Source organism: Macaca nemestrina, chromosome 15 (assembly GCF_043159975.1).
Source record: "Macaca nemestrina isolate mMacNem1 chromosome 15, mMacNem.hap1, whole genome shotgun sequence".
Classification (NCBI taxonomy): Eukaryota; Metazoa; Chordata; class Mammalia; order Primates; family Cercopithecidae; genus Macaca; species Macaca nemestrina.
The window spans coordinates 90,598,434-90,667,126 of NC_092139.1; the positions used below are offsets into that span (position 1 = coordinate 90,598,434).

At 53.7% G+C, this 68,693-nt stretch overlaps 2 protein-coding genes, 1 long non-coding RNA gene and 1 pseudogene across 10 annotated transcripts in view; 3 read left to right on the forward strand and 1 right to left on the reverse strand.

Annotated features, from left to right (window-relative positions):
* Nucleotides 1-2,649: 2,649 nt before the first annotated feature.
* Nucleotides 2,650-7,204, forward strand: LOC139358942 (uncharacterized). The gene is made up of 2 exons (XR_011614424.1): nt 2,650-3,536; nt 6,986-7,204. It is a non-coding gene; the product is annotated as an uncharacterized lncRNA (long non-coding RNA).
* A 10,067-nt stretch (nt 7,205-17,271) lies between these two features.
* Nucleotides 17,272-29,324, reverse strand: LOC105497412 (uncharacterized; annotated as a pseudogene).
* LOC105497411 (glutathione hydrolase 1 proenzyme) lies at nt 22,461-44,738 on the forward strand. 5 transcript variants are annotated; one of them, XM_071080140.1, is made up of 13 exons: nt 22,467-22,630; nt 32,075-32,230; nt 35,071-35,201; nt 35,323-35,409; nt 37,220-37,412; nt 37,805-37,962; nt 39,596-39,745; nt 40,253-40,389; nt 43,162-43,349; nt 43,582-43,709; nt 43,811-43,923; nt 44,005-44,118; nt 44,422-44,735. In XM_071080140.1, exons 2-13 carry the CDS (start codon nt 32,082-32,084, stop codon nt 44,566-44,568), a joined length of 1,695 nt encoding a protein of 564 aa, XP_070936241.1. In that variant the 5' UTR covers nt 22,467-22,630; nt 32,075-32,081; the 3' UTR covers nt 44,569-44,735. The 5 variants fall into 5 exon arrangements, with proteins under 5 accessions (XP_070936240.1, XP_070936241.1, XP_070936243.1 ...); XM_071080139.1 differs by having other exon boundaries at nt 22,461-22,630; nt 32,078-32,230; nt 43,811-44,118; nt 44,422-44,737; XM_071080143.1 differs by having other exon boundaries at nt 22,541-22,630; nt 43,811-44,118; nt 44,422-44,738.
* A 2,814-nt stretch (nt 44,739-47,552) lies between these two features.
* The window catches only part of LOC105497409 (glutathione hydrolase 5 proenzyme), a 27,703-nt gene continuing 6,562 nt past the window's right edge, over nt 47,553-68,693 (forward strand). Inside the window, exons 1-8 of one of the 4 annotated variants that reach the window (XM_011768479.2) lie at nt 47,553-48,153; nt 60,650-60,780; nt 61,061-61,156; nt 61,644-61,839; nt 62,474-62,631; nt 63,155-63,301; nt 67,678-67,814; nt 68,180-68,370. In XM_011768479.2, coding sequence (XP_011766781.2) covers nt 47,981-48,153; nt 60,650-60,780; nt 61,061-61,156; nt 61,644-61,839; nt 62,474-62,631; nt 63,155-63,301; nt 67,678-67,814; nt 68,180-68,370 — 1,229 coding nt within the window. In that variant the 5' untranslated portion in view covers nt 47,553-47,980. The remainder of the gene's footprint in view (nt 48,154-60,649; nt 60,781-61,060; nt 61,157-61,643; nt 61,840-62,473; nt 62,632-63,154; nt 63,302-67,677; nt 67,815-68,179; nt 68,371-68,693) is intronic. The other 3 variants (XM_011768482.2, XM_011768481.2, XM_011768485.2) reach the window with 3 other exon arrangements.

Here is a 68,693-nt window from a genome sequence, read left to right on the forward strand (position 1 = left end):
AAATCCTGGAGGCCGCTGGGATCTTTTTTCCTCCGTCTGAGGCCTGGCCAGGAGGCAGCCAAACACCCAGGCCTGGTCCCAACTCCCACCTGGGCCGGGCTTCCCCTTCCTCCTGGGGCTTTCCTCTCTCCCCATCTATATGGGACAGGTTCCCTCAGAAAAAGTCCTCAACCCCCAAAAATACCACAGTCCGCTACACTTGCCACCCTCAAAAGTCCTCAGGGAACAAAATTAATGGTAAAATAAATACTAAAATACTATGAGAGAAAGAGGAAAACTAGTGAGAAGGTGAGCATAAAGAGAAAGTTCCAGGAAACAAGCTTCTGTAGTCACCGTGTAGAAAAAAGTGTCCTGGAAACGCTGAGCGCACGCAGCTCCCACCTAAGCAGTCAGGGCCACAGACAGCAGCAGTTTCCTCCCCGAGACGAGTCTCCAAGTCATCCCCACGCCGCCGCAGTGCGCCCTCAAGCGGGTCCGGAAGGAACGGGAGCCATTCTCCATCTTTCCATTATGGACGCCACGCCACGCACGCCACGAAGCCTCTGCGTTGAGAACACGCCTGCGCATCATGTGGCGCAGAAAAGGCAGTTTCAGCGCCCCCTGCCAGTCACAGTGCACAGTGCAGGATAATCCACCTCATGGTCCGCATCAGCCTAGTCTGTTTAGCAAGGGTAAGGGCGTGTTGTTCGACACCAGGGAGCAGGAACTCCCCAATCTATGTATGTGGACCTCCCCCCGTGAAGTTCTTATTTTCTTTTTGTTTGGGCAGAGTCTCACTCTGTGGCCCAGGATGAAGTGCACTGGTGCAATCACGGTTCACTGCAGCCTCAACCTCCTGGGTGGGAGGTTGTAAGGTGGGAGGGCAGGCAGGGCTGGGGCTGCTGAGAGGCTGGGAGGAGGGGGCTGTCAGGGAGGGAAAGGGGGATGGGGCCGGCAGAGAGGGCACTTAGTCCCATCACCGTCGCCCTAACAGGGCCGGTCAGAGAATGGCTGTGGGGCTCAGTGCAGGAAGCAAATATGGAGCCCTTTGTTCAAAAATGATTAAGGATTTTTTTTTTTCTTCTTTTAGACGGAGTCTCACTCTGTCTCCCAGGCTGGAGTGCAGTGGCGTGATCTCAGCTCACTGCAAGCTCCACCTCCTGGGTTCAATGGATTCTCCTGCCTCAGCCTCCTGAGTAGCTGAGACCACAGGCAAATGCCACCACATCCAGCTAATTTTTGTATTTTTAGTAGAGACGGAGTTTCACCATGTTGGCCAGGCTGGTCTCGAACTCCTGACCTCAAGTGATCCACCCACCTTGGCCTCCCAAAATGCTGGGATTACAGGCATGAGCCACCATGCCTGACCAAAAATGGTTGAGGATTTTAAGGCAGCCCCCACAGAGCATTAAACAAGTCCCTAGAGCTGGCCCCGTCCCTGAAGGCGCCAGGCCCATCTGTCTTGGGAATGCACAGATTCCAGGGGCCCAAACCCACCCTTCACCACTCTCTTCCCCTCCCAGCACCACAGGGGCCCTCCTGGCCCCTGGGACCTCCCAAGGAGCAGGCTCTCTGTCCAGGATGGAGATGGGGACCCTCCTCACTGCCCTGTGCCCCTCATGGGCTGGACACGCCCACCACCCAGGAAGGAAGGCGTAAAAGGCTGGGCACCGCCCTTGTGGAACCAGAGGCTTGGCGGCCCTAGATGGTTCTGGCTGAACCCGCCTTCGGAGGGCTGAGATGAGCCTGCCGGCCGCAGTTACTCAGCTGACGCCCCCTCCCTGCAGGGCCTGGGGTAAGGAGCTTCCCAGACTGCCCACCTAGCCCCCACCGCACTTCCATCGTCTCCAGACATGTGCAGCAAGGGAAGAAACAGGAAGCAGGAGCTCTCCCAGCCGACCCCCTAGCACCCTTCCCCGGAGCCTCACCTACAGGAGGACGGACACCTCAGACCCTCCCCTGCACCCAGTGCTGTAGGGAGAAACTTCAGGCCTGGGCCTGGGATGAGTGCCCTCGCCAGCCTGGGATCAGGAGACAGGCTCTCCCTGGCTCAGCACCTGAGTGTCCACTCACAGGACACTCACCTGCAGAGGTGCCCTGAGCGCCATTGTGGGTTAAGGGAATTTCTCCCCTCTGGAAACAGTCCCTGAGAAGCTGAAGGTCTTGAGGGCCTCTCACCAAATGTCTTTGGGAGGTGGGAAGACATCAAATGTGGGTGTGGCTTCCCTGGAACAGCTGTGTGTGGGGACTCAGGAGCCAAGTCCCCCAGCGCACGCCTCTAACACCTTCAGTAAGGGCCACCCCTCTGGAGCCACAGGTGGCTGCCAACACGCTGTGGTTCCCAGCAGGCACCACCCAGGCAAGAGAGAGAACAGGCCGGGGAACAATGGACTGGCCTGGCCCCAAGTGCTGGGCAGATCAGAGACCAGATGGCCTAAGCTCATGCCCTGGGGCCAGCTCTGACTCCCTGCAAGTGTGGCAAGAGTCCCTTTTGGACACCTTGAGAAGCTGCAGCTGGGAGAGGACCACCCGCCTGTCTGGACATCCAGCCCAGATGGCAGGGCCCAAGTGACCAATCCCAGGCCACAGCCCTTACCGCCCACCCTGGCTGCAAGGGCTCCCAGAAGCCACCATGGGCCTGGCTTGGCCTTGCCTGTCCACATCTGAGCTTCAGTTTCCTCATCTGCTCAAGAAGGGGAGCAGATTGATTAGACTATGCAAACTCTGAGTGGCAGGATTAGGTGTGACTGGGAGAGTCAAGGCTCCCCAGTGTGGTGGCATCTCTGGAGCCCGGGGATGGACCCTGTCTCCCTTCTGGGCCCCCAGCTGGGTTTGAGTACCTCCTCTCCCCTCCCTCCTTCCTCCCTCCGGAGGGGTCCCCTGCAGAGCTGCCTCAGCCCCAGGGCTCAGCCTGTGTCTGACCCAAACAGCTCCCGCATCCCGGGAGGATGAGTTGGGAGCACCTCCTTCCTGCAGGAAGATGAGGGCTAGAGATGGAGGTCAATGTCAGGGCCACAGAGGCTAGAATCCTGCCTGGAGCTTAAACAGCCCTGCCTTACCCACCCTGTGCATCCCGTCCTCTGCTGCAGCCCCGCCTGGCACGCCCTGCATGCAGGGTGGGGGTGGGACCCAGGGTCTGAGCTTTGGCTTCTGGACATACAGCTTATCGCTTGCCAAATGTCCTGCAGCTGGAGGCTCCAGCCTCCTCACCCTCCCACAGGGTTCCAGGGCCAAGGTCCGGCCCCCTGCTCTGTCCCAGGCCTGCTGGCCAGGAATGTGCTAATGGGGCAGGTTGGGCCCTGCTTGTCCATGCAAGCACTTGTGGACTTTGAAAGGGGACTAGGTGGGGAAGGGCAGGGCAGGGCAGGGTGGGGCAGTGCACAGAGTGCAGGGCAAGTGGGGCCAGGCTGGCGGGGAGTGAGCCTGTCTGGCTACCTTGCCTCGGAGCCACTACACTGCTCGCTGCAGACACAGACTGCACCATGAAGCCAGCCCTCCTGCCCTGGGCCCTGCTGCTCCTGGCGACAGCCCCCGACCCGGGCCTGGACCCGCAGCAGGTATGCTTCCCTGCCCTTCTGTGCCCCCATCTGTCTGTCCATCTGGCTGCAGCCAGGCCTGGGCAGATGCCCCTCTGGGCTCAGCCTCTGTCCATCTGTCAGGCCATCTGTGGCTGTGCTAGGGGTGGTGGGAAGAAATTCTGAGGGTCCATGTCATGGGGCAGTCCATGGGGATGGGAGATCTGAGCCAGACCCATCCTAAACCCGCTGGGAGCTAGGAGGGAGGCGGGGGAGACCAGCAGAGGCCTCAGCCTGCGTCCCCAGTCCTGACAGGGCGGGATCGCGGAGGGGGAGCCAGGATTGTGGGTCCTCATCAGGGTGGGGCTGAATCCGGGAAAGTCTAGGGGAAGCCCCGAACTCTAGAACCAGGACACTGGCCACAGGCCACCCCCACCCCACTTCCCATTCACCCTCCTGCCACTTATCTCACTTGCAAGCATCTCTCGGCCTCCTTCCCCGACCCCTGTGCGCCACCACATCCTTGGCCAGTACATATTTATTGTTGCTCTTAGGTGCCAGGCACTGCATTTAGTGGAGTGGGGCCAGCGGGGTGGCTCAGGCCCAGGCCTGGCCCTCGACTGGCCTCTTTTGACAGGGGACGGGGAAGGGCCAGGGACGTACGATTCTGTCCTGGGTGCAGGTACCTGCCCCAGTCCCTCCCTGCAACCCTTCCTTCATGCCAGCCCCTGGAAATATGGCCCTGCCGCAGGTCTCATGGCCCATAGGAGATGCTTTGGGCCCGGCGTCTACAGCCCCTCACGGTGTGCACCCCCACTTCCCTTTCCTCACTGCTGGGACCCCTGCTTGAAATGTCCCTCCTCTCCCCAAAAAGGAGGGGAGCTGCCCTGGCGTTCTGCCCTGAGGGCAGGGTTCTCTTTGGGGTCTCCACTGTAGTCCCTGGGAGAGTGAGAAGGGTCAAGTTCAGACCCTGCACCATTCCCTACCAGGCCTCGAATGGGACTCTTGGCAGCCATGTCCCCCCGCCAATCCAGGCAAGCAAGAGGGGTTCTGCAGGCTTCAGGGCCCCCAGAAGGTGCGCTGTCCCCAGATACCCTGGGGAGCCAAGAGAGGTCGAGGGCTCCGGCTACCGTGGCCCTCTGAGGACTCCCACCTGTGGGATAGAGGACTTGGTGGCTGAAGGACAGTCATGCCCAGGGGGCTTCTCCTGACCCTGCAGGGCTGAGCAAATGCAGCCTTTTGCCTCTTCTCACTGCAAAGGATATTTTATGGGCTACAAATAAACAGCCGCATGAAGAGATGCGTAGGGTGAGATCTGGAAGGGTCCCAAGCACAAGAGCTTCTATCCCCATGGAGTTTCCTCCCGGCACATGGATGAGTTCTTGTTCACCTTCCTGTCAGGCTGCGCGTGGTCAGCTGTCCCGAAGCTCCCCTAACCCTGTCCTCTTGGGCCTTTTATGGAGACTTCATTGGATTGACATGGTTAAAGGATGGACAACCATGTGGAAATGCCATTAGACAAAAAGGGTGTGATCTAATACTAAGAGACGGGGTGGGGAGACCCCGCAAGGCCTGTCCAGACTCTTTTTGGCCTCTCTGTGCAGCATCTGTTCCTCCAGGGTATAGGGCAGGAGCTTTCTCTGGGGTGAGGTCTTATGACCCACACTCAGATTAGGGTCCGGCCTTGGGCAGGTGAAAGGGGGGCAGGAGAAGTTTCAAGAGAGAGATTCTGTCCCCCAAGTCCTGCTTCTGAGGCCTAAAGTGCCCCAACATTATAACAAAAGACTATCACAAGGACTGTAGGAGTTATGAGCCAGGGACCATGGATGAAAGCTCAAGTTTAAGTCCGCTGTGGTCCTGTCAGCTGGCAGGTGAGCTCTCTCCCCTTCCTCTTCAGGACAACTCCAAGCTCTGTATGAGCAGAGGGATGAGGCTCCAGTTAGTAGCCATCAGAATATTTCATCTGGGCTGGGTGTGGTGGCTCACGCTTGTAATCATAGCAGTTTGGGATGACAAGGCGGGCGGATCATGAGGTCAGGAGTTCAAGACCAGCCTGGCCAACACAGTGAAACCCCACCTCTACTAAATATATAAAAATTAGCTGGGCGTGGTGGCGGGTCTCTGTAATCCCAGCTACTTGGGAGGCTGAGGCAGGAGAATTGCTTGAACTCGGGAGGTGGAGGTTACGGTGAGCCAAGATTATGCCAGTGCACTCCAGCCCATGCAACAGAGCTAGACTCCATCTCAAAAAAAAAAAAAAAAAAAAAGAGAAGAAGAAGAAGATTTTATCTGTCCTTCAAAGCCTGTCTGCTCCTAGAACCCTGGGTTACGGAGAACAGCAGTCTTATCATGCAGCTTATACGGAGAGTGTTTTCTTCTTGCTCCTATGAAATAATAATTTTTTTTTTTTTTAGATTAAGTCACCATTGCCAGGCTGGAGTGCAGTGGCTTGATCTCACTGTGACCTCCAGCTCCCAGGTTCAAGTGACTCTCTTGCCTCAGCCTCCCAAGTAACTGGGATTACAGGCGCATACCACCATGTTCAGCTGATTTTTTTTGTTTTCAGTAGACACAGGCTTTTGCTATGTTGGCCAGTCTGGTCTCGAACTTCTGACCTCAAGTGATCTGCCTGCCTTGGCCTCCTAAAGTGCTGGGATTACAGACATGAGCCACCACACCCAGCCTGAAATAATTATTTTCTCAGGAAAAAAACACAAAAAATAGTATAACCCTTCTCCCAGATCTAACACATGTTAACACTTAACTGTATTTGTTTCAGAATTGAAAAAATGAATTCATTGCATCTATAATGTTTTCTTAGCTCACCAGAGGCCAGTCCCAGGGATTTGTCTTTTCTGTAGCTCTCAGACCACATTCTTTGCCCTCAGCGTGCTACCTGCCAGCCTCTTGGAGAGAGCAGTGTGGGACTGGAAGGCAAGAGTGTGGTACTACCTCCTGCTCTGATGCCAGTCCCCAGCCCCTGCCCCTCTATCACCATCCCCTCTGTGAAATGCAGTGGCTGTTGGCCAAGTGCAGTGGCTCAGCATGTAATCCTAGCACTTTGGGAGGCTGAGGTGGGTGGATCACCTGAGGTCAGGAGTTCAAGACCAGCCTGGCCAACATGGTGAAACCCCGTCTCTACTAAAAATACAGAAACTTAGCCAGGCGTTGTGGTTCAAGCCTATAGTCCCAGCTATTCGGGAGGCTGAGACACAAGAATCGCCTGATCCTGGGAGGTGGAGATTGCAGTGAGCCAAGATCACGCCACTACACTCCAGCCTGGGCAACAGAGCGGGACTCCATCTCAAAAAATAAGGCGGTTGGGGGGGCCGGGGAAGGCAGGCAGCAGAAATGTGATGGCCAGGGTGATGTTGGACCAGGTAACCCTTCAGAACCCTTCTAACTGGTGTCCTAGGCCCTGGCTACTCTGTGCTATGAGCATTCACTGACCACACTGACCTGGCCTCCTGTTTTCTCTTCTTCCCTTTCAGTGGCTGCAAGAGGAAGAGGACGTGGAATGGGACGTGGAAACATCTTTCAAAAGCGAAGATAATTTTCTCCGTTGAACAGACCTTTGCCCTTTTTTCTTTCAGGTTATCTGAGTTCACTGGGGTGGGTGCTTGTGTATATGTCCTAGGTATCTTTTGACATCTTTCTCTTTAGATCAGGGGAAATGTTGAAGCTAAATAAATCTGGGGGGTTTTTTGTTCTGTTTTGTTGTTTTTTTCCTTTGAGAAAATAAGGACTTTGTATTCATTTGGAGTTTGCTTTGGCTAAATTTTGACACCCTGGGGGGTGTCCTGGGAGAATGCTAGTACTTTGAAATAGCACAGCTATTGATGAGAGTTTAAGCCGCTGTTCCTGGCCAGTTGCAGGTTAAGCCCCAGAAGAGTTCACCTTGGAGAAACTCCAAGAACACACAGATTGTGTCTCTTTCATCTTTAGACACCGGCACTTAGTGTGGCACTTTGTTCAGTTAACATTTGTGGAATTGTCATCAGCTCAGCTTTAACAATGCAGGTGACCCTGTCCCTTGATAAAGTCCAATGCTCTGACCCCTGTAGTCTGGATGTGCTAGTGGTTCAGCATTTGGGAAAAGTAATCAAATAATAAAAAGTAATTCAGGGCTGGGCACGGTGGGTCACACAAGTAATCCCGGCACTTTGGGAGGCCAAGGTGGGTGGATCACAAAGTCAGGAGTTTGAGACCAGCCTGGCCAATATGGTGAAACCCTGTGTCTACAAAAAATACAAAAATTAGCCGGGCCTGGTGGCGTGTACCTGTAGTCCCAGCTACTCGGGAGGCTGAGGCAAAAGAATCGCTTGAACCCAGGAGGTGGTCATTGCAGTGAGCACCACTGCACTCCAGTCTGGGTGACAGAGCGAGACTGCATCTCAAACAAACAAACCAAAAAAAAGGTAATTCAGGGGATCCTAGTGGCCAACTTCCTTGGCTCCTATACTGGCTACACAAGCAGTTTTGTGGTGATTTGGGGAAACAGATTCTTGGGAGCTTATCAGAGCATCTCAGCATTGATTGACACATCCATAGTTTTTAGTGTAGAAAGGGTGACCAGCAGCTGGGCACAGTGGCTTGCTTCCAGTGCTCTGGGAGGCTGAGGTAGAGGATTGAGAGGAGTTCAAAACCAGCCTGCGAGACATAGTGAGACCCTGTCTCTACAAAAAAATTTAAAAATTAACTCAGCATGGTGGTGCACACCTGTAGTCCTCACTACTTGGGAGGCTGAGGTGGGAGGATCACTTGAACCTGGGAGTGTGAGGCTGCAGTGAGCTATGACCTTGCCACTGTACTCCAGCCTGGGCAAAAGAGCAAGACTTTGTCTTTAAAGAAAGATAAGAAGTAGTATGGTGGCAGGCGCCTATAGTCCCAGCTACTCGGGAGGCTAAGGTGGGAAAATGGCGTGAACCCAGGAGGCAGAGCTTACAGTGAGCTGAGATTGCACCACTGCACTCCAGCCTGGGCTACAGAGCAAGACTCTGTCTCAAAAAAAAAAAAAAAAAAAAAAAAAAAGAAGAAGAAGAAGTAGTAAAGAGTGTGAGATACGCAGGGTGAATAATTGTGACAACAACACAGAAATGGGAAATGCAGCCTGAAAAGATCAAATAACCAAAAAGAGGTCTTGCCAGGGATTCAGTACGGTATGAGCTACAGTATAAGCATCAAGAGGAAAATGATCAATTATTGGCTTTTAGAATATTGCTCATTGAACAGATTGTTCAAGTAATGGAAGAGGAAGAAAAAAAAATCCAGCACATTAGTTAACCTGGCATCAATTAATGAGTTTCTAATAAGCTTTGTCTTATGATACTACCTGGAGATTACAGAACTGGTATTCTTCTGAGGAATAAGCATCAGTTGGCTGGGCGCGGTGGCTCAAGCCTGTAATCCCAGCACTTTGGGAGGCCGAGACGGGCGGATCACGAGGTCAGGAGATCGAGACCATCCTGGCGAACATGGTGAAACCCCGTCTCTACTAAAAAATGCAAAAAACTAGCCGGGCGCGGTGGCGGGCGCCTGTAGTCCCAGCTACTCGGGAAGGCTGAGGCAGGAGAATGGCGTAAACCCGGGAGGCGGAGCTTGCAGTGAGCTGAGATCCGGCCACTGCACTCCAGCCTGGGCGACAGAGCGAGACTCCGTCTCAAAAAAGAAAAAAAAAAAAAAAAAAAAAAAAAGGAATAAGCATCAGTGAGTTGGCCAGATACAATAGGCATTTAAAGTAGGGCTTCAGGCCAAACATGGTGCCCCACGCCTATAATACCAGCACTTTGGGAGGTCAAGGAGGGAGGATCACTTGAACCTAGGAGTTTGAGACTAGCTTGGGCAACAAAGCAAGACCCCATCTCTATAAAAAATTGAAAAGTAGCCTAGTACAGCTGACGCCTGCAGTCCCAGCTACCCTGGAGGTTGAGGCAGGAGGACCACGTGAGGCCAGGAGATTAAGGCTGCAGTGAGCTGTAATTGCACCACTGCACTCCAGCCTGGATGACAGCAAGATCCTGTCTCTTAAAAAAAAAACAAATGAAAGCAGTGGTTTTCAACAGCCCCTAAGGATCTTGCTAGAAATGAAGACTGCAAGCCCCATGCCTGGAGCGGGGCCCAGGAATCTGCATTTTAAACAATTCCCTTGTCCCCCAGATAAGTGATTCTTATCTTAAGTATTCTATCTTAAGTAGACCTGGAGCCATATTTTGACCCTGTACTAGAATATGTTATTTTAGTATACCCATTAATTTATCATACTTTTACAGTAAACAGTACTTTGAATAATAACACATTACACTTAATAGTAGTGAACTGCATCCTCGATCTCAAAAGTGACTTTTGATGTAGTTCACCCTGGACCCATACAGGATCTCCAGCCTTGCAGATTCTCCACATAGTGGAAACTGGCTATAACCCTAACTAGATCCTGAAAAGTGAAGGAGGATCAACCTAAAATATGTAGCTTTGTAAACAGTTTTGTATCCTGCATCTTAGGGGGAAAAAATCAGTTAACGCATATTGAAAACAAGTTGTTCCGTAAGGTTTATTATGAAAAACAGTAGCCCTCCTACCCTGCCTTTACCCCACTTTCCTTGTCTCACGATAGTCTTTCCAACTCTTGGCTGATTTGTTTGTATTTACCTCCATGTCTCAATATGAACATGTTTTCATGCTATTCCTTGATGGTTTTTTGTTTGTTTGCTTGTTTTAAGACAGTCTCACTCTCCCCCAGGCGGGAGTGCAATGGCACAATCATGGCTTACTGAAACCTCGACCTCCCTGGGCTCAGGTGATTCTCCCACGTCAGACCCCCAAGTAGCTAGAAATACTGGTGTGCGCCACCATGCCCACCTAATTTCGTATTTTTTTGTAGAGACAGGGTTTTGCCATGTTGCCCAGGCTGGTCTTGAACTCCTGGGCTCAAGCAATCTGCCAGCCTCGGCCTGCTGGGATTATAGGTGTGAGCCACTGCACCAGGCCACCATTATCTTTTGAATCCTCTCTTCCTCCTGCCCACCATGAATATATTTCCTGTCACTCATCTCCCTGATAGTAATCTGGTTAGATCATATTCAGTGTTAAATTATTAAGATGTGATTAAACTTTTTAAAAATATGGCAGTGTCATAATATTCACAGCTGAGTCATATCATAGACTAGATTACTGTGGAACTTTTCCCTGCAAGTAATCCTCTTGCATTTTTATTTGCTTAGTTTTCTATTTGTCACTAATTCAACCCCAGTCATATCTAAAGATCATGACACATCATTTATCAGTTATTATTCTTGACCCACCCCAATCTGGACTGGTTTCCCCCTGTGCTTGGTGTGTCGCTGTCACCCTGGGCACTCCCCACACTGCTCCTCTGTTGGATCTGTTTTCTGTGTAACCTTTCTTTTATCACCTTATTTTGGGGGAGTACCTGCATGTCTAAAAATGTGCTCACACTTGATTTGACTGGATATGAAATTCTGTGTTGGAATCAGTATCCTTCAGAATTTTGAAGGTGTGGTTACTTTGTCATCTAACATCGCTATAGAGAAGTCTGAAGTGATGTTGTGTCCAGATTCTTTCTATATGACTGGTTTTTTTCCCCTTCTGTTACCAGTGTTCCAAAATTTCACAATGATATATTAATACCTGGCTTGGTGACCATCTGTTTCGATGCCACGCCCCTTTCCAAGTGGACTCTTGTCCTTAATTTCTGTGAAACCTTCTTGAATTCTTTGTCAGTGATTTTCTTCCTTCGGTTGTCTGTGGTTTTTCTTTTCTTTTCTTTTTGAGACAGAGTTTCACTCTTGTTGCCCAGGCTGGAGTGCAATGGTGCAATCTCGGCTCACTGCAACCTTTGCCTCCCGGGTTCAAGTGATTCTCCTACCTCAGCCTCCCAAGTAACTGGGATTACAGGCATCCGCCCCCACACCCAGCTAATTTGTTGTAATCCCAGCACTTTGGGAGGCCAAGGCAGGTGGATCATCTGAGATCAGGAGTTTGAGACCAGCCTGACCAACATGGAGAAACCCCATCTCTACTGAAAATACAAAATTAGCCGGGCATGATGCACATGCCTGTAATCCCAGCTACTCAGGAAGACTGAGGCAGAAGAATTGCTTGAACCCAGGAGGAGGAGGTTTGCTGAGCCGAGATCACCCCATTGCACTCCAGCCTGGGCAACAAGAGTAAAACTCTGTCTCAAAAAAAAAAAAAAAAAAAAAAAAATTCACAAAGCTCAATAATAAAATAAAACATCGGGAAAAAATGTGAACAGACTTGAGAAGATACAGATGGCAAACACACACATGAAAAGATGTTCAACATCATTAGTCATTAGGGAAACGCCAAATTAAAGCCACAGAGATACCGCTACATACCCAGAAGAATGGCTAACGTTTAAAAAACTCACCATGCTATGTGCTGTTGAAGATGTAAAGCAACAAGAACTCCCAAACACTGCTGATGGGGATGTAAAACTGCACCACTACTTTGGAAAACAGTTTGACAGTTTCTTAAAACATTAAAAATACATCTACCTTATGATCTCGTATTCCACTCCCAGGTATTTACCCAAGAGAAGAGGAAATATATATCCATGCAAAAACTTATGCATGAATTTTCATAGCAGCTTTATTTGTAATAGCCAAAAACTGGAAACAACTCAAACGTCCATCAGCAGATGAATGGATAAATTGTGACACACCGTCCGGCGGAATACTCGGCAATAAATGCTGGTACACGTGAGTGAGTCTCAAAATAGTTATGCTAAGTGAAAAGTCATATAGAAAAGAGTATTTCCGGCCGGGCATGGTGGCTCACACCTGTAATCCCAGCACTTTGGGAGGCTGAGGTGGGCAGATAACTTGAGGTCAGGAGTTCAAGACCAACCTGGCCAACATGGTGAAACCCCATCTCTACTAAAGATACAAAAATTAGCTGGGCATGGTGGCATGCGCCTGTAGCCCCAGATACCCGGGAGGCTGAGGCAGGATAACTGCTTGAATCTGGGAGGTGGAGGTTGCAGTGAGCTGAGACTGCACTCCAGTGTGGGTAACAAAGTGAGATTTCACTTAAAAAAAAAAACAAAAAACTATATCCTATATGATTCCATATATCCCAAAAAACTATGGAAACACAAAGCAGATCAACAGTTGCTTTTGGATGGTGGCGGGCAGGGAGAGACAGGAGGGAGGAATTACCAAGAGGCATGAGGAAACATTAGGGGTGACAGGTACGTTTACTATCTTGATTGTGATAGTGGCTTCATGGATGTATATATGTGGCAAAATGTATCATATTGCACACTTAAATCTTGTAAGGCTTGGAATGTCCACTTTATTGTGTTTCAATTATACCTCAATGAAGGGTTATTTTTTAAAATAAAACATTATTTTTAAAAAACAGGCCGTGTGAGGTGGCTCATGCCTGTAATCCCAGCACTTTGATAAGCCGAGGCAGGTGGATGACAAGATCAGGAGTTCAAGACCAGCCTGGCCAATATGGTAAAACCCCATCTCTACTAAAAATATAAAAATTAGCTGGGCGTGGTGGCAGGTGCCTGTAGTCCCAGCTACTCGGGAGGCTGAGGCAGGAGAATCACTTGAACCTGGGAGGCAGAGGTTGCGGTGAGCCGAGATTGTGCCACTGCACTCCAGTCTGGGCAACAGAGCAAGACTCCGTCTCAAAAACAACAACAAACCAAAAAAACCACATGTAGTGCACAGTTGGAAAAGAAAATACTGATTTTCGGCCGGGCGCGGTGGCTCAAGCCTGTAATCCCAGCACTTTGGGAGGCCGAGACGGGCGGATCACTAGGTCAGGAGATCGAGACCATCCTGGCGAACACGGTGAAACCCCGTCTCTACTAAAAAATACAAAAAACTAGCCGGGCGAGACGGCGGGCGCCTGTAGTCCCAGCTACTCGGGAGGCTGAGGCAGGAGAATGGCGTAAACCCAGGGGGCGGAGCTTGCAGTGAGCCGAGATCGCGCCACTGCACTCCAGCCCGGGTGACAGAGCCAGACTCCGTCTCAAAAAAAAAAAAAAAAAAAAAAAGAAAATACTGATTTTCATGGGTGATTAGCAGCTAGCTGTAAGTGGAAGAAGTGCGTTTTCCTTTCCTTCCAGGTCCCAGAGAAAAACCTCCATGCTGGGTTGATAGCAGCAGCTAGGATCAGTTGCCCAAGACTGGATTCTTGAGATGAAGACCGTCTGCAGAGGCTGACCTTTCCTGCAGGCTCATGTCCTAAAGCAAATTATTTGCACTCAAATATCCTCCCTTGTAGGACAGAAAAGAAGTTCCCGAGTCTTGGTCACATTGGGCCTGTGGAGTACAGTATCTTTTCTACATATTTGCTTTTGATGTTCTCAGCATCCCTGCAAGGCAGGTTGAGGTGTGAGGAGTCTCAGTCCCAGGGAGCTGAAGGCAGACTGCAAGAGCTGGGTATGGATGCTGCACTCCTGGGCCTGGGCCGCCTGGGTTTTCTTCAGCCTGGGAAGTACTTCCAAACCCACTCCTCACTAGTCTCTTACAATCCTGTGGGAGGGCAAAGCCTAAATCATCATGGCTCCTTCCACCAACTAGCTGCAGATCAGGAAAGTGAGGTCCAGGGAGGTCCTGACTGGCTTTGCTCCAGGGACAATGAGGCTAGAGGTCTGTTCCCCACAGGAGGACCATGATGGTTCTCCTGCTTCAAATGGCCTCTTTGGAAGGGGATTGCTCATGTAGGTGAATCCTGGGGCCAAGCAGCCTCAGTGACAGTCCCTGAAATGGCTGCAGGTGAGGGAGCAGCATGCAGGCATTAACGTCACAGACTGACACCAGGCCCCCTGGGCTTATACCCTGGCTCCTTCAGTTCCTGGCTCTTTGAACTTGGACAAGTAGTCCGCTTTCTTTTTTTTCTTTTTAGAGACAGAGTCTTGCTCCATCACCCAGGCTGTGGTGCAATGGTGCGATCTCAACTCACTGCAACCTCTGCCCCCCAGGTTCAAGCAATTCTCTTGCCTCAGCCTCCCAAGTAGCTGGGATTACAGGTGTTCACCACCATGCCTGGTTAATTTTTTTTTTTTTGTATTTTTAGTAGAGACAGGGTTTTGCCATGTTGGCCAACCTGGTCTCGAACTCCTGACCTCAGGTAATCCACCTGCCTCAGCCTCCCAAAGTGCTGGGATTATAGTAGTGAGCCACAGCGCCCGACCGACAAGTCCCCTTTCTTAACCTCTTTCTGCCTCAGTCGACTCACCTGGAAAACAGAGCACCTACCTTCTTCAAATGAGAAGAGAATTAAAGGAGTATAAGGCCATCAGAACAGGACCTAGCCCAAGGGAGGCTAGGGAAGTGCTTGTTGAATTAAAAAATGGCTTCATCTCTGGCCTAGTCCCAAAGGTTTGGATTCCTGCCATTGCCACCCAGAGAGCCCTGGGTGGAGGCCCTGCTGACATCGAACAGTGCCTGCCTGCCCTCCTCTCCTCAATGCAGTAGACACTTTCCAAAACTTACGTCATCTTCACTCCAGTGGGATAATGGGAGGCTTGGTGTACCTCGTTCCCAAGATGAGGGAACAGGCTTTGAGAGGACCACATCACCAGCAAGTGACAGGCTGGGACCAAGGCCAGGCCTGTCTGCCTCCTAGACTAGGCCTGTGTGAGGACCAGCCTGAGTATGGCCCACCTGCTTCCTCCTCTGTTTAGAGCTTGGGCTGGAGCTGTCCTGGCCAGAGCTCTCTGCCTCACCAGGCTGCATGAGCCACAAGCTGCCACTTCCTGGAACTTGGTGGCCCTGCCCTGGACGGCCTTGCTGGTGGTCATGAAGGCTCCGTGAAAGCTGTGAACACCTGCATGGCAGTGAGGCCAACCTTCCCCACTTGATCCGTTTCAGGCTCTGACTTCGCTACTACATCATGTGCTTCTGTCCAAGAGGCAGAGACTGAAACCATCTGCCGCCACCTGGATTCCCGCAGAGCTTGCCTAGGACACCAGCTCAGGTCCTTGTGCACCATCCTGGTAGGAATCTCTCAGTGACGGTGGAGGGTTTGTGGGCTGGCTTAGGGCCAGTGGTGGGCAGAAGTCAGCAGGGCACAAGGGACCGGAGAGCTTGGCATTTCTCCAGCAGGAGTTTCAGGGAGAGCTCAGATGTCTGCTTATGTGACAGGTTTATCAGCCTGCCTGGCCCAGGGTGGGCTCTCATAGTTTTGATTTAAATAATAGCTTGCTCACAGAATAAGTGCATGTTGGTTTGAGCTTTCATTTTCTCATAATCTTCTCTGCTGGCCCCTCCCACCATCTACCCCATTTTGCCTCACTCTGGGGAGCCTGAACCCCCTGTTCCAGAGTAGGGGCATAGGGAAATGCCTCTATGGCTTCTGAGCTGCTGGGCAGGGCCAGTCCCTAAAACAAGGAGAGCTGGGAGGGGGCTGGACCCCGATGGAGTGCTGAGAGCTGAAAGTCCTATTTAACAGATGGGAGGGAGCAGAAACCCCGAAAAGGGAAAGGCCTGGCCAGGTCCCACGCAAGTCAGGAGCAGAGCAGGGCTGAAGTGTGACATCTCCAGTCTCTCCAAAGCCTTTGGGTGAAAAGTCCACCTAAAGCAGTGAGATCAGTGGGGCCTAAGGAAGATCCTTTTCCTCACTGCCTCCATCCCAGTCCTGGGACCCAACACCGTCCCGCCCTCACCCTCCTTGACCATCTCCTTCTGCCCTGAGAGGCTGTTACGCATCCAGCCAGCCTGGGAATGTGCTGGAATCTGTGCACCACGGGGGATGGATACGCCGCTCACAGTCCTCTGTAGGCCGTGGCTGTGAGGAAAAGTCAGAGCTGGTGGGTTGGGGTGTGTAGGCCCAGGAGGACCCCTGCCTCCTCCTTAGCCTTGGAGCCTCCCTCTGCTGCTGAGTTTCTCCTCCTCTAGCAGGGGCCCACTGCCCCCAGACCTTACCTCCTGGCTCAGCACATGATTTCCCTACTCTGGGCCTCAGTATCCCCCCGGACATCTCTAAATTCCTTTCCCGCCTGCCCTGCCTGTCTCCTGGTTGGGCTGAACTGTAACTCCTCACACAGGGCTGAGGGTGACTGTGGCATCAGGCTTCTGGTTGGGAGCCCACCCTGATGGTGCTTGGGGAGGAATGGACATGGTTCCCCCTGCCAGGGACAGCCCTTGGACTAAGGCCCCCTGCTGCTGGCTATGCCCACCTCCACCCCCCGCATGCTCTCCCACATGGGGGACCCCCAAGGCCTAGAGGGAACACACAAGCACTTTGTCTGTGCTAACCCCACAGAGCTGCCCCTCACCAAGTATAACAAGCCTAGGGCTGGGTACTGGGGGTGGCAGGCAGCACTGTACCCTGTGGGAGGCAGGCACCAAATCCTCCCACTTAGTCGCTGTGGCCCCTGCCTCTGGTCTATGCAGCCTTGTTCCCAGCCCAGAGGGCTCTGGTGGCAAGGCTGGCAGCCCAGGCTCGATGTGAGCTTACTGTGGGGCTTTGCTCCTCCTGGGGCTCCCAACCCGCTCCTTCGCAGCTCCCCTTCTCAAGGAGCCCAAGCCCTGCCCAGCTGTGAGGGCCTGCTCCCTGGAGGCCTCCTTTAACTCCCCAGCCCACAGGGATGGACCCAGGACCCCCATATCTTAGACTCCATGGGGGATTTCCCCAAGGAACACCTGGGGGAAGGTCAGTGTGACCTTTGTCCCTCCCTTTTGGATAGACACAGCCACCCTTTCTCCCCACCCCAGCAGCAGGGCTGTTGCTCAGTGACCCTGAGATCGGTGATGCAGAAAAGCAGAGGCGGGTGTCACTCTTTATTGCAGGGTCCACACTATGGGTGTTGGGGCTCCTCCCACTGAGGGAAGCCTGAGCCTCTAGCCGGGGCTGGCCTCCTGGCCTCCTATGAGTCCATTCTCCTTCTGTCCCCTTAATCTCAGGCTGAGCATTTGCACTGGATCTCTGGGGGCCTGTGAGTCCTCCTCGACCTTCATGGCCCACTACCATGTGCTTGAGGGCATCACAAGTCAGTAGCAATGAGCCAGGCGGGTGGTGGGTCACCTGGCGCAGCAGGCCTGGGGTTCGGGTCCCAGCCCAGCAGCTGTGGAGTCCCAGGTGGAGGCAGGGGTGGTGGCCAGGTTCACAAGCAGGTCATGGGAGATGGGGTTGACCAGGTTGAGGAAGGCCACATCTCTGTAGAGGATGTCAGTAAGGAGGGTCCCCTCAAGGCCCAGGTCCTGTGAGTGGTGAAGAGAAAGTTGAGTGAGCCAGTCGGGTCTCCCATCTCCAGGCCCCACCCCAGCCAGCCAGATGCTGCTTATTGCTGTTCCTGTCTCTCCATCTCCTCCCTAAGGTTGGCTGTATTCTCCCCACAGGCGGCCATGGGCTAATTTTCCAGTGGTGGGTGAACCCTTTCATTTTTCCTTACTTATTTCTTTTTTGAGACAGGGTCTTGCTCTGTCACCCAGGCTAGAGTCCAGTGGTGTGATCTCAGCTCATTGTAACCTCTGCCTCCTCAAGGGATCCTCCCACCTCAGCCTCCTGAGGAGCTGGGGCTATAGACAGGCACTACTACACTCAGCTAATTTAAAAAAATTTTTTGTAGAGATGGGGTCTCACTATGTTGCCCAGGCTGGTCTCAAACTCCTGGGCTCAAACGATCCTCCCAAAGTGCTGGGATTACAGGTGTGAGCCACTTGGCCTTCGTGGACCCTTTGGATAAGTACAGGGGAGGGGCATGGGCGCCATCAGGGAAGTGATAAGTGAATTCCAGAACCCTTAGACCAGTTCCCTCGAGGTGAAGTGTTGCGCTGTGACACTGCCTTCTCTGGGCTTAGGGCTTGTCTGTGGGATTCTCCTCTTATGGAGGGGGGTTTGCTCCACTTTTGACCCCTCAAATTCCCCTGTTCCCCAGCATTCCCTTCAGACCCTTTGCCTTCCCACCTATCCCTTGGTTTTCCTGAGCTGCTGCCAGCATCTGTTTGCGGACAGGTCTGGATCCTTCCCTTGGGGGCGGAGCTCTCTCTCAGATGTCTCAAAGGCATGCTACCCTGAAGCCGGCCTCACCACCCATGCCCCATGCCCCAGTTCAGTGTAGGGCGCCTCCATGCCCATCTTCCCAGGCACTGGGGCCAGAAGCCCTGGAACCCCCCAACACTCTGCCCTCCTCCTCTCTCCCCCAGCTCACCTAGTCATCCCTTCTCTCCCCACCACTCCTGCCAGGATTCAGGCCTCCAGCCTCCTCTCCTATCCATCCCTCACCCCACCGCCTGCACAGACCTGCCCTGGCCTTCCTGCCTCACTCCTCCACTTTCTCCTCCTGTCTACTCCCACAGGACTGGTGTGGGGCTGAACACTCTTTCAGAGGGTCTCTCTCTCTCTCTCTTTTTTTTTTTTTGTGGCGGAGTTTTGCTCCTGTTGCCCAGGCTGGAGTGCAATTGCTCACCGCAACCTCCATCTCCTAGGTTCAAGCAATTCTCCTGCCTCAGCCTCCTGAGTAGCTGGGATTACAGGCATGCGCCACCATGCCCAGCTAATTTTGTATTTTTAGTAGAGATAGGGTTTCTCCATGTTGGTCAGGCTGGTCTCGAACTTCCAGCCTCCGATGATCTGCCTGCCTCAGTCTTCCAAAATGTTGGGATTACAGGCGTGAGCCACTGTGCCCGGCCCAGATGGTCTCTTTAGAGGACACGTTGACAGCTGATGGGGCAGCCACAGCGAGGAGGGGCCTCTAGACCCCATGTGGGCCTTCTCCAATCCATAGGTGATATGCTGTGTGCGTGGGTCCCAAGCACAGGAAGTTGGGCCTGGCAGGGAAGTCCGTGGGTCACAGCTGCAGGGTCCCTGCAGGTTATGGAGCAGGACAAGCCCCTCCCTTGACCTCAAATCCCAACCTCTGGGACAGAAAGAGGTGACCTAGCTGGTCTCTGAGGATCCTTCTTTCCCTCCAGTTTCCCAGCTAAAATGCCCAACTGGTGTCTTGGGCTCCAGACGGCATCCCAGACTGAGATCCCTGCCTCTGGGTGCCTGGCTGATTCAGTGCTGCTCTGCTGTTTGCCACAGATGCCAGCTAGGGAAGATCCAGAAGGAAGGCTGGCTGATGAGCCTGGCAGACCCAAACAGGGCCCCACGCTGCAACCTGCCAGCCTGCCTTCTGAGGGTCTAGACAGCTCCTCTTAAAGGGACAGCTCCATTTTTCCAGCCTGCTGAACCCAGAGTTGGAGGAGATTGAGAAAGGAAGACAGGAAGAAGGGCTCTGGCCCTGGCTTGCCCCACATTTTCTCTGCGGGCCCCGGGATGACCACTTCGCTACATGCCTCAGTTTCCCCATTTCTAATTATCTACCTTCTGCAGGCCAAACACCTGCACGGCTGACTTTCTGCTCACAGAATGGGGCAGGTAGTGGTGGTAGCTGCTGCAGGGGGTGGGGACGGGGTGGTGAGGGAAGTGGCTTGCCCAGGTGATGGGGGGGACCAGCATCCTGGGACAACCCAGGGCTTGGGATCTGGGTTTAGTGTACCTGGTGTGTGTAGGAGCAGGGCCACCACCGGACCGAGTGTTGTGATGCACAGATGCTGGAGGTGTGTACTCTAAGAGCATGAGCTGCCTTTTGGAGAACTGGTGATGCATGCGATAGCTCTGTGTGGGCTGCCATGGTGTCTTGGGGTGAGGCTGCACCCGCAGACCAGCCCTGGGTCCTCTCCAGGGTCCAGTGCCTCCCCGATCCTGGAGGAGGGGGAAGCCACCCTCTTCCGTTGTCTCTCAATACAAGATGATTCGTCCTCACTTGCCACTCCTCCCGGGCCCCTCCCATCTTGCCAGGGCCTGAATCTGGGCTCTTAGCTCCGGGCTGGGGCCACCCTCAACACACACAACCCCTCTCAAACCCCAGAGACCCGGACACACTCAGCGGCCCCCTCCTCCACACACGGTCCGCCGGCCTCACCCAGCCCTCACGCCGGCCGGCCGCCCTCTAGCCCACTCAAGACCCCGCGCGCAGCAGCCCGTCGCGCCCTCGGAACCCGTCCGCGCGCGCCCGAGACCAGCTCCGCCTCGCCTCCCGGCGGATACATGCCCACAACCCACAGCCCCGCGCCTCCCAGACCCCCAGACCCTCCCTGGCCACCAGCCCTGGGGCTGCCGCCTCCTTCTCTCGTCTGGCGCAGGAGCGGCAGCAGCTCCCGGGCGCGCCCTGGCCGCCGCTCGCGGAGCGTGGACTGGATTTCATGGGGCCTGGAGCCACCGCACTCAGAGCTCGAAGGGCGCGGGCGCAGCCGGCCGCCGCCCCGGCCTCGGAGCCAGCCTCGAGCCGGCCAGCCGGGCCGGCCAGCCGGCTCAGCCGCGCCCCCACGGCGGCCGCGGGTCGGGCGCCGAATCCACAGGAGGCCGGACGGTCTGCGCCCCGCCCCCGGGGCCGCCCCTAGTCGCCCCCCCCCATCCACCCCCGCACCGCCACGTCCGGATCCGAAGGCTGAGCGCCCGCCCTACCCGGCGCCTGAGCTAGGCCAGTGGGTTCCTCGGTTTGACCGGGTCTCACTGGAGGAGGCCCTGCCTGCGTCACTCTTGGCGCCAGAGCTCTGTCCCGAGGGCCTGGAGCCGCCAAGGGAGACGCGAGCTCGGCCGGGACGAGGTGGCTTTTGGCACCGCTCTACCCTCTGGCCCCAGTGCTGACTGGGGAATAGTCGCTTTGACGGTGCAGAGCATTCCAGGCGGGTGTGGGGGTTCCACTGCGTGTGCCAGCATTAGGTATTGCCCCCACCTGCTTTTAGAAATCTGCCCTGCATGGTGAATCTCCGTCTCTACTAAAATACAAAAATTAGGCCGGGCGCGATGGCTCATTCCTGTAATCCCAGCACTTTAGGGGGCCGAGGCAGGCGGAACCCAAGGTCAGGAGTTCGACCAGGCTGGCTAACATGGTGAAACCCCGTTTTTACTGAAAATACAAAAAATTAGCCGGGCGTGGTGGTGGGCACCTGTAATCCCAGCTACTCAGGAGGCTGAGGCCGGAGAATCGCTTGAACCCGGGAGGCAGAGGTTGCGGTGAGCCGAGATAGATGGTGCCACTGCACTCCAGCCTGGGTGACAGAGCAAGACTCCATGTCAAAAAAAAAAAAAAAAAAGGAATCTTCCCTGCAGCTGGCAGTTGTGGTGTAGGACCTGCTCACACTGCATGGACACTCCTGCACTGGCAAATATTTACTGCCTCCTGCTTCTTGGTTTGGGGCAGGCCCCCACCTCTGACTCCAGCCTGGGGAATAAACCGGATGAAGAGTGAGGTTAACCGTTAAGCCCAGCTCTGGGCAGGCTGGCAGCAGGCGGGCTGTATCTGCCACTGGCTTCGGTCTTCCTCCCTGACAAGGGGTGGGGCGGGGGGTGGGGGGCAGGCAGGGTGAGGTGGGGGCCCTGGTTCCTCTGAGGACCAGGGTGAGGTACTGACCCAACCAGCTCAAGGAGTATCCCACTTCCCAGGGTTCCCTCAGCAGAAATCTAGGTCTCTGTTGGAGGCCTGCTGGGCCCCTGCAGCCCCAATCCCAGCTCTGGGATCCTCACAATGTTTGAGGCACTGATCTGCAGTCCCCACTTCCTCAAGCAAGGAGCATGTGTCTAGCCTGTGAGGATGGGTACCTGTTGTGCAGGAAGGGCTGAACACCGTCCGAGGGCATATAGTGAGGGATGACAGCCAAGCTCCCGTGTGTGTGTGTATGTGTGTGTCTGTTAATTACCCTATGAAGATTCAAGGTTCCTTCCTTTGGATTAAGCACTGCCTGCCCAGAGATGGCAGTGGGGAGAGGGTAGGGTGCCAGGCTCTGTCATCCTGTGGGGCTGGGTCCCTGAGACAAGGCAGAGGACAGCAGGATGTCTTAGCTCTTGACCATCCACGGACCTCCAACCCCTGTTGGGCCTGTGCCTGCATCCCCTTCTCTCCTGGCACCTGCCAGCTGGACATAACAACCTCTCCTCCCGCTTCAGTACAGCCAGTATTGTCCTGGGGCCACCTTGGCACCACAGGTTTCCTCCTTGGCAAACCTGCACGACGGCCTTGCCTGCCCTCCCCCAGGGCCAAGGTGCTGTTGCTGAACTGAAGTGGCGACTGAAGTGGGTCAGAGCTTTAAGCAGCAGCCCCAGTGCCCCAGGGACCTCCTAGACCCCCTGCCCAGAGCAGGCAGCAGGTAAGCCCTCCTCCCCTTCCCCTGCAGCCTCAGGGCTGGAGCCAGAGCTGGGAGGGCTCCCAGATCCTGACCATGTCCTCCCAGAGGCTGAGCCAGGCCTGGACACTGTCCCCTCGAATGTGAGAAGACTGGGCGGGAGGAGGGGGGAGGGAGGAGGGGATGGAGGGCTGAGCATCGAGGCATGAAAGGGGCAACCTAGGGAGTGGTGTGGGGGAGTGCCCAGAGCTTAGAGTCCTGTGGAAGGCAGAGAACTGCCCCAGCCCCTGCCTCTCATCCTCCACCCTCTGTGTCCCTGGCTGAGAGGTTCCTAGAGGACATTTTTCCAGCAAAAGAGGGAGGGTGGTGGCTGGGCCTAGATCCTTGGATGGGCTTTTCTCTGCCTGCTTGCAGGGCGCCTAGGGTAAATGGGCTCTTGGAGACAATTTCTGGCCTAACCTGACTTGAACAGGAACCCCCAGAGGCAGAGCTATCCCCTCAGGCGTGGGGGCGTGATTCCACCTCGCCAGCCCATGTGTTTGACACAGAAGGCTGCTGGCCCCTCTCCCTGGGGTTACCCTGAGCAGCAGAGCTGTGCTTGTTGAGACCCAGGGGGTGGAGGGATTGTGATATTGTTCTCTCAGCTCCCAGGGATGATGTGGGAGCTCAAGGGCTTACCCTGGATCCTTTTGGGTAGCCCTGCCATCCCTAGGGAGTCAGTGAGGTCAGAGGTTGGGAGCTGGAGAATCAGGTAGGGAGGACACAGCTAGACCTCAGGCTCTAATGGGAACATACTAGGCTCCAAGTGGGACCTGCCAGGAGACAGGAACTGATGACAGCCACACCTTTGGAGCCTCAAGCCCTCTGCCACCCATGCAGTGGCCCAGTTCAAATGACAGGAACACAAGGTCCAGTTGGCTCAGTGGGCTGGTAGAGGGCTGTAGCCAGGGCTCGAACTGGCCTTGCACTGCCTCTGGGCCCTTCTCTACCCACCTGGTGATATTCTTCGAGCCTAGGAGGAAAAAAGGCCAGCTCAGGGTTAATGTAACCTCAGCATGTAGCTGGGTGGCACTGAGCATCCTGGCAGCCACTGTAAAGAAGGACACAGAATGATTTGGGGGCATTCACTGGGAGGAAGGAAGCAGATGGATACTCTAAGGAGAGAGGATGTCCCCTGTGCTTGCTCTACAGTTACGGGTTGTCAACCTTCTGCAGGGCCAGGAATTGTCATGAGGCTGTAGTAGGCAGCAGAACTTGGCAGGGTGGGTTGAGATTACAGGTATAGGCTCAGGGCCTGGATTCAAATCCCCTGGGCTCCCACTTGTTGGATGTGTAACCACAGACAGAGTAAGGACCTGCCATAGCAAATTACACAACCCACTTCTGTGGCTTAAAGCAACAGAATGGTTCTGGAGGCTAGAAGTCTGAAATCCAAGTATAGGACAAGGCACGCTCCCTCTGAGGACTCCAGGGGAAGATCCTTCCTTGCTTCTTCAGCTTCTGGTGGCTCCTGGCAATCCTTGATCAAGGGGGCCAGTCCCTCCACACCTGTGGGTGGTTCTTGTCAGGTGGAATGAGAGACTTGAGAAAAGAAAGAGACACAGAGACAAAGTATAGAGAAAGAAAAGTGGGCCCAGGGCACTGGTGCTCAGCATACAGAGGACTCGCCTGGCACTGGTCTCTGAGTTCCCTCAGTATTTATTGATCATTATCTTTACCATCTTGGAGAGAGGCATGTGGCAGGACAATAGGGTAATAGTGGGAAGAGGGTCAGCAGGAGAACATGTGAACAAATGTCTCTGTGTCATAAACAAGGTTAAGAAAAAGGTGCTGTGCTTTGATGTGCTGCTACATAAACATCCGGGTGCATTAAAGAGCAGTATTGCTGCCAGCACAGGCTAGCACGGCTCACCTCCAATCCTAAGGCGGTTTTCTCCTATCTCAGTAAATAGAACATACAATCCGGTTTTACACTGAGACATTCCATTGCCCAGGGACGAGCAGGAGACAGATGCCTTCCTCTATCTCAACTGCAAGGAGGCCTTCTTCTTTTACTAATCCTCCTCAGCACAGACCCTTTATGGGTGTCAGGCTGGGGGACGGTCAGGTCTTTCCCTTCCCACGAGGCCATATTTCAGACTATCACATGGGGAGAAACCTTGGACAATACCTGGCTTTCCTTCCGCAGTGTCTGTGTCCCTGGGTACCTGAGATTAGAGAATGGTGATGACTTTTAACAAGCATACTGCCTTCAGGCACTTGTTTAACAAAGCACATCCTGCATAGCCCTAAATCCATTAAACCTAGAGTAAACACAGCACATGTCTCTGCAAGCACAGGGTTGGCGGTAGGGTTACAGATTAACAGCATCTCAAGGCAAAAGAATTTTTCTTAGTACAGAACAAAATGGAGTCTCTTATGTCTACTTCTTTCTACATAGACACAGTAACAGTCTGATCTCTCTTTCTTTTCCCCACACTTGGGCTTCCTTGGCTGTAGCTGCATCATTCCAGTCTCTGAAACCATCTACCCTATGTGTCTGTGTGGCCTTCACATGGCCTTCCTTATTTTTGCAATGGGGTCTCACTATGTTGCCCAGGCTGGTCTTGAACTCCTGGGCTCAAGCAGTCCTCCTGCCTCAGCCTCTCAAGTAGCTGGGATTACGAGTGAGTGCCACCATGCCCAGCTCACACAGCCTCTTTGTAAGAAGTCTAGCTACTGGATTTAGTTTTCTTTCTAATCCCGTATGATCTTAACTAATTATTTCTATACAGACTCTATTTCCAAATAAGGTCATGTGAAGAAAAATCAATTTGAATTGTGTTTTTTGGCTGGACACGGTGGCTCACGCTTGTAATCCCAGCTCTTTCGGAAGCCAATGTGGGTGGATCACCCGAGGCCAGGAGTTGGAGACCAACCTGACCAACATAGCGAAGCTCCGTCTCTACTAAATAATAATAATAATAATAATAATAATAATAATAATACAAAAATTAGGCGAGTATGATGGCATGCGCCTGTAGTCCCAGCCACTCAGGAGGCTGAGGCAGGAGAATTGCTTGAACCCAGGAGGCGGAGGTTTCAGTGAGCCGAGATAGCACCACCGCACTCCAGCCTGGGTGACAGAGCGAGACTCCATCTCAACACACACACACACACACACACAACACTACTGTGTTTTCCCTCTGTTGTCACAAGACAACAGTCATCACAGAAGACTTCTGTGACCAAATGTGTGGATTCTCCCCACACACCCAGCAAGAATCAATTCTGCAGCCGACGCCAGCTGGTGTCTTCCAATTCAACTCAATTCTCATGCTGTCTACCTGGAGATGGCCTCAGAAACCACAGGTTGAGGGCTTGGTCCCACAAGACCACCCCTCATCCCACCAGTCACAAGTCTGGGCTTTGGGAACATCTGACTAATCGGCTTCTAGTTGGGGTTCCTACAGCACCCTCTTTGGGTTCAATTAATTTGCTAGAGTAGCTCACACAACTCAGGGAGACCTGTTTGTCGGTTTATTTCAAAGGATGTTTTATTTTATTTTCTCCTCAGACATACTTTATCATCACTTAAAGTCAGTAGCTCAAAGGAAACTTTAAAAACTACAAATAGGCCGGGCACGGTGGCTCACGCCTGTAATCCCAGCACTTTGGGAGGTCGAGGCAGGTGGATCACTGGAGGTCAGGAGCTGGAGACCAGCCTGGCCAACATGGTGAAAACTGTCTCTACAAAAAATACAAAATTAGCTCGATGTGGTGGCAGAAGCCTATAATCCCAGTTACTCAGGAGGCTGAGGCAGGAGAATCACTTGAACCCCAGAGGCAGAAGTTGCAGTGAACCAAGATCCTGCCTCTGCACTCCAGCCTGGGCCACAGAGAGAGATTCCATCTCTCACACACACACACACACACAAAGATAAAATAAATAAAGGCTACAGATAAACAGTCAGATGAAGAGATACATAGGGTGAGGACTGGAAGACTCCCAAGTACAGAAGTTTCTGTCCTGGTGGAGTTGGACACGTAGATGAGTTGGGTTTTTTTGTTGTTGCCTAGGCTGGAGTACAGTGGCACTAACTCGGCTCACTGCAACCTCTGCCTCCCATGCTCAAGTGATCCTCCCCTCTCAGCCTCCCAAGTAGCTAGGACCACAGGCATGTGCCACTATGCCCAGCTAATTTTTTTTATTTTTGTAAAGATGGGGTATCTCTATATTGCTCAGGCTGGTCGGGAACCCCTGGGCTCAATCCATCCACCCACCACGCACTCCCAAAGTGCTGGGATTATAGACATGAGCCACTACACCTGGCCATGGATGAGTTCTTGTTCCCCTTCCTGTCAGCCACCACATGAAGCTCCCCAAACCCTGTCATCTTGGACCTTTAAAAAAAAATTAGTTAAAAAATTAAAGACAGGGTCTCACTATGTTGCCCAGGCTGGTCTTGAACTCCTGGTCTCAAGTGATCCACCCACCTCGTCCTCCCATAGGGCTGGGATTACAAGATTAGAGACGCCAGCTGTCAGGTGGCTAGGTGGATTCAGTGTAAAGTCCTAGAAGATGCATTTTAGTAAAAACAGCCACCTGACAGCTGGCATCCATCCATTCAGTGAAGATTGCTGGGCACTGTGGATACTGTGAAGGAGGCAGCAGTAGCAGCTGGCCTGCAGAGTGAGGTGCAGTGCCGGAGGGCTTCAGGAGGAGGTGGCATTGTGATTGGTGTCTGAAGAGTGCCTCAGGCCATGACAATGGAGCCAGTGCAAAGTCCCAAAGATCAGGAAGGAGCAAGAGGAAAGGACGGTTCATATCCAGCTGCTCAATTCCAAAAAAAAAAAAAAAAAGAGGAAAGGATGGGTGCCAGCAAGGTAGGACAAAGGGGGCCTTTGGCATGCTTTTTTTCCCAGTGGGGAAATGGAATGCTCAGATTTGCCTACTGAGTGCCCAGGCTGCAGTAGGGAAACAGCAGGGGGGCTGGAACCTATGATTGGGAGTCTCCGGGTGAGAGGAGTGGCCCTGTGGGGACTGGGGATCAGGTGAGGCTGGGAGTGGGGTGTAGAGGCGGGAGCAACTGGACAGGACCAGTGAGGATGCAGGGGCAGCCTCCCTGGGCTAGACACTGGCTGCCTGGCGGTTGGAGGTCTGGGGAGGCAGCTGCTTAGCTCAGGCTTGGGCACGTCCACCTGGCGCGTCTGAAACATTAGCCAGCAGGGGTGCAGACTCATCAGTGAGAGCATTCCTGAGCCCAGCATCCAAGAAGTGAGGGAGGTCGGGAAGGTGCTGCTACAAGGCAGAGGGAGGTCCCCAAAAGTCCAGGTGAGAGCATGGCATGCGTGGAAAGTGCTGCGCCATTTTGCCATCAGTGAAGTCATGTGGGGCTGTGGGTGAACAGGTAGGCTTGCACGTACCACCAGGGAGTCATTGAGACAGGAGCAGGTAGGCTCTCTGAGAGATCAGACCATGGAATTGTGTCGGGACTGGGGCATGGACAGTCTCCCCCCACCTCCAACCTCTCCTTGGAGCTTTGAGACACTGCAGATAATTAGCAGGTGATGTGATAAATACTACCTGTGGAGGGTGCCTTGGGCAGGGAGGACAGGGCGCATAGGAGGGTCGCCCTTTGGGCCCCTGCTCTGAGCTGCTCATCAGGAAAGGAGAGAAGCTCCTACAGCCCGGTGTCGGAGCCTGGCGAGACCCTGTGAGGCCTCGAAAGTAGCAGGTGCCTCCTACAGTCTGCGTGTGGCCATCTCAGGGAATCCACCCAGCAACTGTTCTAGTTATCCCTGCTCTTCAGGTAGGAGACTGAGGCCAGGAAGGGAAAGGCTGCTGTGATACCTACACTGTCAGTGGCTGGGGTTGTTTGAACCCAGAGACTCTAGGGCCCATGCCTCTGCCATCCTGCCTCTGGGTTTGATAGTTGGACTTGGTTCACCAAGTGCCAGGCCAGCCCTGTGGCTGGGTGCTCCCAGGCATGCACAAGCTGACAGTTCTGAAGGACCCACGCACTTGGCCATGCTCCAGCCTGTGTCCTCACATGAAAGGTGGGTGCTGGAATAATAAATGCTGCAGATGGCACTGGGGGTGTTGGCCAGGCTCTGGGGGCACAGGAGCTCTGTCCATGCCCACAGTTGGCCTGTGCTGACCTCCCTCCATCACAACTGAGTGGCACCAGCCCTTTCATTGAGCTGAAGTCTTCCTTCCATCCCTTCAGTGTGGTCTTTGTGGCTCAGAGAGGCTGTGGCCAGGTACAGGATCTGGGGTGGCCCCTGCTTCTCTGCTCTGTGGCCTTAGACAGTGGGCAGGATCTGAGGTCAGGCCCACCTGCAGCAGGTGGACTATTGCAACCTGCAGCAGGTATTACAAAGAGGCAAACTGGGGCTTAATGTTGGGAAGAACTTGCCAGCCAAACACAGTCCCACTGTCTTTGGAGGTAGTGAGCTCCCTGCTGGGCAAGATATGTAAGCCGACCTTTCTGGGATGCTGGAAGATCAGAGACCAAACATTTGAGATTCTGTGATCCCAATCTTGACTCAAATGCTATGATGCTTGGATTTGAAGTCAGTTTCATTTAGCCAGTTTACCAAGTGTCTCCTTGGTGCAGTACACCAGGGGATATAAAATGTCCTGGATAATATTGGGTTTCGGGCTCCCAGGGGGCCCTGAGATGTTGTTCCAGCAGTTCTGGAGTATGGGCCAGGCACGGCGGGCATCTGGACCCATCCTGCATTACTCACTCATTGTGAGCTTCATGACTGCCGTTCGGGATGTCACGCCCCCATGCACTGCCCCCACCATTCCCCACAACATGGCCCTCACCATGGCCCACTCAGGGCACGAGGCTTTCTGGGTGATTCCTGGTACTCAGTGTGGTCAGTTTTCTGGATCTGACAGTGGGGTGGGGCTGCAATGAGATGCCAGTTGCAGGAACTGCTTTGCAACTTGTGTCATGGGTCACTGTCTTGCCAAGTGGCTTTGGGCAGGTCCCTTCCCCTCTCATGCTACAGGTTCCTATGCCAAGAGCTCCCTTCTTGCCCCACCAGGAGCTTGTTTTCCCAGATACAGAGGTGGGGCAGATCCCAGCCCATTGAAACAGACAGGGCTTTGGAGGCCACAGTGGGCCCATTTCTCAGAGGAGCCGTGTGGCTGGATGCTGAGCCGGGCACTGACCTGGCCCTTTGGCCAAAGCCCCCGAGGCAGTGTGGGCTGCTGGTGCCAGCACACAGGGGTGATAAAGAGGTAAAAGTCACTAGAATGGTGGGGCGCCACCCCCTGGGCTGTGTTGGCAGCTGTCCCTGGCTGGAGGCCGGCTTGGCCCTGGAACACTCCTCAAGGAACAAGGACACAAGAGAGCCAGCTCAGCCAGCCTCCACCTAGCACCCCAATCAGCGCTCCCTTCTTCCCATGACCCCTGCCCTCTGCTCGGCTCCTGAAGCCGGCGAAGGCGCTAATGGGCACCCACCACGGTCTTAATGAGTGAGCCAGGCTTAATAGGTTACTGGGCCCGTGACACATTGACCAGTCTCCCAGGGATCTCAAAGTCCAGATTGACTTGGCTTTGAAGGTCTTAGCTCGGCCACCTCCTTTTCCAGCCTTGACACCTCGGGGATCAGGAAGGGCCTAAGGTGGTCAAGAGGTCCCCTGTAGCCCTCACTTCCTGGGAAAGGTTCCAGTTCCCAGCCTTCAGGGTCAGGTGGTTCCTTCCACCTGGCAGGTCCTCCCCAAATCCAGTCCCAGCTTGGGCTACATTCCCAAGGCCCCTATTCTAGTGTCTGCCCCTCCCCTAGGGCTCTTCGCTCTGGGGTGACCATACTGTCTCATGCCCAGCCAGGTCAGGGCTCCTTGAGAGAAGAATCTGGAGGGGCCAGGATTTGATGGGAGAATGAATGATGGAATGAAAGAAGGAATTTAAGTGAGAGCCTTTCTAAGAGTGACAATTCTGGCAGGTTGCAGACCATGTATGGGCCTCGATCTGAGGGCTGAGAGGCTTGGGCCTGCCAGCCCTGTGGGGGCACCCACCCCATCTCATTGAATGGGGCAGAGCAGGTGAGGGCGTGATGGATGGACAGGCCTCATCCCCCTGCTTCTACTATCTGGGGTCCTCCATCAGCCTATCTGCTCAGAACGCTGAAATTGGGGGTTGAGGAAGGACCTTCCTGGATCATGTGACTCCCTTCAGCCCAGGTGAGGGGGGTCCTTGGAGTAACAGCTCCTAGAGCCCTGCCTGTAGCCCTGCAAGTTGGGGAGAGGGCCTGTTAGGAGAGGTATCCCTTGCCCTGGGGTCGTAGAGGTGATCTAGGCTCCTCAGACCTTGTGGGGTCTCAGATGTTTACATCTCCAACCCCTCCTGGCTTGGGCATCTGGCTGCACCCCAGCTCTGTGGCCTCATCTCCCAGGGAACCTTTGTTCTAATCTGTCTCCTGCTGAAACCCGGCCTCATTCAGCTCAGCGAGGGGGTGAGACTGGTGTGGGCGCACCCTGCAGAAGGATCCCACAGGTGGGCAGAGCCCTGGGTTCTTTATCCGACTGGGTCTGGGCTGGGGGGGCCTCTGTTTCTTGACTGATGAGTGGGTTTGAGTGAGGTATGCGGGTGGGTGAAGGAGGGCTGGGGGGAGTCACCTGACTTAGGCAAAGAAGCCCTTGAGACAGCTGTGGCTTCTTGGAATTAAGAGGGAAGAGTGCAGCATGGAGAAACTGAGGCCCGGGAGGATTTGGCAGCCCTGAGTGGGGGTGGGGGGATCAGCTCTAGAGTAGAGCCAGAGCTGTGATGGGGTTGGGGGACCCTGTGTCCTTGGGCCATGCTTATCCCACTCCTGGGCTCTGTGTGTGGCTGTGGATTGGGGTGAGACAGGGCCGGTTGTGCAAGGGGTCATTGCCCAACTCCAGGGAGCGCCTGCCACCTCTCAGCTCTTTATAGGGATACATATAGTTCTTTCAACAGGTTTCCAGCAGGTAGAGGTTATTAAATCTTACTGAAGGGGTGTTTTTTCTAATTCTCAACGCTGCACCACAAGGGTAGACAGTGTGGGAGACAGATTCCAACTCCAGGTCTGGGTGGTAAGCATCCGGTCCAGGGGTGTAGACAGGCCTGGGGAAGCCCCAGAGATCTGTACGTTCTCATACCCAGGGGTAGTGACTCCATGCTGGGGGCTGGGCTCACCCTCAGGTCTGAGACCTCCTGGGGCCAGCTGACCTCAGTAAATGCCTTTTGTCTAAGCTTCAGTTTCCTGCCTGTGAATGGGGTTGGGGCTGTGCTCTGGTTTCACCCTTGTGGCTCTGGGGTTGTGGTGACAAAGCCATCAAGCTGGATTGGAGGATTAACAGGGAAACCAGAGTGGCTGCCGTGTCTACCTCTTCCTCATACTCCTCTCTCTGCTGCATCCTGGGAAGCTGCTCAGCTCAGCCTAGTTTAGGCTCAGTTGTGGGTGTGTCTGAGGCTGGGCCTGACCCTGCTCCTTACCCCATGGATGCAGCAGAGCCATGAAGAAATTAGTGGTGCTGGGCCTGCTGGCCGTGGACATTGTTGGCCTCTGTCTCTTGCTGCCCTTGGCCTCCAAGGAACCTGACAACCATGTGTACGCCAGGGCTGCCGTGGCTGCGGATGCCAAGCACTGCTCCGAGATTGGGAGGTGAGCAGGGCAGGGCATGGGGTCATGGGCCCTGGAAACCGGGCAAGTGGACCTGGACAATACCTCTGCCCCTGTAAGACTCAGTTTCCCCACATGTAAGCTTTGCTTGGACTCTCTCAGTAACCTCTGGGAAGGGGACGGTGACCCCAAGAGCAGGGTGTGGGTCTCCTAGAAGCCAACAGGGCCCCTTTTCTCAGTTCTAAGAGTCTCTGTCTCTTTGGATAAACTCCTCTGTTTTGTTGTTTGGTTGTTATTTTTACTTATTTCTATTTATTTATTTATTTATTTATTGAGACGGAATCTCGGTCTGTCACCAGGCTGGAGTGCAGTGGTGCAATCTCAGTTAACTGCAACCTCTGCCAACCGAGTTCAAGCAATTCTCATGCCTAAGTCTCCCAAGTAGCTGGGATTACAGGCGTGCGCCACCACGCCCAGCTAATTTTTGTGTTTTTGTGTTTGTTTGTTTGTTTGTTTGTTTTTCCCCTGAGGTGGAATCTTGCTCTGTCACCCAGTATGGAGTGCAGTGGTGAAATCTCAGCTCACTGCAACCCCCACCTTCCAGGTTCAACTGATTCTCCTGCCTCAGCCTCCCAAGTAGCTGGGACTACAGGCATGTGCCACCATGCCTGGCTAATTTTTGTATTTTTAGTAGAGACAGGGTTTCACTATGTTGGCCAGTCTGGTCTTGAACCTCTGGCCTCATGATTCGCCCCCCTCTACCTCCCAAAGTGCTGGGATGACAGGCACGAGCCACTGCGCCTGGCCTAATTTTTGTGTTTTTAGTAGAGACGGAGTTTCACCATGTTGGCCAGGCTGGTCTCAAACTCCTGACCTCAGGTAATCCACCTGCTTCGGCCTCCCAAAGTGTTGGGATTACAGGTGTGAGCTACCACACCCAGCTTATTTCTTTTTTTAAAGGTGTAGTCTTACTGTATTGCCCAGGCTGGATTGTAGGGGAGCAATCACAGCCCACTGCAGCCTCGAACTCTCGGGTTTAAGTGATCTTCCCGCCTCAGCTTCCTAAAGTACTAGGATTACAGGTGTGAGCCACAGCACCTGGCCTCTACTGTTTAGACTTCTATCTCGTGTTATATACAAAGATCAGTTCCCTCCTAAAGGCTTAAACAGAACAAATGTTGTGTTTTTGATTTTTTGAGACAGGGTCTTGTTCTGTCGCCCAGGCTGGAGTGCAGTGGCATGATCATAGCCCACTGCAGCCTTGAACTCTTGGGCTTAAGCCATCTTTCCACCTCAGCCTCCTGAGTCACTAGGACTACAGGTGTGCATCACACCTGACTAATTAAAAAAGACTGTTTTGGAGAGATGAGGTCTCACTATATTGCCCAGGCTGGTCTTGAACTCCTGGCCTCAAGTGATCCTCCATCTTGGCCTCCCAAAGTGCTGAGATTACAGGTGCAAGCCACCGTCCCCAGCCAGGAAAAAAAAAAAGTTATTAATAAAATATAGCAATTTCCCTTTTTGCCCCACTTATAAAAGTCATATACATTTGTTTGCTTGAAAAAGAGGAAACTGGCTGGGCGAGGTGGCTCATACCTGTAATCCCAGAACTTTGGGAGGCTGAGGAGGGTGGATCACCTGAGGTCAGGAGTTCAAGACCAGCCTGGCCAACATGGTGAAACTCCTTCTCTACTAAAAATACAAAAAATTAGCTGGGCATGGTGGCGTGAGCCTGTAATCCCAGCTACTCAGGAGGTTGAGGCAGGAGAATCACTTGAACCCTGGCAGGTTCAATCACTTGAACCCAGGCAGAGGTTGCAGTGAGCTAAGATCACACCACTGTACTCCAGCCTGGGTGACTGAGTAAAACTCCGTCTCAGAAAAAAAAAAAAGGAAAAAAAAAAAAAAAAGAAAGAAGAAGAGGAACTGTAATCCCAGCACTTTGAGAGGTTGAGGTGATAGGATTGCTTTAGATCATGAGTTCGAGATCAGCCTGGGCAACATAGGGAGACCTTGTCTCTACAAAAAAGACAAAAAATTGCCAGAACAGTAGTTTTTACCTGTAGTCCCAGCTACTCAGGAGGCTGAAGTGGGAGGATTGCTTGAGCCCAGGAGGTCAAGGCTGCATTGAGCTGGGACTATACCACTGCACTTCATCCTGGGTGACAAAGTGAGACTCTGTCTCATAAAACAAAGGCCAGATGCAGTGACTCACATCTGTAATGCCAGCACTTTGAGAGGCTAAGGTGCGTGGATCACTTGAGCCCAGGAGTTCTCGACCAGCCTCGGCAACATGGCAAAACCCCATCTCTACAAAAAGCAAAACAAACAGAAAAAATTAGCCGGGCGTGGTGGCATGTGCCCATAGTCCCAGGTACCTGGGAGGCTGAGATGGGAGGGTCAACTGAGCTCAGGATATTGAGGCTACAGTGATCTGAGATCACATCCCTGCACTCCAATCTGAGCAACAAAGAGAAACTATGTCTCAAGAAAAAAAAAAAAAAAAAAAGAGGCCAGGGCAGGCTGATCATGAGGTCAAGAGATTGAGACCATCCTGGCCAACAAGGTGAAGCCCCGTCTCTACTAAAAAATACAAAAATTAGCTGGGTGTGGTGGCGCGTGCCTGTAGTCCCAGCTACTCGGGAGGCTGAGGCAGGAGAATCACTTGAACCTGGGAGGCGGAGGTTGCAGTGAACCAAGATTATGCCACTGCACTCCAGCCTGGCAACAGAGTGAGACTCCATCTCAAAAAAAAAAAAAAAAAAACCAAACTCGAATGGACTTCTCTTCCATCCTCCGTTAGGCAGGTGGGCAGCAGGGTGTGAATGTGGGGCCAGGATGGAAGCCTGCAGGTTCTCACGTCTTTATGTGCCACATGGCAGGGACGCACTGCAGGACGGTGGCTCTGCGGTGGATGCAGCCATTGCAGCCCTGTTGTGTGTGGGGCTCATGAATGCCCACAGCATGGGCATCGGGGGAGGCCTATTTTTCACCATCTACAACAGCACCACGCGTGAGTGCCTTGGGAGAGGCGAGGGAGAAGGGCAGGGGGTGTGGGTTGGGCCAAGGTACAGCTGGGTGGTCCCTGGGCTCACGCGGCATGGGTCTGCCTGCCTACCTGCTTCTCCTTCTAGGAAAAGCTGAGGTCATCAACGCCCGCGAGGTGGCCCCCAGGCTGGCCTTTGCCAGCATGTTCAACAGCTCGGAGCAGTCCCAAGACGGTAAGCGGTCCTGCAGGCTTGGGGAGTGGGTGCAGAGCCGGCTGGGCCACCGGGAAGGGGCCTTGCCCACAGGAGCCTGGCCCCATCAGGGTCCGGGGACAGTTCTAGCACCCCCATCCCTTCCTGGCCCCATAGCATCCTCCCACAGTGAGTGGTCAGGACCATCATCACCAGGGTAAAGGGCCGGGAGCTTCTGTTATTTCTGCTGAGGCCTCCGGGGCCACCCTGTGCAGCACACGGAGAGAATAATTATTATGCTAGCAGCCCTCACGGACCAGGGCTCACTGGGGCCCAGGCTGTGCTCCGTGCTTTTCACCCACAAGCCCCTCACACCCCTCCCTGCTCCTTTGCGATACGGGATGCTGTGTGGATTCCCATTTTACAGGGTGGGGATGCTGAGGCTCAGAGAGGTCATGCAAATCAGCTGAGGTCACACAGCTGGGAGGTGGTGAAGCTAAAATTGACCCCAGGCTGTCTATACCCTGTCTTTTCAACAGGCATCCCATTCACTTATTTGTTCATTTGTGGGGATGGCGCTCTAGAGTGTGAGGTGGAGTCTCTCTTTTCCAGTCTGGTCTTCAGTGGAGAGGAGGCCCCCAAATTCCCCAGGTACCTGAGGGGAAGCCGCTGTCTATCCAGGGACACTGCTCAAAGGAGGCACAATAGATTGTGGGATAAAAGTTGGAGGATGGGAGCGTCTCAACAGCTCACGCCTATAATCCTAGTACTTAAGGAGGCCAAGTCAGGAGGACTGCATGAGCCCAGGAGTTTGAGACCAGCCTGGGCAACGTAGCAAGACTCCGTCTCTACAAAAAATGAAAAAAAAAAAAAATTAGCCAGGTGTGGTGGTATGTGTCTATGGTCCCAGCTACTCGGGAGGCTGAGGTGGGAGGATCACTTGAGCACAGGAGGTTGAGGCTGCAGTGAGCCATGATTGTACCACCACACTCTAGTTTAGGCAACAAAGCGAGACCCTGTCAAAAAAAAAAAAAAAAAGAAAAGAAAAAGACTGGGTGCGTTGGCTCACTCCTGTAATCCCAGCACCTTGGGAGGCTGAGGGGGGTGGATCACGTAGGTCAGGAGTTCAAGACCAGGCTGGCCAATATGGTGAAACACTGTCTCTACTAAAAATACAAAAATTAGCCGGGTGTGGTGGCATATGCCTGTAGTCCCAGGTACTCATGAGGCTAAGGTAGGAGAATCACTTGAGCCTGGGAGGTGGAGGTTGCAGTGAGCCGAGATTGTGCCACTGCACTGCAGCCTGGGCAACAAGCATGAAACACTGTCTCAAAAAAAAAAAAAAGTTGGAGGTTGGAGGGGCAGGGCACACTCACCATAGCAAGTCTTATACCTCAGGTGGGGATCCTGGGTGGTGCCCTTTGGAGTCTTCTGCAACATACTCAATCTTTGATTTTTTGTTTTTGTTTTTGTTTTTTTTTGAGACGGCCTCTCGCTCTTGTTGCCCAGGCTGGAGTGCAGTGGCGCAATCTCCTGTCACTGCAACCGCTGCCTCCTGGGTTCAAGCGATTCTCCTGTCTCAGCCTCCCAAGTAGCTGGGATTACAGGTACCCACCACCATGCCCGGCTAATTTTTTGTATTTTTAGTAGAGACGGGGTTTCACTATGTTGCCCAGGCTGGTCTCAAACTCCTGACCTCGTGATCCGCCTGCCTCAGCCTCCCAAAGTGTTGGGATTACATAAACCTTTGCCCCATCTGTAAAACGAGTCAGGGAATGTGCCTGGGATGCTGCCTGTGAGAGATTCTGATGTTCCCTACTCACGGTCGCTAACTGTGGCTCTCTCTCCCCAGGGGGACTGTCGGTGGCGGTGCCTGGAGAGATCCGAGGCTTTGAGCTGGCGCACCAGCGGCATGGGCGGCTGCCCTGGGCTCGCCTCTTCCAGCCCAGCATCCAGCTGGCCCGCCAGGGCTTCCCCGTGGGCAAGAGCTTGGCAGCAGCCCTGGAAAACAAGCGGACCGTCATCGAGCAGCAGCCTGTCTTGTGGTATGTCTGTGGGTGCGGCCCCCTGACACAGGCAGTGCAGGCACAGCCCAAGGACCCTGCAGGCCCCTAGCAGCAGTGGAATGGCCCTCTGCCTTCAGGACCCCGCACTGATAATGGGCTGAGGAGATGCAGACCCTTCCCACCACGTGTGGGGACACATTCTGAGGTGGGATCCCAGTGACCACTGTGGCTGGCCATATGTCCTGAGTGGCAAGGGACACTAGGAGGCTTCCGGAAGGGACACTGGGAGGACGAGCGCTGAGTGACGGGGCAACCCACCTGTGACAGGCGCCGCCCCTGTTCTGCTCCATTCCCCTGTGTGGGTGGGTGTGGGGGATGGTCTAGCTGAGTCCATCCCACCTGCTTCCTCACGTGAGCCCCCTCTGCCCCAGTGAGGTGTTCTGCCGGGATGGAAAGGTGCTTCGGGAGGGGGAGAGACTGACCCTGCCGCGGCTGGCTGACACCTACGAGACGCTGGCCATCGAGGGTGCTCAGGCCTTCTACAACGGCAGCCTCACGGCCCAGATTGTGAAGGACATCCAGGCAGCTGGTGAGTGGATAACCTCAGGGGTGAGGAACCCTGCAGTAGAAACCCTGAGCCGTGGCCCAGAGCCTTGAGGTCCACCAGTCCTGCCTGAGCCTGCAGGAAGTTCCTGGTGGAGGAGGGTCAGTGACTGGCCATGTGGGTCCACAGCTCCTGCTTGTGTCAAAACTGAGAGAGACCATACAGTCCAGGAGAGCAAGTCCCTGGTGGGGTAAATGCAGGTGCAAGCAAGAGCCAGGGGTAGGGAAGCACTAGAATACAACCTGAAGATCCAGGAGGACTTCTTGGAGGAGGTGGTGGCTGGGCTGCAGATAATTTTGTTAGGCAGAGAGAGGAAGGGATTCCTGGCAGAGGAACAGCTGGGCTAAGGCCCAGGGAGACGGGGCTTTGATTCACCAGGAGGGTTATGTGGATGAGGGTCACCTTGAGAGAGGCATGGGGAAGGGGCTTTGTGGGGCAAGGGTCTGGAGCTTGGCTGTGACTTTCTTCAGGTAATTTTTGTCACTGTTTCATGGAGGAGGGTGATTAGCATGTCGACCTTTACCACTGAGGCTGGAAATTAGCATGCCAATACCCTGTCTGTCTGGAGCTGACTCCTGGAGAATTAAGAACCTCCCTCCCTCCCTCTATCCATTCATCATGGGAAGAGGCTGAGTGGCAGGGACACCAGCAGGAATTCTCCATTTCAAAAAGGCCCTCTGAGCTGAGCACGGTGGCTCACGCCTGTAATCCCAGCACTTTGGGAGGCCGAGGCAGGTGGATCACCTGAGGTCAGGTGTTCAAAACCAGCCCAGCCAACATGGTGAAATCCTGTCTCTACTAAAAATCTCTCTTGAGCCGAGATCAAGCCACTGCAGTCCAGCCTGGGCGACAGAACGAGACACCATCTCAAAAAAATAAAAAGAAATATAGAAAAGGCCCTCTGAGGCCAAGCTTGGTGTCTCACACCTGTAATCCCAACACTTTGGGAGGCTGAGGTAGAAGTTGAGGCCAGGAGTCCAAGACAAGCCTGGGCAACATAGTGAGACTACAAAAAACATATTGAGACTCTACATCAATATAGTGGGGGTGGGGCTGGGGAACCAGAAAACAAAAAATTCAAAGCATACTGAAAAGAAATATAGCAAGACCCTACAAAAAAATTAAAATTTGCTGGGCGTGGTGGTGCCACCTTTAGCCTCAGCTACTGGGGAGGATCTGCTGGAGGATCACTTGAACCCAGGAGTTCAAGGCTGTGATTAAGCCACTGCACTCCAGCCTGGGTGACAGAGCAAGATCCTATCTCTAAAAAAGAAAAAAGAAAACACTGTTTGGCCATAGAAGGCAGACAGGAAGCCAGTAAGCGAAGCAGGCAGAGGGCAGGTGGCCCCAGCCCAGCTGTGGGGTGGTGAGCAGTGTCAGGGAGACAGGAGTTCAAGAGCGAGTGAGGTTCCCAAGGGGGCGAGGTTGCCTGTGGCCCCCTCCCAGGGCACAGTCCCACCCCTCCAGCAGTGCACTCTGTCCTCCCTGGTAGGTTCAGGCTTTTCCCCACCACTATGGTGCAGCCATGCCTGCCCCCAACACCACTGGTGCAGCTCCATCCTCCACACAAGGGTGCAGCCCCTTCCCAGCGCCCATTCGAGCTGCTGTCGCGTTGCAGGGGGCATTGTGACAGCCGAGGACCTGAACAACTACCGCGCTGAGCTGATTGAGCACCCGCTGAACATCAGCCTGGGAGATGCGGTGCTGTACATGCCCAGCGTGCCGCTCAGCGGGCCCGTGCTGGCCCTCATCCTCAACATCCTTAAAGGTGAGTGGTCGCACCACAGCCCTGTGGTAGGACCCATGACACGCCCCACCCCTGCTGCAGCTCTGCTGGCCCCCATGCCACGTCTTTGCATCACTGAGCTCCCAGGGAGTGCTCCTGCGTCACAGCTCACCATGTCCTGAAGGAGGCAGTGCAGAGCCACAGGGCTGAAGTGGGCAATGCTCAAGGGTTGGAGGAGGAACAGGAGTCATCAGGACGGAGAGAGGTACAGGAGCTCAGGGCTGCAGAGCTTGGTCCAGAGGGCATCCCTGGTCCAGTGGGTGGCCCTGCCACTTGGTCATTGCATGACCAGAGCTGATGCGTGACGTGAGATCCAGGTTGGGGAGCCTTCACCTTACTTCACTCTCACCACAGCCTTCTGAAGCAGCTGCTGCTATTGGTTATTAAATGCTCCTTGAGGTGGGCAAAGTGGCTGAGGAAGGTGTTCACCCTCTGAGTCCCTCAGATCCTCTGGGGCTCAGCAACGTGCACCTGGCTCTGATCAACCAGGGTACAACTTCTCCCGGGCGAGTGTGGAGACCCCGGAGCAGAAGGGCCTGACATACCACCGCATCGTAGAGGCTTTCCGGTTTGCCTATGCCAAGAGGACCCTGCTTGGGGACCCCAAGTTTGTGGATGTGACTGAGGTAAGGGGCAGAGGCTGGCCCACTCTAGGTGTGGGGCCTGCTGTAGAGGCATCAGGTGGGCTCCCCAGGGCGGCTGCAGCCTCACATATGCTTTATGAATCCATTCCTGCCACAAACTTTGATTGCGGGCCTACTGTGTGCTCAGATGGACTGGTCGGTGACCCCAAGTCGTGGCCTCTGCCCCACAGAACTGACAGTGTGGGGAATTAGTGGCCACACTCCTACCTCAAGTGCTTTGCACATGCTGTGGTTCTCGAGCTCAGTGCTGAGATGAGGAACGCATGGGGGCATTGCAGCCCTCGGGCATGAGGAGAAGGACAGGTGAAAGGGAGAGCTCCATGCTGGGTCCCTGTGAGACCCTGTCATATCCCTTCCCGCTGAGGATCCTCACATCCCTCCTTACCTACTCGGGTCCTTGGCATTCCCGGGCAGACCTGCAGACCCCTCCACACTGACCAGGGACCTCCCCGGAGGGGCCTCAGCTGCCCGGGTGGTGTCTTCTCTTTTCCCATGAGCATTCTGCACCTCTGACTCCTGCTGTAGCCAGTGACCTGGTGTCTTGTCTCTCTGAGGGGACAGGGCCACCACAGCGTGTCCCCTTTTAGCTAAGGCCAGCTCTTCCGTCCACTTGCTGGCTCAGGGCACTGTTCATACAATGCTCCTCTCTGCCTCTGACCATTTCCTTCTTTATAACGGATTATTCCCGAAAGAAAGGCAGCTCTTGTAGCTCTAGAAACTTCCATCTGCTGCCTCCTTCTGTCCTCTGCTCCCCTTACAGCAAACATGGCTGGGCTATGTCCTCTCTCCCTTCAGGGTGTCCCCTCCCCTGCTCTATCCCCATACCACCAGATTGCCACATCCAGCCTCAGTTTCCCCATCAGGCCCCACTCAACAGCATCTCACACAGCGCACCACACTGTCTTCGAGTTTTCATTTTGCAAATTTTCACACCTACGAAAATGTTAAAAAAATCCAAAACCGTCCAAGTGTCAATGTTCCCTTTCCCTAGAGTCCGCAGTGTGGACGTTTCTGCTGGATTTCCTCTCTCTCCGTCTCCACCCACGTCTATTGGGATTCGTGTTTTTCTGAGGGATTTGACAGTAGGTTGCTTATGTCACACCTCAGGGTGTGTCTCAAGAGTGAGACTTGAACATACCACAGCAGGATGCTGGGGTGACACAACCTGCTGTCCCTTCTCTTTACCTACAGTAGGCTCCCTTGGCTGTTTTGTTTCTGTTGTGTTTTTGTTTGGACACAGAGTCTCTGTCATCCAGGTTGGAGTGCAGTGGTGTGATCTCGGCTCACTGCAGCCTCAACCTCCAGGGCTCAAGAAATCTTCCTACTTCAGCCCCTCCAAGCAGCTGGGATCACAGGCACATGCCACCAAACCTGGCCAATTTTTGTATTTTTTTTTTTTTTTTTAGAGACAGGATCTTGCCATGTTGCCCAGACTGGTCTCAAACTCCTGGGCTCAAACGATCCTCCCACCTCAGCCTTCCAAAGTGCTGGGCTTACAGGTGTGAACCACCGTGTTCGACCTGTTTTGTTGATTTTTAAAGCCCGGGGCAGTGGTCTTGGAAGATGTCCCACATCCTGGATTTGCCTTTCTGTTTCCTTAGGGGCAGATTCAGACAGAGCACCTTGCCCTGCGATTGCTAATCTGTGGGGGTGTTGCTGAAACTCTCCTGAGGCATTTTCTTCAGCCTTCAGGGCCCATCCTCTCTGTCTCCTCCTTCACCTCCTCATCTCCTCCTCGCCACGGCCTTGGGGACCTTGGCCAGGCTCGTAGCATCCAGCAGCCTCTCAATGTCAATACCTCCATGTTCATCCCTCAGCCCGCCCTTGCCGGTGCACCCATGCTTATACATGCGCCCATGCTCTTCAGGTCTGATGAAGCATCCAAAGGCAAGCTCCTGACCGTCGCCAAACCTGCCCCTTCTGCAGGGTTTACCTCCCTAGTTGACGCCATCCTCAATTCTTCTCTTTCTCCCACCCAGGCCATCATCTCTTGCCTGGTTGATACCCGCAGCCTCCCCTTTGGGCTTTATCCTTATCCCCCTCACAACTGCCAGAGGGACCCTGTGAAAACACTCCCCAGCCTGCTCATTCCTCTGCCCAAAGCCTGCGTGGCACAGAGCAAAAGTCAGTCACTAAGGGACCTAGGAGGTCCTGTGGGATGGGCCCCAGCCTGCATCTTCATCTTCTTCTCCCCCGACCCCATTCACTCTCTGCCTATCGCTTACCAGCCTATACCGCCTGCCTCAGGGCCTTTGCACTGACCATTTAGGCTGCATTCCAGGCTCTTTTCACATGTTGCCTCCTCTGAGAAGCCCTCCCTGACCACCCTGCCCATACCTCATGCCTCTTGATTCCCCTTACCTGGCTTGTGGCTTCAGCAATTTCCCCGTGTGCATTTGTTTTTCTTGGCATGAGAGCAGGGACCTAAGTATCTGTTCCCTGTTGATTTTCCAGTGCCAGGCATGCAGTGCAAACTCTAGAAATATTTTTTGTGTGAGTGAATGAGTGATTGAATGCGGCAAGGGTCTGGAGGCTGAGGGCCAGATAGACAGACATTCAGAGTTGCTGGAAGGCAACAGAGAGTCAGACTGGTCATGCAAGGTGCTGGGCCTGCCCTTGGGCCCTGGGGAGCCACGGAAGGCTGTGGGTGCCAGAGGGTTGTGGTCAGAGCCACAGTCGGGGGCCTTCTGAGACCTGTGCCCCCTCCCCACCCTCCCTCCCCACCTCCTCAGGCCAACTCTTTGGTCTCGGCAGGTGGTCCGCAACATGACCTCTGAGTTCTTCGCTGCCCAGCTCCGGGCCCAGATCTCTGATGATACCACTCACCCGATCTCCTACTACAAACCCGAGTTCTACACGCCAGATGACGGAGGCACTTCCCACCTGTCTGTCGTCGCAGAGGACGGCAGTGCTGTGTCCGCCACCAGCACCATCAACCTCTAGTAGGGGCTGCTGGGCCACCTGGGTGGGACAGGGCCAGGGGCATGTGGCCCAGGGACTGCCCATTTATCCAGTAAGGTGGCTCCATCACCTCTCTTCCTGGTGGAAAACTGAGGCCTGGCCTTGGTAGCTTATCCTGGGCCTCTCAGGGAGTAAGTCTGAGCCTCAGTGGGTGGATAGGGACCAGGATGGGTTGGGCGAGGTCAGGCACTGTCTGACCTGGCTGGGCGGTAGCTTTGGCTCCAAGGTCCGCTCCCCAGTCAGCGGGATCCTGTTCAATGATGAAATGGATGACTTCAGCTCTCCCAGCATCACCAATCAGTTTGGGGTGCCCCCCTCACCCGCCAATTTCATCCAGCCAGGTATGGGGTGGAGGTCCGGGGGTGGGGGGCTGAGGTGGAGAAGGGGGGGTGTCCTGGGCAGGCAGCTGACCGGTATCCCCGCCTTCTCCCATCGGCCGCAGGGAAGCAGCCGCTCTCGTCCATGTGTCCAACGATCATGGTGGGCCAGGACGGCCAGGTCCGGATGGTGGTGGGAGCTTCTGGGGGCACGCAGATCACCACGGCCACTGCACTGGTATGTGTCACCCCTTTTCTCCCTGGCTCTGCCCACCCTGCACAGCCCCCAGGCCATGCTGATCACACTCCCATGCCCCAGGCCATCATCTACAACCTCTGGTTCGGCTATGACGTGAAGCGGGCCGTGGAGGAGCCCCGGCTGCACGACCAGCTTCTACCCAACGTCACAACAGTGGAGAGAAACATTGACCAGGTGTGCTGGGGGTTGGAGAAACTGAGTCACGGTGTGGGGTCCCAGGGCATCCTGGACTGGAGGCCTGGATCATCATGGAGTGGACAATGATTGGTGTCCTCTCTCTGGTGCCTGGGCCATCTGGAGCGCCTGTGCCATGAGGGCCAAGCCCCTGCTCCAATGAGACCAAACAGGCTCCAACCTGCTCTTCCTGATGACCTGGCCTGAAATACCACCACCTGGGCTGAGGCCTGTGACCACACAGGCATGGTTCAGGTGGCACCTGAAGCCCTGCTCAGGCTTCCCGTCTCCTCCCACCCCCAGGCAGTGACTGCAGCCCTGGAAACCCGGCACCATCACACCCAGATCGCATCCACCTTCATCGCTGTGGTGCAAGCCATTGTCCACACACCTGGTGGCTGGGCAGCTGCCTCAGACTCCAGGAAAGGCGGGGAGCCTGCTGGCTACTGAGTGCTCGGGGCAGACAAAGCTGACCAGCAATCCAGGGACAAGATACTCACAAGGACCGGGAAGGGGACTTTGGGGTCGTGCTTCCCTTGTGAGTGGCAGAGCAGCACAATAAATGAGGCCATTATGCCAGGCTCCAGGCAGCCTCCCTGGCCTGACTCCCCACTCTCTGGGCCTCACTGTATTGTATGTGAAATGGAGCCATCTGGCTGCGGAGGAACGGAGAGGTGGGATTCAGAGATCTTCACACTGCGGTCGCTGGAACTAGCCTCAGTATCTTCAGCATGGGGAGAGCCAGGCCCATGGCTGGGGGCCCAGGGAAGGTCCATGCCAAAGGCCAGGCCCTTCTTCCCTGGGCTGGGCAGGGACACTACCTAGGACCAGCCACCAGGGGGTGCCACGACCCTGGCGCTTTCTTAGGCAGCGGGTGGCCAGCTGATGCCGGGAACCCGGGTGTCTTCTCAGACCCGCAGGCGTCCAGCTCACCCAGCCGAGGACACGGGAGGTGAAGCTGATGTCCGAGGAGTGGGGATTTGGCAAGAGGCTGGAGCAAAACATCTTGGTCAGAGCCAAGCTCCTGGGGGGTTTCCAAGAGCAAGCCCAGAGTGAAACCCAAGCTTGTGATCCTCTCCAGAGGGAGGCCTGGTTCTCAGGGAACAGCAAATGGGAAGAGGTCCCCAGATCCCAGGGATCAGGGCTTGGACCAGCTGGGGACACAGCCCAGAGGGAGTGGGTCTGGAAGGGAACAGCTAGACACAGCAGCCTTCACCATCGGCAGCCCCTCCCGGCCTCCCTCGGGGTCTGCTCCCTCCTCCGGGCACAGTTCCAACACCTGGGGCAGGGTTCTGGGAAAGGCTGGTGGGAGGCTGTGATCACAGCCCAGCACCTGAGTATCACCAGGGGCACTGGGGCCAGGGCCCAGGTGAAGCCAGGTCGGGGCTCTCCTTTAGAAGCCCTGAAAACCTGGTGATACCAAAGGGCCCACAGACAAACAGGGTTTTGTGCCTGCGGAGTTGAGTACCACCGGGTCTAAGCCCTGGAGGGCTGTGTCCCTGGGGCTCCCCAGGGGTGAGATGGAGGTGGGCTCAACTGGTGTACACGTCACTCCTCAATCCTTATTTTATTTATTTAATTTAAAAAACTATTTAAACAAATAGAGATGGGGTCTCACTATGTTGACCAGGCTGGTCTTAAACTCCTGACTTCAAGCAGTCCTCCCATCTCGGCCTCAAAAGTGCTAGGATTACAGGGATGAGCCACTGCACCCGGCCTCAATCCTTATTTTGGCCTGAGAGGAAAGGCCGTGGCCCCGTTTGCAGGGGAGAAGACTGAGGCTGGAGGGGCAGGCCTTGCTCTGGGTTGCACAGCAGCAAGAGAAGTGGGAGCTGGCCACGAGGCTTCCTGGACCTGATACGCTGCTGGGGTACACCCTGGTTCTCCAGGTCCCATGGGGCTCAGCCCAGGACTACTTCGGGAGGTGGGGGACTTAAACCCCCTCTTTCCTTCTCATAGTCCCTTCTCCCATCATTTCCTGAGGAAGGACATTCAGGGACCTCCCTGGCTGTGCCTCAGGACTAGAATGACACCCATTCTTTTCCCTGGGCCTTTGCTCAGGCGGTCCCTGCACCCTGGCCTCTGCCTGACCAGGGTGGTGGGGAGAGGAGGGGGGACGTCCCCTCCGATGCTGTCTCCACTGTTCCTGCTGCCCTGACCTCTGGGCTTCCAGGACTGCAGTGGGTGGGTGGGTGGGCTGGCCTGAGCCCAGGAATGCACTTCGGCTCCTGGTTGAGCAATGTCACTGAGGCTTGGGAGTCGGGTCGGGTTGGGAGGAGGAGTCCACAGGCCCCCACTGTGAAAGGCAGCCGTGGGAACAGTCTGCCTGTAAACAACCACTCCAGCCCAGGCTGACCAGGGGCTCTGGCTGGACATAGGGGCCTGGCAGGCTGTGTGGCCTGTAAGGACACAGTCTGTCTCTGTGCCTCAGTTTCTCTGCTGCCCAGTTGGGCGTCCCAGACTCCAGGTGTAGACATCTGGAGCAGGCAGTGCTCAGCTGGGAAGGAAGTGGGGAGGACTGGAGGAGCCACGTGTGAAGGATTCCAACCCACATCACCTGCACCCCTGCTGAGCCTGGTCAACAGAGCCCCTCAGTGGGTCCTCACTCCCCTGGCTGCCTCCCGGTTAGGCACCCTGAGGCCTAGGGAGAACAGGGCCAGGCCAGTGTCCCAAAGAGGCTGCACTGCCAGCACAGTAATAGCAGATTTGGATTCAGGGAAGCAGACCCGCAGCCAGGATGGGGAAGAGCTGCAGGCTGGGCGTGGCACCTAGGCGGCACAGCCTCCCTCCCTGGAGGCCCACGCTGCATTTCCAGGACAGCAAGTCCCAGGGATGGATGGTCCCAGGTGCCAAGGGCTAGAGGCATGGTCTGTCTGCATTCCCCACATGGACGTCTTGTAGTCACCAGCGTTTGATGCTGTCAAGTGACCCTGTCCTCTGTGCAGACCGGGAAGCCCTTGGCTACCCTGGAGGGTTATGGGACCCAGGCCAGGCTGCAGAAGCATAGGGACTTGAACCCAAGTTTTAAGTGACACCACTTTGTGTCCCCCTCCCTCTGTCTCTGTTTAGTGCCACCTCAATGCTGCCTGTGCTGGGCCATGCAAAGAGGGTTAGGGGATAGAGATGGGAGCTGGGGAGTGCGGCTCCACTCTGGGAGGGGGCAGCCTTGCTGGATCCAGGGGAGATAGTTGAGCAGCCCCAGCTCTGCTTTCCCGGAGCTGCCGGGAACCCCGGGAATGGTGTGGAGATTCCTGGGAGCCCTGCCCCCACCTGCAACCGCAGTGCAGCAGGTGCCAAGTTCTCCAGCACATTGGGACAGTGTGACCCTGGCCTCTGGTGAGTGGCAGGCAGGGGCCTTTGGACCTACCGGCAGTGAGGGAGTTAACACAGCAGCTGGCTCCTCTAGGCAAGGAAAACTCCCCTCAGACGCTTTGCTGCCTGGCCTCCTGCCAGGAACAAGCAGGAGCTGAAAACTAGAAGTTGAGGCGTGAGTTTGGCCACTCCATAGTGTGCATTTAGGGAGGGCAGCAGCACGTCACAGCCGCCGGCCGCAAGCCATCCGTCCATTCACTCATCTGTCCATCTGGCAGCCCGCTGTTCAGACCTATCTGTCTGTCCACCCATCTGTAAGCCTGTCTCTGTCCCATTGTCTATCTGACCATCTTTCTCTTACTGTCCTCTTCGTCCAGCTATCTGGCCTGTCTGTTGATCCATCTTTGTGTCTGTCTGTGGCCCCACCTGTTTGTCCATCTGTCCAATTATCTGTGAGTCTATCTGTGCATCTTCTTGTCCATCCATCTGCCCACCCATCTGTCCCTGTGTCTGCTCACCGGCCTCCCCTCTCCTCCTGGGCCACAGAGCCATGGCCCGGGGCTGTGGGGCCACGGTCGGCCTAGTCCTGCTGGGGCTGGGGCTGGCGCTGGCTGTCATTGTGCTGGCTGTGATCCTCTCTCGCCACCAAGCCCCCTGCGGCCCCCAGGCCTTTGCCCACGCTGCTGTTGCTGCCGACTCCAAGGTTTGCTCGGATATTGGACGGTGAGTGAGAGGTGGCGGGGAGCTGGGTGGCCCTTGGCAGCCAGACCCTCCTGGAGAAGGTGCGTGTGTGTGAGTGAGTGTGTGTATGGGTGTGTGGGGAGTGTGTGTGAGTGTGTGATTGCGTGCATGTGTGTTTGAGAGTGTGAGTGTGTGTGTGAGTGTGTGGGGGTGTGGGAATGTGTGTGTGAGTGTGTGTGTGAGTGTGCGTGTGTGTGTGTGTGTGATTGTGGGTATGTGTGTGTGTGTGTGTGTGTGTGTGTGTGTGTGTGTGGGCTTCAGCACCTGCAGGGCTTGGGCGCAAGGAGGCAGCCTCAGGGCCCTTGCACAGAACAGGTGGCAGGGTGTGCCCATGGGGCAGATGGTGATTTAGGGACAGTCGTGTGTGAGTCCACACCTGGCTCCAGGATTCAGGAGGCCCATTTGCATATCCTAGGTGGGAACCAGTCTGGCCCCACCTGACCCTGCTGGCCAGTGCAGGCCCCTTGGGTGAGGCCAATTCTCCAAGGCTGGGGTCTTCTCCCAGGGTCATAGGTGAAGGGCTTCAGAGGCTCCCTGTGTGGGTACTGGCCTGCTGGGGTACACACAATGCTGCCACAGCCAGTCTGCCCCAATTCCCAGCCCATGACCACATCTCGGGTCTCTCTGTCCTGGGGAGCCTGGTGCCCCACCCCTCACATCCTCTCTCCCTGAGTCAGGGCCTGGGTCTCGTGAGCTGAGTGACTGATACTTGGTGTCCGGGATGAGGGTGTGGTGGAGAGGGGCCACGGTGGGTGTTTCCTGACCCTCTTCCAGGAAACCCAGCCCAAGGGAGGCCTCCGCTGCTGCCACTGCAGAGAGGACACATACAGAACGCCCCTTCCTGCCCCCTGCCTCCCATTGGGCCCACAAAAGCCGGGGCAAGCCTCCCCTCCCTGCCAGCCACCTGGTCTGCTTCCCAGAAGTTCTGTCTTGCAGGCTCTTGGGAGGATCCCAGTGCTTTGTAAACTAAAGCAAGGGAGGCGTGGCCGTTCTCTCTCTTTGTTCATTCATTCACCTTTTGAGTCATTCCTTCCTCCCTCCATTCCCCCATCTGTCCATCCTTCCCTGCCCTGATTGCTCATGCCACCCCCCAGCCCCTCCTGACCTGATCATTTGGTTTCTCTTCAGGGATTTTTGTCTCCTCCCACAGGGCTGAGAATGACAGCTCAGGGACAAGTGGGGGCTGGGGACTGCTTGGTCTCCCCAGTGGCTCCCAGGGGATTTGAGGGATTGATGCCAGCTGCCACCCCAGGCTGTGCCCCTCCTCTGCTCAGGAGGACATACAGAGATGTGGCACCCACTTAAACTCAAAGTTGCAAAGATGCAAATGAGACTGGGGTCTCAGGCACCAGAGACCACCGTGGGCACGTGGCCTTTGGGAGTGGGGACCTGCTGCCACAGATCTCTGAGTGGAGTCTGGACCTACTGGGTCTCCCCAAGTGACTGTCTGGGGGTCTCTGTAGCATGCCCTGCTGTGTGCGTGAGGGTCAGTGGTTGGCTAGGGGGTCTCTGCTCTAATGCTCCCTCCGCCGGCACTCCCTCAAACTCTCCCTTGGTGAAGAGAGAGGATGTGGTTTGCCCCAGTGTTTTATCGAACAACTCTCTCCACTTCCTGTTTTCAGAAGCTGGGAGTGGAAGAGAGCCTGGGGCTGGCCCCAGCTGCTGCTGCGGAACAGGGGTCACTGGACGCTGGGACCCTGGCCGGGCTGGCTGGGGGCCTCAGGAAGAGGCCTGCTGCAGCGTCATCCTGGTCGAGATCCCTCCCTGCAGGGGCCCCTGGCCATGCTGCCGCAGGGTCTGCTGGGGCCACCAGAAGCCCATGCTCCTGCCTCCATCTCTCCCCTCTGTGCTCACCTCTCACCAGCAGGCCCTCCCAGAGTCCAGTCTCCTGCTGTTTGTTTGTTTGTTTGTTTGAGACGGTGCCTCGCTCTGTCACCAGGCTGGAGTGCAGTGGCGCGATTTCGGCTCACTGCAACCTCCACCTCCTCGGTTCAAATGATTCTCCTGCCTCAGCCTCCTGAGTAGCTGGGACTACAGGCGCCAGCCACCATGCCCAGTTAATTTCTGTATTTTTGGTAGAGACAGGGTTTCTCTATGTTGGCCAGAATGGTCTCAATCTCTTGACCTCATGATTTGCCCACCTCGGCCTCCCAAACTGCTGGGATTACAAGAGTGAGCCACGGTGCCCGGCCCAGTCTCCTACTCTTTCAGCAGGTTTTATTCTTGGGATTCTGCTACAGCTGGCACCTCTGGGTGTGAGTTCCTAAGGCTTATGTGAGTGTGAACCCAGCACCATGCCTAGTAGACATACAAAAGAAGCATGGTGACATCTCCAGCATAATGACTGGAGATCCTTGTCAAAAAGGTGATTTTTGGCTGAGCATGGTGGCTCACACCTGTAATCCCAGCACTTTGGGAGGCCGAGGCGGGTGGATCACTTGACGTCAGGAGTTGGAGACCAGCCTGGGCAACATGGTGAAACTCCGTCTCTACTGAAAATACAAAAATTAGCCGGGCATGGTAGCAGGTGCCTATAATCCCAGCTACTCGGGAGGCTGAGGCAGGAGAATCACTTGAACCTGGGAGGCAAAGGTTGCAGTAAGCCAAGATTGCACCACTGCACTCCAACCTGGGTGACAGAGCAAGATTTGGTCTCAAAAAACAGAGAGAAAAGTTTGTATTTTTGTTCTAATGGTTATCTTAATATCTTCATTCTATAATTATATGTTTTACATAATTATAATCACTATATAAGATATACTACCCCTAGTACTTTGTTTTTTGGATATCCTGTTTGCTCCTGATGGTTAATTTATGTGCCAACTTGCCTTAGTTATGATGCCCCATTGTTTGGTCAAATACTTGTTAGTATCTTTTTTTTTTTTTTTTTTTTTTGAGACGGAGTCTCGCTCTGTCACCCAGGCTGGAGTGCAGTGGCCGGATCTCAGCTCACTGCAAGCTCCGCCTCCCGGGTTTACGCCATTCTCCGGCCTCAGCCTCCCGAGTAGCTGGGACTACAGGCGCCCGCCACCTCGCCCGGCTAGTTTTTTGTATTTCTTAATAGAGACGGGATTTCACCGTGTTAGCCAGGATGGTCTCGATCTCCTGACCTCGTGATCCGCCCGTCTCGGCCTCCCAAAGTGCTGGGATTACAGGCTTGAGCCACCGCGCCCGGCCACTTGTCGGTATCTTGCTGGGAGGTTATTTCATAGATGTGGTTAACATTGACAGGCAGTTGACTTTAAGTAAAACAGAATACTCACCATAATATGGGTGGGCCACCTCCAATCAGTTGAAGGCCTTAAGAACAAAAACTGAGGTTTCCCAGAGAAGCAGGAATTCTGCTTCAAGACTATAACACATAAATCCTGCTTGAGTTTCTGGCCTGCTGACTGCTCTACAGGTTTTAGGTTCCAGACTTCGAGATCAACTCTTACCTTAATTTATAGCCTGCGGGCATGCCCTACAGATTTTAAATTTGCTAGTCCCCACAGTCGTGTGAGCCAATTCCTAAATAAATCTCTCTCTGTCTATGTATAACCTATTGGTTTAGTTTCTCTAAAAAACTTTTACATCCAGTTTCCTGGATGTTAAGTAATACTGAACCTAGCTAGTAACTTCTTCTTTTTTTTTTTTTTTGAGACGGAGTTTCGCTCTTGTTGCCCAGGCTGGAGTGCAGTGGTGAGATCTCGGCTCACCGCAACCTCCGCCTCCTGGGTTCAAGCGATTCTCCTGCCTTAGCCTCCCAAGTAGCTGGGATTACAGGCATGCACCACCACACCTGGCTAATTTTGTATTTTTGGTAGAGGCAGGGTTTCTCCATGTGGGTCAGGTTGGTCTCAAACTCCCGAACTCATGTGATCTGCCTGCCTTGGCCTCCCAAAGTGCTGGGATTACAGGCGTGAGCCACCGCACCCGTCTCCTAGTAATTTCTTCTTTTCCGCGATGTGTGTCTTATCTCTAATAATACTTTTCTTCTTGAAGTCTACTTCATTAAAAATAGTAATGCTGGGCATGGTGGCTCATGCCTGTAATCTCAGCACTTTGGGAGGTCAAGGTGGGTGGATCGTCAAAGCCCAGGAGTTCAAGACCAGCCTGGGCAACATGGTGAGACTCTGCCTCTACAAAAATACAAAAATTAGCTGGGTGTGGTTAATATAATTCTAACTTGGCACACTTGTAGTCCCAGCTACTTGGGAGGTTGAGGGGGGAGAATCACATGAGCCTAGAAGGGAGAGATTGCTGTGAGCCAAGATCACGTCACTGCGCTCCAGCCTGGGAGACAGAGTGAGGCTCTATCTCAAAAAAAAAAAAAAAAAAAAAAAAAAAAAAAGTTATACAGCTTTCTGGGTTAGTGCATGTATGATATATTTTTCATTATTTTCCACCTTTCTGTGTCCTTATATAAAAGCCATTAGTTGGGTTTTACTTTATTTCCAATTACTTTAATTTTTATTGATTGTCCTTTTAAATGTAACTAATGATTTATTTGGGTTGAAAGCCACCACCAGTTTGTTTTCCCTGCCTGTTCTGTTTCTTCTTATCTCCTCTCACATCTTGTTTTGCATTTATTATTTTTATTATTCAATTTCCTGCTTCTCTATTAGTTTCATAACTGTACAGTCTTGGAGTTATTTTAAAAGATGACAGCAGATTATTTTAGAGCTTACAACATGCATCCTTCACTTACCAAAGTCTTAACATGAGTTAGTACCTTTTTTTGTTGATTTGTTTTTTCTTGAGATAGAGGGAGTCTTGCTCTGCTGTCCAGGCTGGAGTGCAGTGGAGCGATCTTGGTTCACTGCAACCTCTGCCTCTTAGGTTCAAGCAATTCTCCTGCCTCAGTCTCCTGAGTAGCTGAGACCACAGGCGTGCACCACTATGCCCGGCTAACTTTTGTTTTTTTCTAGTAGAGACAGGGTTTCACCATGTTGGCCAGGCTGACCTTGAACTCCTGACCTTAAGAGATCTGCCTGCCTCGGCGTCCTAAAGTGTTGGGATTACAGGCATGAGCCACCGCGCCCAGCCTATGAGTTAGTATTTCTATCCTCTTCCTAGTCAGTACAAGAACCTTGGAACAGGAACGAAATTTACCCCCAACGACTTATATGTTAATACTTTTGTGTATTTTAAATATGCGTGTGTGTGTGTATGTGCATAGATGTATCTGTGTGTTTTCTGTGTTTTTATTCTTATTTATGTTGAGAGTATAGAGCAATGTAAAAGTAAAGAGAATTGTATAATGAAGCCCCATGTATCCATTCAATTTCAACAACAATCTTATGGCCAAGCTAATTTCATGTATACTCTTTCTCTTTCCTACTTCCTTCTACCCCACATTATTTCAGTGCAAATCCAGATATATAACTTTACCCATACATATTTCAGTATGCTTTATTTATTTTAAACCCCACAAGATATCATTTTCTATACTACTACAATTTTATAACAATAACATTCATTTAGATTCACCCACACATTTACCTCTTCTGTTACCCTTTTTTTTTTTTTTTTTTTTGAGACAGAGTGTCGCTCTGTCACCCAGGCTGGCGCAATCTCAGCTCACTGCAAGCTCCGCCTCCCGGGTTCACGCCATTCTCCTGCCTCAGCCTCCCGAGTAGCTGGGACTACAGGTGCCCGCCACCATGCCCAGCTAATTTTTTGTATTTTTTAGTAGAGACAGGTTTCACTGTGTTAGCCAGGATGGTCTCGATCTCCTAATCTCGTGATACACCCGCCTTGGCCTCCCAAAATGCTGGGATTACAGGCATGAGCCACCGTGCCTGGCCACCCTTTGTTTTTATTTATAAAAATAACTTTGGGAAAAAATATCTTTGGGCACATGGTCAAGGATCTCCTGAGGGCTGTGACATGGGCAAAATATACATATATATTCCATATATATATATATATTCCACTTTCACTCTTTTGTTTTTTTGAGACCAAGTCTCGCTCTGTTACCCAGGCTGGAGTGCAGTGGTGTGATCTCAGCTCACTGCAACTTCTGCCTCCCAGGTTCAAGTGATTCTCCTGTCTCAGCCTCCTGAGTAGCTGGGATTCCAGGCGTGAGCCACCAAGCCTGGCTAATTTTTGTACTTTTTTTTTTTTTTTTTGAGATAGAGTCTCGCTCTGTCGCCCAGGCTGGAGTGCAGTGGCACAATCTCCACTCACTGCAACCTCCACTTCCCTGGTTCAAGCAGTTTCCCTGCCTCAGCCTCCCGAGTAGCTGGGATTACAACAGGTGCATGACACCATGCCCTGCTAATTTTTTTATATTTATGGTAGAGACAGAGTTTCACCATGTTGGCCAGACTGGTCTTGAACTCCTGACCTCAGGCAATTCACCTGCCTTGACCTCCCAAAGTGCAGAGATTACAGGCGTGAGTCACTGCACCCGGCCCTTTTTTTTGTTTTTTTAAGACAGATTCTCACTCTGTCCCCCAGACTAGAGTGCAGTGGCGAGATCTCAGCTCCCTGCAATCTCCACCTACAGGGTTCAAACGACTCTTGTGCCTCAGCTTTGCAAGTAGCTGGGATTACAGGTACCCACCACCACACCTGTCTAATTTTTGTATTTTTGGCAGAGATGGGGTTTTACCATGTTGGCCAGGCTGGTCTTGAACTCCTGACCTCAGGTGATCCACTCGCCTCGGCCTTCCAAAGTGCTGGGATTACAGGCATGAGCCACCGTGGCTGGCCATTTTCACTTTTGAAGGATATTGTTAGTGGGCGTAGAATTCTAGGTTGGCAGATATTTTCTTTCCTCAGTTTGGAAACATGGTTCCCTTGTATCTGATTTATCTTGTTTTTATTGGGAAGCCAATTCTCAATCTAATTTTGCTCATTTGAAGGTAATGTCTTTTTATGTTGTTTTGTTTTTTGAGATGGAGTCTCACTCTGTCGCCCAAGCTGGAGTGCAGCTGTGCGATCTCAGCTCACTGCAAGCTCTGCCTCCTGGATTCAAGCAATTCTCTGCCTCAGCCTCCAAAGTAGCTGGGATTACAGGTGTCCACTACCACGCCCAGCTAATTTTTGTATTTTTAGTAGAGATGGATTTTTGCCATATTGGCCAGGCTGGTCTTGAACTCCTCAGTTCAGGTGATCCACCTGCCTCAGCCTCCCAAATGCTGGGATTACAGGCGTGAGCCGCCCCCTCACCCTGGCCAGAAGGCAGTATCTTTTTTTCCTCTGGCTACTTTAAAAAGTTTGCCTTTGCTTTGAGCAGTTTTACACTGATACATTTAGGTGGCTCTTCATTCCATGGCTTGATTCTTTTTTGTCCACTTTAGAAAATTCTCAGTTTTATCTCTTCAAGTATTATGTCTTCCCCATCCTCTCTCTACTCTCCTTATGAGACTCCAATTTCACATGACCTATGCCTTGTTAAAGTATCCCCCATGTCTCTTAATCCATTTCCTGTATGTTTTATCTATTTTTCTCCTTGTACTTCATTTTGTATATTTTGTATCAAACTGTCTCCCAATTAGCCAGGCGTGGTGGCCGGTGCCTGTAATCCCAGCTACTCAGAAGGCCAAGGTGGGAGAATTGCTTGAACCCAGGGAGTGGAGGTTGCAGTGAGCAGAGATCATGCCAGATCATGCCATTGCACTCCAGCCTGGGTGACAGAGTGAGACTCTGTCTCAAAAATAAATAAATAAATAAATAAAAATAAAAACCCTATCTCCCAGTTCACAATTTTTTTTTTTTTTTGCATGTTTGTCTCTAGTCTGCTGTTCAAATTGAGTTCCTAATTCCAATTTTTTTTTTTTTTTTTTTTTTTGAGACTCAGTCTCTATCTACTGCCCAGGCTGGAGTGCAGTGGTGAGATCTCAACTCACTGTAGCCTCCACCTCCCGGGTTCAAGCGATTCTCATGCCTCAGCCTCCTGAATAACTGGGATTACCACCATGCCTAGCTCATTTTTGTATTTTTAGTAGAGGTGGTGCTTCGCCATGTTAGCCAGGCTAGTCTTGAACTCCCGGCCTCGTGTGATTCTCCTGCCTCTGCCTCCCAAAGTGCTGGGATTATAGGCCTAAGCCACCACTCCCAGCCTCCATTTTTAATAGTTGCTAGTTTTTTGATAAAATTCTTGTTTCTTTATATCCTTGAATATAGATATAAAGTACTTATTTTAAAGTACATGGTCTGAGAGTTCCATAATCTGGAGATCCTATAGGCCGTTTTAAAAGTTGTCTGTGCTTTCTCTTGAGGTTTGTTCCTGCTGTCTTATTTCCTTGTTTGCTTGGTTGTTTTTAATTTAGCACTGGAGGGTGTGTATAAAAATTGTTAGAGGCTGGGTGCGGTGGCTCATGCTTGTAATCCCAGCACTTTGGGAGGCTGAGGTGGGCAGATCATGAGGTCAGGAGTTCGAGACCAGCCTGGCCAACACAGTGAAACCCTGTCTTTACTAAAAAGACAAAAATTAGCTGAGCGTGGTGGCGGGTGGCTGTAATCCCAGCTACTTGGGAGGCTGAGACAAGAGAATTGCTTGAACCCAGGAGGTAGAGGTTGCAGTGAGCTGAGATCGAGGCACTGCACTCCAGCCTGGGCAACAGAGTGAAATGCTGTCTCAAATAAATAAATAAATAAAAATTAAATAATTTGAGGCCTAGGAGTCTGAAATTCTGGGATGTCCTTTAGGCAATTTGAGTGGCTGAGATGATCTGAAGCTGGATCCAGTGCTCCTGAGGGCTGCTCTATTTCTGGTTGACTGTCACTCCTAGAGTAAGAAACCTGCACCCCCACGTGTGGGGCATTGTGGCATCCCCTCCCTCAGCCACGTGAGTAGGTCAACAGCACTGCTCTAGACCAGGTGTGGTGGCTCACGCCTATAGTCCCAGCTACTCGGGAGACTGAGGCAGGAGGATTGCTTCAGGCCAGGAATTTGAGACCAGCCTGAGCAATATGTTAGGTTGGTACAAAGGTAATTGCAGTTTTTACCATTAAAGGTAATGGTGACCCTGTCTCAGCAAAATAAAAAGCAAAAAAAAAAAAAAAAAAAGAGAAAAAAGAAAAAAAAAAAATCACTGATCTATTTCTCAGCCTCCTCTTCAGGATTGGCTGTCGCCTTGAGGGGAATGCTGGCCTTGTCTGTCTCCAGCCCTGTCCTTCTCTGCCTCCTATGCCTTTAAGCATGTTTTCTATTTGCTAGGCTTTTCTAGTTCTCTGCGGGAATTGTGGTCTGAATTACAGTCTCCCATTACCAGGAAGTCTGACTTACATTTAACATATTTTTTTTTTTTTTTTTTTTTTTTTTTTTGAGACGAAGTCTCACTGTGTCCCCCAGGCTGGAGTGCAGTGGCTCGATCTTGGCTCACTGCAAGCTCCGCCTCCCGGGTTTAGGCCATTCTCCTGCCTCAGCCTCCTGAGTAGCTGGGACTACAGTCGCCTGCCACCACGTCCGGCTAATTTTTTGTATTTTTAGTAGAGACGGGGTTTCACCGTGTTAGCCAGTTAGTCTCGATCTCCTGACCTCGTGATCTGCCCGCCTCAGCCTCCCAAAGTGCTGGGATTACAGGTGTGAGCCATCCTGCCCAGCCTTAGTGGATTTTTTTTTTTAATGTAAGGGAGCAAGGCTAACGCTGGGGCCTGGGTAGGAGGCCATTGCAATAACCCAGGTGAGGGAGGTTGGTGGCTTGGACCAATGTGGTGGAGATGGAGGTAGAACCTCCAACCTGAGTCGTTGGTGGGTTGGATGTGGGGAAGGAAGAAAGTGACCAATCCAGGATGGCTCCAGGGTGTAGGCGCTGAGCAAAAGGGGGGGGGTGGTTGTGTCTATTTCTAAGACAACGAGGACTAGGAGATGAGCCATTTCGCGGGGAAAGTTGGAAGGAAAATCAAAAGTACAGTTTAGGTCATGGTATGTTTGAAATGTTTCTTAGACAGCCGGTGCAGGTATCTTGTGCATAGCTGGGTATAAGTGTCTGGAGTGTAGGGAGAGGACTGGCTGGAGATAAAGTTGGGGAGTTACCAGCACACAGGTTGCATCTCATGCCATGAGCCTAGATGGACTCACCCAGGGAGAAGAGATAGATGCACAAGGACCACGGACCAAGCCTGGGGCCCCCAACATCAGGAGTCGAGGGAGGTGGGAGGAAAACCAAAGCCTGGCAGCGTAGGGGAGGTGGGTGCAGGGTACCGGGCCGTTCCCTCTTGGGACTTTGGTTTTCCCATCTGTAACCGTTTTCCCCATTTTGCCCCGAAAGCCAAAACAGTTGACAAGGCTGGAAGCAGACAGGTTGGGGAAGCAAGGGTGCACTCCATTTAGTTAGGAGGTGAGACCTTTGTCTGGGATGGGCATTTAAAGTGTTTTTCCCTCCAGTTTGTCATTTGGCTTTGTTTATGGTGTTTTATTATTATTAAAATTAGTGCTTATGCCTGACTTGTTTATTTCATCTTCTGGCTTTGTGCTCTCTTTCCCATTCCAAGATTACATGTGTCCCTATGGCGCCCATGTGTGCCACGTTGGGCCAGGGAGGGCCATGTGGCTCAGGAGCTGGGGAGGGTTTGTGTCCAGATGGAACCGCCAGGTCCAGCCACAGACACCTTAGCCGAAGGAGGGTGCTAGGGCCAGAGGCTCCATGGGGTGGGTGCAGGGACCCAGGTCCACTCCCTCTTTGGGCCTTGGTTTCCCCATCTGCAACTGGTATTTAAATGCTGGCTTCTGACCGGGTGCAGTGGCTCATGCCTGTAATCCCGGCGCTTTGGGAGGCTGAGGTGGGCAGATCATCTGATGTCAGGAGTTCGAGACCAGCTTGACCAACATGGAGAAACCCTGTCTCTACTAAAAATACAAAATTAGCCGGGCATGGTGGCACATGCCTGTAATCCCAGCTACTCGGGAGGCTGAGGCAGGAGAATCACTTGAACCCAGGAGGCAGAGGTTGTGGTGAGCTGAAATCATGCCATTGCCCTATAGCCTGGGCAACAAGAGTGAAACTCCGTCCAAAAAAAGGGAAAAGTTGGCTTCTTGAGGTTCTGGGGAGCATTCCTGGGTGTAAGGGAAGAGGTTGTCCTCGGTGAGCTGTGCAGGCCTGTGCCCCAGGGACAGGGTCACAGTGTAGGCCAGGCTGACCAGCCCCTCAGCACTGAAGGGCCCACCTCTTGCTGCCCGTGATAGATGGGGAGGGGTAGGCCAGAGCATGCATTCCCTTTCTTTCTTTCTCTCTCTCTTTCTTTCTTTTTCTTTCTTTCTTTCTTTCCTTCTTTCTTTTTCTTTTTTTCTCTCTCTCTTTCTTTCTTTTCTTTCATCTTTCTTTTTCTTTCTTTTTTTTTTTTTTTTTTTTTGAGACGGAGTCTCGCTCTGCCGCCCAGGCTGGAGTGCAGTGGCCGGATCTCAGCTCACTGCAAGCTCCGCCTCCCGGGTTCACGCCATTCTCCTGCCTCAGCTTCCCGAGTAGTTGGGACTACAGGCGCCCGCCACCTCGCCCGGCTAGTTTTTTGTATTTTTTAGTAGAGACGGGGTTTCACCGTGTTAGCCAGGATGGTCTCGATCTCCTGACCTCGTGATCAGCCTGTCTCGGCCTCCCAAAGTGCTGGGATTACAGGCTTGAGCCACCGGGCCCGGCCTCTTTTTCTTTCTTTTCTTTCTTTCTCTCTCCTTCCTTCCTTCCTTCCTTCCTTCCTTCCTTCCTTCCTTCTCTCTCTCTCTCTCTCTGTCTCTCTCTTTCTGAGACACTCTTGCTCTGTTGCCAGGCTGGAGTGCAATGGCACGATTTTGGCTCACTGTAACCTCTGCCTGCCAGGTTCAAGCGATTCTCCTGCCTCAGCCTCCCGCGTAGCTGGGATTACAGGTGCCCACCATCACATTCAGATAAGTTTTGTATTTTTAGTAGAGACAGGGTTTCACCATGTTGGCCAGGCTGGTCTCGAACTCCTGACCTCAAGTGATCCGCCTGCCTCGGCCTCCCAAAGTGCTGGGATTACAGGCATGAGCCACCATGCTTGGCCTAGGCCAGAGCATTTCCATAGGCTCAGGGCCCCAGGAGAATTTGTGGGGCTTGTCAGCTCAAGCCCCATGCCCTGGTGGTGGGAAGGATCCTGGGGCCACCTGCCAAAGACCAGCTTTGAAGTAGTTGTGGCCAGAGTGTCCCTAGTGAGATGGGGAGTGGAGTACCATGGTGGGCTCCAGGGCCATTGTGAGGGACTGAGAGGTGGCCTAGGCCTGGTTCTGCCTATGGCATATGAGCTGGTGCTGCTGGGAGCAATGGCAACAGAAGCACTTTGCAAACTGAGAAGCACCTTGTATATGGCAAAGGTCAGTGTAAATGGCATCACATTTGCAGCTGTAGAATGTTGTGGACCTGTGAGCAGCTGGATTTGATGGGGAAGCCTGGTTGTGTTCTGTGACCTAATCTGGGGTTTGGTGGCAGCAGATGGGCCACCTGTCACCATTCTCCAATGAGTGCCAGCTGAGCAAGCCTAGTGGGGAGGCAGGGGGAGGGGAGCCCCACCACCGACTCTGTGCTGTGTCCCCTAGAGCCATTCTCCAGCAGCAGGGCTCACCTGTGGACGCCACCATCGCGGCTCTGGTCTGCACCAGCGTCGTCAACCCTCAGAGCATGGGCCTGGGTGGAGGGGTCATCTTCACCATCTACAATGTGACGACAGGTGGGCCCACATGTGACCTGCCATGGGGAAGATGGGCTTGTCCACACCACAGAGGAACCCCTTCTCCAGCCAGTCCCATCCACTCAAGACCGCTTCTGGGTGCTCTTGGGCCCCCTGTCCTGCCCCCTTCACCTCAGCTGTGCAAAGCCCTTGTGTCAACTCCTGTCCCCCTGTTAGCCCAGAGTCCATCTCATAATGCAGAGATGGAAACTGAGGCCTGGAGCAGGCCAGGGGCTGTCTGCAGGGTCCGTGAGCGCTCACCTGCCCTGCCCTACTCCAGGGAAGGTGGAGGTCATCAATGCCCGGGAGACAGTGCCAGCCCACCACGCCCCGAGCCTGCTGGACCGGTGTGCACAGGCTCTGCCGCTGGGTAGAGGTGAGGCCCCATGGGGGTCCCCCACTCCCACCCCCCAGGCCACTAGGACTGACCACTACACCCCCCAAAGGATCAGTGCCTCATGGACAGGCTGTGACTCCCTGGCACTGGGGGACAGGGAGTCTATGGGGAACCCCCAACCCCAACCTGCAGAGATTGAGGGATTGGGAAGGTCCCCCTTGGGAATGGGCGAGCTGAGGTGATCCTGGGAGAGGGCCAGGCTGGACAAAGGCCTGGAAGGTTGAGTGGAGATGGGTTAGTGGGACAGGGTGGGGCTCCTGGGGCCAGTTTGTGCAGGGCCCCTTGGGCCTGGCCATGGACTTTGTGGGGAGCCACAGGTGGTCTGAGCAGGGAGGGACATGGTCGGGTGTGGGCTCCAGAAAGCTCACTCTGGCTGCTGTAGCTGGGGGGCCACAGGTAGGGGTGATGGCAAACCCCTGGGAAGGCCTGGAAGCCACAGGTTTGAGTGCTGGGATGTGCCATGCAGGGGCCCAGTGGATCGGGGTGCCCGGGGAGCTCCGCGGCTACGCCGAGGCCCACCGCCGCCATGGCCGCCTGCCCTGGGCGCAGCTGTTCCAGCCCACCATCGCCCTGCTCCGAGGGGGGCATGTGGTGGCCCCCGTCCTCAGCCAGTTCCTGCACAACGGCTTCCTGCGGCCTTCCTTGCAGGCGTCAACCCTGCGGTGAGCCCCACATGGTGGCCCTGGGCTCCTGGGTTCAAGGCCACATCCTGTCTGGGCCCAGTCCACACCCCAGCTCTGCCTCAGTCCCTCCTACACTGGAGGATTGACCCTTGGGGTGCTGGCGACCTTAAGGCCCAGACAGAGAGCACTTTCCTGTTTCAGTTTATGGCCTTCCGGTCCCCTGTGGCACAGCCTAACTCAGGTGAGGCTGGGGGGAGTTTGTCGCCCAAGTGCTAGGACTCCACGGTATGGATTTGGGCTCTGCCACCAGCCCTGGCCCCGGCCTCCTCCTCCCTCTCTCTGGCATGGCAGGAGGGCTTCAACTGCCATTGTCACCCGCCCCACCCAGCCCACTGTCAGCCCCTCCCAGGAGTGAGGAGATGACAGGCCCTAGGTGGACCCAGGCCCCACTGGGAAATCTGCCCTCCCTGGACCAGGGCCATGAGCGGGGTGGGTGGTGTCAGTCCCACCGCCTCCTAGGGAATCCGTCCCCCGGTGTCCACCCTAGCGCCTCGGGACCCTGGGTCAGGGCACCCCCACTGTAGGGTCCTGAGGACTCCACCCACGAGAGCCCCGAAAGAGTGTGGCTGCCTCTAGGACCTGCCCCCACCCTGAGGCTCCCCCCATCCCCCAGCCAGCTCTTCTTCAACGGGACAGAACCCCTGAGGCCTCAGGACCCACTCCCATGGCCTGCGCTGGCCACCACCCTGGAGACCGTGGCCACAGAGGGTGCGGAGGTCTTCTACACGGGGAGGCTGGGCCGGATGCTGGTGGAGGACATTGCCAAGGAAGGTCAGCCTCCTTGAGATCCCATGCCCTGTCCCTGCTGGAGGAAGAGCCAAGTTCTGGGCACTGGGGGTTGAGGGCAGGCTCCTTCCCAGGCCCTGAGGGAGTGCTGGAGGTGCCTGGGACCCCGAGAGGTCATGCACCTAGCTCTGCCAGCCCAAGGACCCCTGTGGTCCAGGACCTCAGAGAGCAGAGCCTGCGGGTTAGAGCCAGCAGAGGGGCGTTACTGATGGTCACAACAGGCCTGGGTAGCCGAGCTGACCGTTCTCACAGGCTCTCAAAGGCCAGCTCCCTCTCCCATCTTCCCCTTCACCTCCCCAGCCTCTCTGCCTCTGGTCTCTGTACACCCCTCCATGCTTGACCCCAAGGGGCCGGTCCTGAGGCCACCGCCTACAAACCAGCCATCACCCTCTGTGTCCACAAGGCTAGAGCACGAGTGGGATCCCATTGTGTGACCTGACACCAGTGGCTATTCCTCCCTGCCTCAGTTTCCCCATCTGTTCATGGAGCCCTCTCCGTCTCACCCCAGGGAGCCAGCTGACGCTGCAGGACCTGGCCAAGTTCCAGCCCGAGGTAGTGGACGCCCTGGAGGTGCCCCTGGGGGACTATACCCTGTACTCACCACCGCCACCTGCAGGGGGTGCCATTCTCAGCTTCATCCTCAATGTGCTAAGAGGTAAAGCCCCTGCCCAGAGCCCTGGCCCCCCACACCCGGGAACTCAGACTCCAAGCTCAGCCAAGGCCCAGCTCAGCCTCCTCCTCCATAAACCGGGTTCACAGATGCACAATGTGAAGACCGAGCTGTGTAAACCAGTCATGATGGTGGGTTTTAGAGCTGACCTCCAGCTCCACCCATACGTGAGGCTTTGCTGAAGGGTGTGACATTGTTTGTCCAGAGTCCTCCTCCCCCTAGGTGACCAGTCCCAGACTCAGAAGCAGGTGGGCTGTGTGGGTGGTGGGCTGCCCATCACGGACATGCACCTGGGGGAGCGAAACCAGCCCAGCCCAAGGCAGCCTGCAGGGGGTTCTGGCAGTGCCAAGGCCTGGGGCTGTCTGCGCTGGCTTAATATTAGTGTCCTGTGTCTGCCATTACAAATCACCACAAGCTTGGTGGCTTAAAATAACAGCAATGTGTCCTCTCACAGTTCTGGAAGCCAGAAGCCCGATATCTAGGTGTCCACAGGGCTGCATTCCCTTGGGGGCTCCAGGGGAGAGTCTGTTCTTTGCCTTGTTGACCTAAATAAAAAACAGAACAAGGCTGTTGTTTCTTTGAACAATATTCAGAGAAAATGATGTTTATTCCAGAGTAGGCATCGCGGTGGGAATACCCACGCTACAGTAAACTGTGTGTGTGTTCAGGGAGGTGAAGGAAGACAAAGGTTCTCAAAAAGAAAATGAGGAAGAGTATATAATTTTTTTGCTTATAATCAATGATAATTTATTGTATATTTTATTTTTTTCATTGCATTGTTATTATTATTATTGAGATGGTGTCTTGCTCTGTCACTTAGGCTAGAGCACAGTGGCACAATCTCGGTTCACTGCAAGCTCTACTTCCTGGGTTCAAGCAGTTCTCCTGACTCAGCCTCCCAAGTAGCTGGGATTACAGGCATGGGCCACCACATGCCGCTGATTTTTATCTTTTTTTTTTCCTTTTTTTTTTTTTTTTTTTTTTGAGACAGAGTCTTGATCTGTCGCCCAGACTAGAGTGCAATGGCATGATCTCAGCTCATTGCAACCTCTGCCTCTCAGGTACAAGCGATTCTCCTGCCTCAGCCTCCCAAGTAGCTGGGATTACAGGTGCCTGCCATCATACCCGGTTAATTTTTGTATTTTTGGTAGAGATAAGTTTGCCATGTTGATCAGTCTGGTCTTGAAACTCCTGATGTCAGGTGATCCGCCCACCTCGGCCTCCCAAAGTGCTAGGATTACAGGCTTGAGCCACCATGCCCAGATGATTTTTTTTCTTTTTAGTAGAGACGGGGTTTCACCATGTTGGCCTGGCTGGTCTTGAACTCTTGACCTTAACTGACCCACTTGCCTTAGCCTCCCAAAGTGCTGGGATTTCAGACGTGAGCCACCTCTGCCTGGCTATTTTATTTTTATTTCATTAGTTTTGGGGGAACACGTGGTGTTCGGCCGCATGGAAAAGTTATTGAGTGGATGACTTCTTTTTTTGAGATGGAATCTCACTCCGTGGCCCAGGCTGGAGAGCAGTGGCATGATCTTAGCTCACTGCAACCTCTGCCTCCCAGATTCAAGCAATTCTCCAGTCTCAGCCTTTTTTAGTAGAAATGGGGTTTCACCCCCGTCTCTACTAAAAAATACAAAAAACTAGCCGGGCGAGGTGGCGGGCGCCTGTAGTCCCAGCTACTCAGGAGGCTGAGACAGGAGAATGGCCCGAACCCGGGAGGCGGAGCTTGCAGTGAGCTGAGATCCGGCCACTGCACTCCAGCCTGGGCGACAGAGCGAGACTCCGTCTCAAAAAAAAAAAAAAAAAAAAAGAAATGGGGTTTCACCATGTTGGCCAGGCTTGTCTGAAACTCCTGACTTCAAGTGATCTGCCTGCCTCAGCCTCCCAAAGTGCTGGGATTACAGGCATGAGCCACTGCACCTGTCCTTTAGTGGCGATTTCTGAGACCTTGGTGCACCCATTACCCAAGCAGTACACACTGTACCTAGTGTGTAGTCTTTTATCCCTCATCTGCCTCCCACCCTTCCCCTTGAGTTCCCACGGTCCATTATAGCATTATCCCCCCGAGACAGAGTCTCGCTCTGTCACCAAAGCTGGGGTGCAATGGTGCATCTCGGTTCACTACAACCTCCGCCACCTGGATTCAAGCGATTTTCCTGCCTCAGCCTCCCAAGTAGCGCCTGCCACCACATCTTTTTTTTTTTTTTTTGTATTATTAGTAAAGATGAGGTTTCACCATGTTGGCCAGGCTGGTCTTGAACTCCTGACCTCAGGTGATCCGCCTGCCTTGTCCTCCCAAAGTGCTGGGATTATAGGTGTGAGCCACCATGCTGGGCCCCATTATATCATTCCGGTTTTTTGGAGATGGAGTTTCACTCTTGTCACCCAGGCTGGAGTGCAACGGTGAGCTCTCAGCTCACTGCAACCTCCACCTCCCGGTTCAAGCGATTCTCCTGCCTCAGCCTCCCTAGTAGCTAGGACTACCCGTGTGTGCCACCATGCCCAGCTAATTTTTATATTATTAGTAGAGATAGGGTTTCATCATGTTAGCCAGACTGGTCTCGAACTCCTGAACTCAGGTGATTCACCCGCCTTGGCCTCCCAAAGTGCTAGGATTATAGGCATAAACTACTGCGCCTGGCCCAGTATATTGTTTTTATTCCTTTGCATCCTCATAGCTTAGTTTTGGTATATAAAGCTAAGCTTAGCTTTGCGTCCTCATAGCTTAGCTTTGGTATATAACTGTTTTGGGCTTGGCTTGGTAGCTCATGCCTGTAATCCCAGCGCTTTGGGAGGCCAAGGCGGGCAGATCACAAGGTCAGGAGATTGAGACCATCCTGGCTAGCACAGTGAAATCCTGTCTCTACTAAAAATACAAAAAATTAGCCAGGCATGGTGGTGGGCGCCTGTAGTCCCAGCTGCTTGGGAGGCTGAGGCAGGAGAATGGTGTGAACCCAGGAGATAGAGCTTGCAGTGAGCCGAGATCATGCCACTGCTCTCCAGCCTGGGGGACAGAGTGAGATCCGTCTCAAACAAACAAACAAACAAACAAAGAAAAAAACGTTTTGAAATGATCATCTTTGGTTACTGGGATGCATGGAAAAGTGATAAGGGTGGCACTAGTCTGAGGCTGGACAGGCCACTCCTGGGCAGATGTCTTTGCAGAAGTATTTTTTGTGTAAGGTTGTGATGGCCTTTGTGTAAGGTTGTGAGTTGTTTGTTTTTTGAGGCAGGGTCTTGCTCTGTCACCTGGGCTGGAGTGCAGTGGCACTGTCAAGGCTCACTGCAGCCTCAACCTCACTTCAATCCTGTCACCTCAGCCTTCCAAAGTGCTGGGATTACAGGTGTGAACCACCACATATGGCTGCAGCTCTATTTTGACAATTTTCACCGCCTCTTACCACTTCCAGTGGCTGCCAGCGTTCCTTGGCTTGTGGCTGCCTCACTCCAGTCTCTGTCTCCATGGTCACACTGGTTTCTCCTCTGCTCTGTGTGTCCTCTCCTCTGTGTGTCTGTCTTACAAGTACACTGTGATCACATTCAGGGCACATCTAGATAACCCAGGATCATCTCCTCCTCTCAAAATGTTTTACATACTTTAGGCTGGGTGTGGTGGCTCATGCCTGTAATCCCAGCACTTTGGGAGGCTAAGGCGGGTGGATCACTTGAGGTCAGGAGTTGGAGACCAGCCTGGCTAACACAGTGAAGCCCCATCTCTACTAAAAATACAAAAATTAGCCAGGCATGGTGGCATGCGCCTGCAGTCCTAGCTACTCAGAAGGCTGAGGCGAAAGAATCACTTGAACCCAGGAGGTGGAGATTGCAGTAAGCTGAGATCACGCCACACACTCCAGCCTGGGCGACAGAGGAAGACTCCTCCAAAAAACACAAAAAAGGCGGGGCATGATGGCTCATGCCTATAATCCCAGCACTTTGGGAGGCCAAGGCAGACAGATCACTTGAGGCCAGGAGTTTGAGACCAGCCTGAACAACATGGCAAAACCCTGTCTCTACTAAAAATACAAAAAAAGAAAAAATTAGCTGGGCGTGGTGGCGAACGCACGTAGTATCAGCTACTCAGGAGACTGAGGCACAAGAATCCCTTGAACCTGGGAGATGGAGGTTGCAGTGAGCTGAGACTGCACCATTGCACTCCAGCCTGGGCGACAGAGTGAGACTCTGTCTCAAAAAAAATCGTTAACATACTTTTCCACTTAAGGTATTAGTCACTCTTGTGCTATGTAAGTAGTATCCACAGGTTTTGGGAATTAAGATGTGGGTGGAGCTCTCTGGGGAGGGGGGCAACATTCAACCCTTTACATAGGGTGACCCCAACCTGTGCCCCGACCCCTCTCCAGGGTTCAACTTCTCAGCAGAGTCTGTGGCCAGGCCTGAGGGGAGGGTGAACATGTACCACCACCTTGTGGAGACGCTCAAGTTTGCCAGGGGGCAGAGGTGGAGGCTGGGGGACCCTCGCAGCCACCCGAAGCTCCAGGTGAGGTTGCTGAGGTTGCTGGGATTGGGGGCTGTCCTCCTCCCTGGCTTAGGACTTAGCATGAAAGGAGGGTCAGGCCCAGCAGGGGGAGGTTGGAGGGAGATGTATGTGGTTCTAGGCCAGGGCAGGACTGAAAGGGATCCCGGGGTGGCAGGTACGGGGGTCAGATGCAGGAGTGGCACCATATCTCAAAGGACCTGGAGGGTGGGCAGAGTCTAGACTTAGCCTGCGTTTGAGGGAGGCCTGGCCACAAGGTAGAGGACAGGCTGGAGGTGGCTCCCATGGGGGCTGAGCTTGTCCTGCCCTTGGTTCTATGGATCCCGCTTGGCCCCTCACTGATCCTGCCACCTGCCCACCCACCCCAGAATGCCTCCCGGGACCTGCTAGAGGAGACCCTGGCCCAGCTCATCCGCCAACAGATCGATGGCCGGGGGGACCACCAGCTCAGCCACTACAGCTTGGCCGAGGCCTGGGGCCACGGGACAGGCACATCCCATGTGTCTGTGCTGGGGGAGGATGGCAGTGCCGTGGCTGCCACCAGCACCATCAACACACCGTGCGTGGGGCCTGGGGGAAGGCTGGTGGCCTCACTCCTCCTCTCCTAGACCTGCACTCCCCCAGCCCCATGTCCCCTCACTTGTCCCCATGGGGCAGCACCTTGCTTTTGCCCTTTGTCTCCTCCTCTGTTTCAAAAGAGGCCCCCACCCCTGACATCTCTGGCTGGAAAGGCTGCTGCTGGGGTGGCCCCGAGCCAAGACTTATCTGGGAATGGGCGGCCTCACTCAGAAGGGTGCCCTGATATGGGGGCACAGGTGGGTCTTTGGGGACCCCTCCTGGGTGATGCCAGGGAGAGAACAGTGGCTCCAGCATGCTTCGGGG

Bases quoted from the DNA above. Each gene is read 5' to 3' on its own strand.
- LOC105497411 (XM_071080139.1), top strand. From the start codon at position 32,082: ATGAAGAAATTAGTGGTGCTGGGCCTGCTGGCCGTGGACATTGTTGGC. The intron at 35,410-37,219 runs GTAAGCGGTCCT...CTCTCTCCCCAG, and splicing joins CTCGGAGCAGTCCCAAGACG to GGGGACTGTCGGTGGCGGTG. The intron at 43,350-43,581 runs GTAGGGGCTGCT...GCTGGGCGGTAG, and splicing joins ACCAGCACCATCAACCTCTA to CTTTGGCTCCAAGGTCCGCT.